Raw genomic sequence first — 72,089 nt, forward strand, 5'->3', positions numbered from 1 at the left:
ATAGAAAGGCAATGTGATAAATTTAAGATTTTTAGTTTCGCTTGTCTCGTTCTGCCTTAAATTGTCTTTACTATATTTTTTGGATGTCATCTCATAAATGTTCATGACGTATATCAACGGGTAATTCTCTTTTGCCACTTTCATGGTACAAATTAGTGTGAGAAGATGGCAACGTCCACTTATGAGCCATACTAAGCTAAATCCACGTTTCTGTGCAGTCTGCCTATTCATCCCATTAACTGGGCTCGCCCTTAACTCCAAATACTGATAGCAACTGTTTCAGTTGTTTGGTAGAGACCTTTATATTCGTGCTGTGCTTGTTTCTGATATTCTAATGACAGGCCGTCCGCGAAACGGGACAGTGAAATTTTTGTAAGAGGTGCAGTCTCCTTACTGAGGTGCTGTTGAGGACGGCTTAACGGTATAACGGTGGGCTTACAGTTGACGCAACGGAACGTCGCAACATTACAGATACAAATTTCAGCCGGCGGTGTTCACTCACTAAGGCCGCCGACGAAACGGACGTCAGACGGAGGGTTTCTCAGGAATACAGTTTTGACGTACTTAATGGGGAGGGGATGGGGGGGGGATAGAGAGAATGAGGGCGTGTCTGTGGCATAGTCTGCGAACACATCATCTGGACTGAATCCCAGCGCGCTCACTCATTCTACAGTAGATGATTTTGCCTTTGAGTTCTTACTCCTTGTCTTGTTTGCTTAGAAGATTTTGGTGAACTTCGATATTTTTGCTACTGATCCTTTTCCGCGAAGGCGTAAAATATACGAAATTCAAAACCATTTAGAATACCTGGGATAAGACGCAGCCTACTCTGTGGATTAATAAGACTAACTGACTGAAACATTTTTCTTAGAATTCAAAAAATATGAAACCCTTCATACCTACACCTTATTTACGTAAGGGAGTGAAGATTAATACCTAGTTACACTCGCTCGTGTAGAAAGCAGTAAGAATAAGAAAAATTTTGGAAGCGCTAGTAACAACAACATTTAGCCAAGCTGTACATAATGCACTCCCGTGGCCCAGATTTAACAAACCGGCTGTATCAGTAAAAATCGCAGCAATCATTAGCGTAATTATGTTTGGACTTCGAATTCGGTTTAGTGAGGTCAAACCGGCAGTACGTATCTGTATTTTATTTCGTCGCCGACGACTTACATGATGAAATGGAGACCGTTTTCTATGTTATAATGCTACTGCTTTATCAACCAGGACGCTGAGCCTTTAACAATTTTTATGCCGTTAAAGCTGAAGTTTTTTGCGCTAAGTTTGTGTTACATATAATGGCAAGTTAATTACTGATATGATTTTTACCATTACAGCTGGTTCGTTCAACACCTCAGTCCTGTTGTTGCTGTTAGCTTCCAAATGTTTCTTATCCGTGTTCCTTTCTACACGAATGCACGTGACACCCTTATGTCTAATAGTGTTTTATTCAGCTCGTGTTCTACCCTATCTCGTACGTGAGTGATCTGAATATTGTAAACATTGTCTGTAGTAGGCTGTGATGTGATGTGATTTATTTGAACGTGCGATTAGCTTATTTCCGCTACTTGTCATTGCTAGGCACGTGTAAAACAAACATGGAAAAGCACTATATAGTCTGCATACCACTTCATGTATAAATACCATTTCACATACCTCACATAAATGTAAAACATTACTGCACAATTTTTTTAAAACTACATGGTAATTAGCAGCTGCTGGCAGTTACCGTGTGGTTGTAAGAAATTTATGCACTAATGTTTTACCTGAATGTGAGGTGTGTAAAGTGTTATTCATACCTGGTGATGTAGGCAGACAATGCAGTACATTTCCATGATTGTTGTACAGCGGCTTGATAAAGCACGTACTCGAAATTAGCTACTCGCATGGTTAAACAAAAATCTCATTACAGTCCACTACAAACGATGTTTAGCTTTATGAAACATCTGGAGGCTGTGGATCCCCACACATACTGTATTTGATCCGAATATGATTGTCACTCACAACGGAAACTACCTAGCCGTCTTAGTTCCGTAAACCCTGCCTAGGCGTTAAAGGATTTTTACATTTTGTTTTGTTTTAATAAACTACGCAAAGTGCGCTTCCTCCATTCTTGATAATGTTAGGCATTTCTAAGAACATTATTTGTTAAATGATATTTTGTCAACAGTGAAAAAATCAGAGTCATTAGAGAATAAAGATGGAGTTGCTTCCGACGTTATTTGACATTCGCTGGAAAAATAATTCCCGAGAGGTTCAGCTAAAAAAGTTGAATATACTGACTTGTGTACGTTGTTAAATCAGTTTCGATGTATATATTATCTCTCAAAAAATATCGATATTTTAAAATGTTTGCACGGTGTTTTTGTAATTGTTTCACTTTTCAGCAATTCGTATGGTAGACTTTTTAAAGAATACAATTAACCATTATTATTTTCACTTTGGCACAAGTAAACTTTGTCATGGGTTTTCCCCTAATTCTGATAATATAATATGACTCTTTTGTGTCATGGATGACACTGTATTACCTATCACCATTCAGCACTACGGTATGCGAAGAGGCGTCGTCTTGTTGCACCGCTATTAGACGGTTACATCGCGTTCCGTTGACGCCCATCTTCAACCGGCTTTTAATAGTCGCAAAGTCTCCTGGGCGACCTTGTGTTGTGTGGTCTACTACTTGCCCTGGGTCATCTAACTGAGCTTGAACTTGACGGAGGAGTTTGAATTAATGTATGAACTTACAATTAATTGTATCGGACGTGCAAAGGCGGATATCTACTTGTGAACACGAGTTATCCTTGTAATAAGGACCGCTCGGTGTCAGCGCTTTGTCCTCGCGGTGATACCTGTCCATTAGCAGTATGTCGTTGGCCCCATTAACCTTCACTTCACCTAATTTAACACACGCGTGAGATGCTAGCCAGAGTAATTCGTGGTGTGTTGCCTCAAGCCTGTGACATATTTTCGCTGAAACGCAGCGAAATCTCAATTGACGCGTTGGTTGTACGTATAAATAACTCTCGGTGCGAAGTTCCTTTAGCTGTCAACGGCTGACCCTGGCCTGCAGGACTAAATCACTCTGCCGCTCTTTCAGGACCCGTCCTGACGTCTCAGTGAGGCACACCGGCTGCACTGCGATGCTCACCATCGTTCTTTGGTTTGATGTATAAAGGCTCCCCGTGGATCGTCCGTTAAGTTGCTGTTCACGTTTTCCTTCGCATTATTAAATTCGGAATAAACTTCTACGGAGTTGGATTAACCCGCGTTCACCTTCGGTTGCACGTATTTTCCCGCAGCCAGTGCTAATATCAGACTTACGTCCACACAAATGATGCTCAAAGCTACGTTCTGTCTCCATTCTCATGTGAGAATTGATGCATGAAATTTTCACTACTACGGGCGCGTTCTTCATGTGTTGCGTGGGCTCTCCCAGCCCACATTTTTGTTCCCACACCTTCCCCCTGTCTCAGAGCTTCCGCTTTCGATAATTGCGTATTTTGATGACAAATGCTTGAACTGAAAATTTAGCACCTCCTGTCCTTTACACCTGCAGCTTCCGATCCACGTAATTAAGTATAATTAAAAACAGTAGGCGCTAATGGATCATTATGATGCGCGGTTTATGGAATGCATCAACGTTTTCCTTTTCGGTATGAGACTTTTGTTTAGCGGACATGACTACGTCTAATAATGAACTGTAACAAAATTACTCATACGTCTCCTTTTTACGTTACAGGTGCCTGGCATTTTTCCTCTAGACGAAGACTCCCCGGAGCTGACGTGACTATCTCCATTTCTGATATCAGTTCACACATTACGCATTTTATTAGATTTTATTGTTTATTTTATTACATTTTATTATGAATCTCATTTTATTATATTTTGTTTCATTTTATTAATTTAAATAAAAAATGTTTGTAACTGTTACTTATTTGTAATTACACATTTTCACCTTTTTATGTCTCTACACCGGAACATGACGTTCATCTGTCTGACCTAATAACGTGCACAAGAATCCGGCTTCCGAGCAGTGGGAGAGTTCATTACAAATTTATATGCACCGCATATTTTATTTCTACATAACGCAGAATAGTTTCAACACCTATGACTTTCTAAGTTGTATTAGTTACCTCTCATACAAACACGATCGGCTTTAAAGCTAGTTAAGATACATTATTAACTAATTAATGAATATACACTTCCACAAGTTCGGTCATGTAGAAATGCATCAGACGTGCTACATATGATTATAACTCAAACATGGAAAATGAAGGATCGACTAGGGTTCCTCATAATATTGTGTGAACATAGATTTAGTAATCGTGGTGTGCACATCGACATTCTCGAATGTTGTCTTATTTCGTGTATTATGACAGTTTGGCAGTCTACAACACAGTTCCCGAGCGAAAAGAAACGATCTTGTTATAATTACTATTTTTCCTACACCATTTCAGTGGTTACAGATTATTTTCAGTTGCCAAAAGACTTACCCAGAGGGCATTTCCAAATCACATATAAGCCTATCTTTCATACAGCAAGCTGCTATTTTTTAATTGACGATGTAATAGTTTGTACCGTATTCCTGCTGTTGACTGACTTGCTTTGTTTTCCACGTACTAAGTCACCCTTTCATGCTACGGCTGCAAGAAGACGTAGTTACCACACATTTCCGACACATTACTCTCAGCTTAATGTGACTCACATGTATCTTAGAATACTCGATTGTTAATGTTATATAAGTACCCATGTGGTCACAGGGATGAAATGAACATTACACATCCGTTCTATGGTTATCTCCTGGACGAAAAGGAATTTGTCCAGTAGTGAAGATTTTTGTAATCGTGCAAGTCTGGTACACTAAAGTTTGTACAGTAATTAAAAGAGGTGAAGGTGACTAAAACCAAAGTCGTTCAGTTAACAGCCATTCTTCATGAGTAAGATTAACCATCATTACTCGAGAATACTCGTGTAATTAAAGATAACACACAGAAACAGAAATAAATTCAGTAAGTATACATGCACTTTGTATTTGTACCATACAAGGGAATATCGTTAGGTGTTGAAATACATATTCTATTAGTGTGACAATGACACTAAAAAATGAGACTATTTTAACACATTATTTCAGGCGTAAAAATTAGAAATCTGTTCTCTTCAACATAGATAATTTGACATCGTTGATTTTTATTTTGAAAGTAATTTTTTAAGCTATGTTAAGAGATCTTCAATCAGTATCGCATGTCCCCACTAGAATACGTGCTATCTTTATGTCACTGCACTTTGTGTGTTGCTATATTGTGTAAGGAATTAGACATACGTGTGCCCACGCAGAATGTGCGCTCGCCTACAGGAAGGTTATTGAACACGCGAAGTGTCACTGATGCTACGAACTTTCTTTTCTGTCGAAATTAAGCTTTAACTATCTGGATAATAGTGAAATGTATGTGACATAGACCTTAAAGGTACGTAATTGCTTAATACTGTACATAAGGCTACAATGAGCGGCACAAAGAAAAGAACTTAATCCTACTTTCGGAGTGAGACGTCTGACAAAAAGTTACATCACACTACAATTCTCGAGAATTTCTGTAGGGCGTATTTGGCTTTAAAATGTGTGCTAACCACTTTATTCGTTTTTAAAGTGAGATTCTGACTTCAACAGCCAATGAAATCAATGTGAAGGAGTGTATGCTCATGGATCACATCCTTCAGAGCATTAACAAATACCACTTGGTACAACAAAAAAAGCTTCCCAAATACATGGTGTACTTCAACTTACTTTCACTTTTTACAATACCAGAAAAGCGGCAGAGTGCTGTCCCATTTAGATATTTCATTCTATAAATGTTTCGCGTATCCGATACATGGATGGCTTGTGCAGTGTGGATGGGACAGGATTTCACGATTTTTGTGATTTCATGTTTCTTAGGAGAGCTTACGTCTTACATACCGCTTCGGTTACGTATTTTTTATTGGAATACGTAACAGGTAAGACCGGAATGCGTAAACGAAACAATGTCAGTACAAGACCGTCGCAAACTCTCAGAGACGGTAGTTGCATCCCTTTGGTTGAAAACCCTGGACCCAGTTGCACGTAGTGGTGCGGGACACGTTTAGCTCCAAGCTGGAAGACTTGGAACCGTTTTGTCAACAAGCCAACATTCGTACAATGCACAGCTAAAGTTGTATAGCCCAGGTTACCCCTAGACACAAATAATCACCGACTGTGTTACAATACACGAATAAATAAGTTATACATAGGTAAGTCACTGTTGTGCTTCTGATTTTGGAAGACTAGAATCTTTCAACCCCTTCAAGTATGAAATCTTCTTCCACTAAGAGCAGTGAATTATTGATGCAACAGAAACATAAAAATAAATTGTGTGACTGATCGCCCATTTTCGTCAAGGGATTACAGAAGCGTTCGATTCCACCCGCCTGCTTTGACCCATGACGTCATCAACGGGGCGGAAACGACCATTCTCAGTATCTCCAATATAGCGCCTATGACGGCACTGCATAAACGCAACAAAAAACACGAAAATACATATAAATACGACAGTAATATCTCCCTACAAAAATATAATCAAACTACCGGGACAACGGCGGTAAACTGAGGGTTTTAGGGTGGGGTCAAGCTAAATATAAGCACAAGGAAACGCGCACCACGATCCCAACCCACACAAAACGACAAAAAAAGCACGAAAAAAATTACCAAATTCCTCTACGTCCACAAAATATACACAAATCTGTCACTTCCCTTGACCTAGGTAGCTCAATCGCAACTGTCGATACCCAAAAGAAAACACCGACAACTACAAAAATAAAAATTGAACAGGTCCCTTGACTTACATAGCTCAACCGCAAATATCGAAGTCACAAAACCAACACCTAAAATAACAATTGGGATCGGATGCTTCTCTGAACCTATATATGTCAGCCACAAGTGACGATACCAAAAATGAAATACCTATGATAAATAAAACCAATCCCACAAGACTTCAAAACCCAACAAAACATTATGACCCGCGAACAATAGACACAAAAACACTACTTACCACCATCAAATTCCGGCGCTACACACTAGGTTGGTTACACCAGTCAACCACGCAAACACACAGAAGAAAAGCTTCCCAACCACCCTCAACCTACCAATCCCCCCACCCGCCCGCAAAAAAATATCCGCCAACAAATAAAAACCACAAAATAAACGAGACTCGGTCACACATTACAACTCAAGTACAGCTGCAACAAAATAGGGCCTCTCCAACATAATCAAAAAACAAGCCCCCCCCCCCCCCCCACACACCACCCACCTAAATCCACAACCGATCTGGGGCACGTTGTGCTATTTTACAATCTGTGGAGTGAAAGTTGTTTGACGCTCAGTGAATGATTGAGCATGTAGCTACAGAAACAGGACACGTCTAGTTGTACAAAATGTTTCAACTTTTTGTGTGCCATTTTCTGTTTCAAGTTACGTACAAGTAGGATACACACTACGCTACATACGGAATTACTAGCAGATAACATTTTAGTAATAGGTGGAATGAGAGTTGGACCAATCCGAGGCATATTTTCTTATCAGCCGGTACAGTCGCAGCTCCATGCAACGATGGGGAAACATAGAATTCAAATGCACGAGGAAGATATTCAAGACAAATGATGATTGGCATACCTCACGTGAAGATTACAGAGCCGGGGGTGTTTCGCCAGGTATACGTCAGATAGTCTCCACAGCAGTCGCAGGGTCCGACATCTACGAGGCTCTGCCGATGGTATCCCAGCTGGCCCACACACGGCAGGCGCGTAGCACGGCCGACTGCCAGGGCGGCCTCCTCAACACTGCTCTGGCCACTTTTCTCAAAAAGCACACGCGTGACACATCATAGGCGCTACGTAATAGTGAGGCAGCGCCGTAAATCCGCCGATGCTTGGAAACCACACACAGTGTGAGGTTCGTTTCTAGCAGCAAGCCTCACACAGACGTTTTAGTTAGTCGCAGTAGGAAGCTGGAACGCAAAATTACGGACACGCCTACACTCACGAGGAATGACAGCAAACTCCTCGGCGGTAGCACAACACAAACAGACGCGAAAGCGGTGCAACTGACGATTCCTAACCGTGACAGACACAGGGAAAACACCGTCCCGTGTAGATGGTTGATGATTCGCTGCAGTCCACCAATCATCGACGCAGCAGGAGAAATACAAAGGGCCCTACACATGCACCAACCGACAGACCGACAAGCTGGACATGTGCAGGAGTTTTGGACAACAGATCGACCAATTTTTATCGTTGGGCGGTCGGTCGAGTATGACCACCCGACAGCCAAACACACGACCGACAGAGTTGTCTATGTTCGGTGGAAATGAAGTACTGGAAATGGTAAACTAGGTTGTTATTTTCTCAATTATTTTTCAAGGTGACAACGAGGCCCCATAATCACTAACGGAAGTCGGTCGAGACGTGTGTGGACTGCACAATAAATTGTTCGGTCAGTCGTTTGGGGTGGGTGTGGGGCTTCTACTTGTGCACGGATACTCTGCAAATCACATTTAAGTGCCTGGCAGAGGTTTCATCGAACCCCCACCCGCTTTTACACGGCCCTCCAAATCCTTGAACGCCATGCGCTCCGCCTTGCCTTCCGTATCCGCCTTCCTTCCCCCACACGGCTCCTGTATGAACTGATCCCCTTCCCCCACCTCCTCCTGTTCCTCAAACATCTCCGCATCCTTTACATTGTTCGCAGACTTGATCCCCCTCACCCTCTGGTTTCCTCCTTCCTCTCCTCCCCCCGCCCGTTGCCACGCTTCTATCGCTGTATCCCTCCCTCTCTCCACCTCCACACCCTCCATCACCTTTATCAGGGCAATTTCCAACGCCTCCCCCTCCCGGATGACGAACTTCGCCGTGACATCTACCCTTCCTTCCAACTATAACCTGGCCTTGTCCCCCCCCCCTCCCCAGGGCCACCTTTCCTCTTTCCTTCTTGTCCCAGAGCGGATTTCCCTCCGTCCCCCCATCCCTGAGACCCTGCACCCCATACCTGCCTCTCTCCTTCCCACCCTACCTGGCCCTCTCCCGTGCGCCCCCTGCTCACCTCCCCCATCTCTTCCCCTCCCTCCCTTCTTCAGGTCTCCATCATCTCCTAGCGCCTGGCAGATGCTCTGTATTGCTCATCATCAGTGTGCCACATCAGTGTTGTGTTTAGTGCTGTTCCTCGTGTGCGTCAAGAGATGTGATTTTAATTGTGTCCTGCCTTGAGGTTCGCCGTCAGTGTTACGTTATGTCTTATGCCATCCGTCGCTACTTTTATGCTCCAGTCATACTGTGCTTTGTGTTCTTTTAACCGTCGCCGTGTGTGGCTTTTTATATGTGCTACTTTTAAACAGTTTTTTTGTTATCTCCATCTTACAGTCACCCCGTTTTGTTTTGTTTTATCTTCCATGCTGTTCCCCCTTTTTTTATATCTATGTTCACCTTATTCTCTCCTTTGCTGTTTTTCAATGTCTTCTATTGTTTTGTACTGTCTTTCGGCTGAAGAGCAGCGCCTATGCTGCTCCCAGCCCGCCCCGATTGGGAATTGAAACACAATAAAGGAAAAAAAAAAAAGTTTCATCGAACGATGACTGCCGTGTCGCCGGCGGCGGCTACAGCAGGACCGCTCGCTTAATGTAGTGTGGCTGGCCTGACATGACTCTGGAACATCTATGTGATTACTCTGCTATTCACAATAAAGTGCCTCGCAGAGGGTTCAGTGAACCACCTTCATGCTGTCTCTCTTCCGTTCCACTCTCGAACGGCGCGCAGGAAAAACGAGCCCTTACATTTTTCTGTGCGAGCCCGGATTTATTTGATCGTGATGATCATTTCTCCCTAGGTAGGTGTATGCCAACAGAATGTTTTCGCAATAGGAGTAGAAAACTGGTGATTGATATTTCTTGAGAAGATCCCATCGCAACAAAAAACGCCTTTGTTTTAATGTTTGCCTCTCCAATTCGCGTATCATGTCTGTGACACTATGTCCCCTATTTCGCGATAATACAAAACGAGCTACCATTCTTTGTACTTTTTCGGTGTTATCCGCCAGTTCCCTTTGATGGCGGATCCCACACCACGCAGCAGTACTCCAGAGTAGGGCGGACAAGCGTGGTGTAAGCAGTCTCTTTGGTAGACCTGTTGCACTTTGTACGTGTTCTGCCAATGAATCGCAGTCTCTGGTTTCCTCTACCCACAGTATTATCTATGTGATCGATCCAATTTAGGTTATTTGTAACTGTAATCCCTAAGTATTTACCTGAATTTACAGCCTTCGGATTTGTGTGGCTTATCGCGTAATCGAAATTTAGCTGATTTCTTTTAGTACTCATGTGAATAGCATCACACTTTTCCTTACTCAACGCCAATTGCCACTTTTCGCACCATACAGATGTCTAATGTAAATCATTTTGCAAGTAGTTTTGATAATCTGATGACTTTACAAGGCGGGAAATGACAGCATCGTCTGCAAACAATCTAAGACGGCTATTCAGATCGTCTCCTATGTCCTTTACATAGATCAGGAACAATAGAGGGCCTATAACACTTCCTTGGGGAACACTGGTTATTACTTCTGTTTTATCGATGACTTTCCGTCTATTACTGAGAACTGTGACCTTTCTGACATGAAATCACAAATCCAGTCACACAACCGAGGCGATACTCAGTAGGCACGCAGTTTGGTTAGAAGAGGCTTGTGAGGAACGGTTTCGAAAGCCTTCTGGAAATCTAAAAATATGTAATCAATTTGACATCCCCTGTCGATATCACATAACATGGGTCACTAGGCGTGCGGCAGAGAAATTGTTAAGGGAGATCGGGGTTTAACAGGCAGTCGACAACAAAGTAACAAGAGATTGGACCCAGACTTGCGTTGGACGGATATGTGAGTATACGAAATATATTCGCAGTTGCGGAGATGGACTACCGTCAGGTGTACAATAGTATGATGACAGTGAAAATATATACCGGACCGGGACTCGGACACGAATTTTCCGCTTATCTCGAAATTTCGCCTTACCATTTGGCTATCCGATCACGACTCACCGCCAGACCGAAACCTCCATATATCGTCAACCATGTGTCCTCAATCTGTACTCGTACGTGCACCGGGTATGTATATTCCTGTACAGGAGGGACATTCTAGTCTAAAGTCTGCCCGCTGTCGGCGGGTGAAGAAGATATTGCAGTACCTGCATGACCGATGAAACTTTGCATTCACACACTGTAATGTCGTAAGTACATACAGGGTGTTTCAAAAATGACCGGTATATTTGAAACGGCAATAAAAACTAAACCAGCAGCGATAGAAATACACCGTTTGTTGCAATATGCTTGGGACAACAGTACATTTTCAGGCGGAGAAACTTTCGAAATTACAGTAGTTACAATTTTCAACAACAGATGGCGCTGCAAGTGATGTGAAAGATATAGAAGACAACGCAGTCTGTGGGTGCACCATTCTGTACGTCGCCTTTCTGCTGTAAGCGTGTGCTGTTCGCAACGTGCAAGTGTGCTGTAGACAACATGGTTTATTCCCTAGAACAGAGGATTTTTCTGGTGTTGGAATTCCACCGCCTAGAACACAGTGTTGTTGCAACAAGACCAAGTTTTCAACGGAGGTTTAATGTAACCAAAGGACCGAAAAGCGATACAATAAAGGATCTGTTTGAAAATTTTCAACGGACTGGGAACGTGACGGATGAACGTGCTGGAAAGGTAGGGCGACCGCGTACGGCAACCACAGAGGGCAACGTGCAGCTAGTGCAGCAGGTGATCCAACAGCGGCCTCGGGTTTCCGTTCGCCGTGTTGCAGCTGCGGTCCAAATGACGCCGACGTCCACGTATCGTCTCGTGCGCCACAGTTTACACCTCTATCCATACAAAATTCAAACGCGGCAACCCCTCAGCGCCGCTACCATTGCTGCACGAGAGACATTCGCTAACGATATAGTGCACAGGATTGATGACGGCGATATGCATGTGGGCAGCATTTGGTTTACTGACGAAGCTTATTTTTACCTGGACGGCTTCGTCAATAAACAGAACTGGCGCATATGGGGAACCGAAAAGCCCCATGTTGCAGTCCCATCGTCCCTGCATCCTCAAAAAGTACTGGTCTGGGCCGCCATTTCTTCCAAAGGAATCATTGGCCCATTTTTCAGATCCGAAACGATTACTGCATCACGCTATCTGGACATTCTTCGTGAATTTGTGGCGGTACAAACTGCCTTAGACGACACTGCGAACACCTCGTGGTTTATGCAAGATGGTGCCCGGCCACATCGCACGGCCGACGTCCTTAATGAATATTTCGATGATCGTGTGATTGCTTTGAGCTATCCGAAACATACAGGAGGCGGCGTGGATTGGCCTCCCTATTCGCCAGACATGAACCCCTGTGACTTCTTTCTGTGGGGACACTTGAAAGACCAGGTGTACCGCCAGAATCCAGAAACAATTGAACAGCTGAAGCAGTACATCTCATCTGCATGTGAAGCCATGCCGCCAGACACGTTGTCAAAGGTTTCGGGTAATTTCATTCAGAGACTACGCCATATTATTGCTACGCATGGTGGATATGTGGAAAATATCGTACTATAGAGGTTCCCAGACCGCAGCGCCATCTGTTGTTGAAAATTGTAACTACTGTAATTTCGAAAGTTTGTCTGCCTGAAAATGTACTGTTGTCCCAAGCATATTGCAACAAACGGTGTATTTCTATCGCTGCTCGTTTAGTTTTTATTGCCGTTTCAAATATACCGGTCATTTTTGAAACACCCTGTATGTGAATGGTAATCGGCGGTGGTCGTGTGCAAGTCACCATTGTTGTAGGACCTCCATTTATTTAGGAAAAACCACGAATATTCTTGTGCCTGCAACTTGATTGCCACTCACACTAAACGCTAGTCCAGCTGAGATGTGACACAACGAAAGTACGGTGTAGCAGAAGGTGACTGCAGTGCCCATGGAAAACGGACCGTGGCGGAGCCCACTGCTCGATGTTTCTTGTGCAACTTGCGCTTGTGGACAGCGTACTCCAGTTGCTTAAACGCTGTGTCTTATACTATCATTTGGCACATTTTCACATCTGTAAATCCCACTTATGTTCTCCCAAAAGCTATTCACTCTAGTTAGTCTCTTTAACAGAGGAAATTTCAGAGAGATATCGCGCTCAACAAGACATGGCGATGGATGTTTACTCGGGAAAACTGATTCCCTCGACACAAAACTAGAAACCAAATACGACTGCTGGAATTAGCAAACTGATTAGAGACAACAGATAGCCGGCCGCTGTGGTCGAGCGGTTCTAGTAGGCGCTTCAGTCCGGAACCGCGCTGCTGCTACGTTCGCCGGTTCGAATCCTGCCTCGGACATGGATGTGTGTGGTGTCCTTAGGTTAGTTAGGTTTAAGCAGTTCTAAGTCTAGGAGACTGATGACCTCAGATATTAAGACCTATAGTGCTGAGAGCGATTTTTCTAAATCTATATGGCATTCCTTTAGTGGGTGACAGCACTCTGCAGATGGCAGAGTGTGTGGATCCGATCGCAGATGCCAGTCAACATGCAGAGACAGGGTAAAAAAACAAAGAATCTGTTACAACATTTACACATGGATGTGTAAATTTGACGTCCAATAGGTGATAGTAATTTCACACACTTAAAAAGTTGTAGCTACTCAGCAGAAGATAGTTAAGATGCGTTCCGATCCTACATTTCAAATTCGAAATCGATATGGTGCTTTATAGGGGACGATAATGCACTGCAAATGGCGGGGTACGGGAATCAGTTCGCTGATGCTCGTCAACATGCTGAAAAAAGAATAGACAAAAAATCTAATACTACATTTTGTATTTGGATCAATAACTTTGACATCAAATGGTCGAATGTAATATCAAGGATCTAAAAATGTAGTAAGTACTCTCAAAAGGCCGGCCGGTGTGGCCGAGCGGTTCTAGCCACTTCAGTCTGGCACCGCGCGACCGCTACGTTCGCAGGTTCGAATCCTGTCTCGGTCATGGATATGTGTGATGTCCTTAGGTTAGTTAGGTTTAAGTAGTTCTAAGTTCTAGGGGACTGATGACCTCAGATGCTAAGTCCCATAGTGCTCCGAGCCATTTGAACCATTTTGTCTCTGGCTAAGATGTTCAGACATCACAATTCGCGTCTTGAATATTCCTTGATGCCTTACAATCCTGCCTACGTTATCAGCTTATCCCTTCTGGTAGACAGGGTTTACGGTTTTAGCTGTTTCCATTTTGTGGCTCTTGAGACATGGTGAATGGCAGTGTTGCAAAACACAAAGCCGAGACGAATGTTTGACAGCTGAGTTTGTGGTGTTGATTAGCTCAGGTGGAGCGTAGAATTCCGCCTCAGGCTGTGTAGGCACACGAGTTTAAAACCTGCGAAGATCCCAACACACAGTCCCCGCCCACCCCACTTAAGCTCCACCCCTGATCGGCAAGATGCTCCGCCCAACCGGAGCAAAACGATACACATCGTCTCAGATATGTTACTCCTAGAATGAGAACTAGAAAATGAACAATTTCCAACGTATAATGCAAAGACTAAGTTTCAGGTATTAATGTAAACGTTTACAGACACGACTACGGTTATAACTGTGTGTTATTGATGAAGTAGAAGGGTCTATAACTTAAAATGGATTTCCGGTACCTAATGGTATTTACAACAAGAGGAACAAAAAATCACGAATGATTTAAAATAATAAATGAAAGCGAAGTACAAACGTGCTGTCTGTTAATTATAATGTGAGCCAATTATCATCAAGTTAATCGCTTAATATAACGTGATCTTTCGGGAAAACTACACCTCACAAATAATGTGGTTGGAAATGCTACGTATGTCGGTAATAAAAGCTTACGATGCCGCAGATGGCAACAGAGTTTATTTCTTTTATTCACCCAAAAAAATCTTTCCAGATTATAAGACACAGAACAAACACAAACCGAACACATCTTGCTATCTTTTGGTAGTAAAAATGGCTCTGAGCACTATGTGACTTAACATCTGAGGTCATCAGTCCCCTAGAACTTAGAACTACATAAACCTAACTAACTCGAGGACATCACACACATCCATGCCCGAGGCAGGATTCGAACCTGCGACCGGAGCAGCAGCGCGGTTCCGGACTGAAGCGCCTAGAACCGCTCAGCCACAACGAACGGCATATCGATTTAGAATTTGGAATGTGGTGACCGAACTCATGTTAATATTTTTTCGTGAGTATTTGCAACTTTTTTAGATGCGTGTTGTTAGATTCACCTATTTGAAGTCAAGTTAATAGATCCTCTCTCCGTTGCACACAGCAGCCTTTTGCAGATCATTGGGACAGCTACACGGCTGCAGGGCAGCGCTGGAGAGAGCCAGGTCGCCGCGTAGCCGGCTGTGACGTCAGACGGAGGGCACCGCCATTCGCCGTGTGGCCGACCAGTAGCAGCAGGCGACGCTGTCCCACCCACGCACTGCCAGCCTTAAGGGCACACAGCTTGAGGCGGAATTCTACACTACATTGGCGCTGCTAATCAACACCACAAACTCAGCTGCCAAACATTCGCTTCGGCTTTGTGTTTTTGCAACACTGCCATTCACCTAAATCTCAAGAGCCACAAAATGGAAATAGCTGAAACCGTAAACCTTGTCTACCAGAAGGGACAAACTGATAACGTAGCCGATATAGTAAGGCATCAAGGAATACTCAAGATGTGAATTGTGGTGTCCGAACATCCTAGCCGGAGACGGATGATACATTCACAAAATGGTTCAAATGGCTCTGAGCAGTATGGGACTTAACATCTGAGGTCATCAGTCCCCTAGAACTACTTAAACCAAACTAATCTAAGGACATCACACATATCCATGCACGAGGCAGGATTCGAACATGGGACCGTAGCGGTAACGCGGTGTCAGACTGAAGCGCCTAGAACCGCTCGGCCACATGGGACGGTATTTTGGGAGTACTTCTACACTTTTAGATCCTTGATATTACATTCGATTATTTGACGTCAAAGTTATTGATCCAAATCCAAAACGTAGTATTAGGTTTTTGTCTATTCCTTTTTCAGCACGTTGATGTCCCCTATACAGCACAATATCGATTTCGAATTTGAAATGTGGGATCCGAACGCATCTTAACTATCTTTTGCTGAGTAGCTACAACTTTTTAAGTGTGTGAAATTACTGTCACTTATTGGACGTCAAATTTACACATGCATGTACGAAATGTGGTAACAGTTTCTATGTTTTTTTTTACCCTGTCTCTGCATGTTGACTGGCATCTGCGATCGGATCCACACACTGGGCTTTGCGCAGTGCATTATCGCCTACGACAGAACACCATATCGTTTTCGAAATTGGAATGTGGGACCGATCACTTCTTACTATCGTTAGGTGAGTACTTACGGCTTTTGAAGATCCTTGGAGTTACATTCACCTATCTGAAGTAAAGTTTACAGATCCAAATACGAAATGTAGTAACAGATTTTTTTTACCTTTTCCTGTTTCATCACGTAGACAGGCGATTGCCAATAGATCCATTTACTCCGCTATTTACAGAGCATTATAGCCCACTAAAATAGCACCATATCGCTTTCAAATTTGAAATGTGGCCCCCGAACGCATCTTACAAGCTGTTGATCGATAGCTACATCTTGTTAAAATATTTGAAATTACATTTACCTATTTGAAGTCAAATTTACAGGTCCGTATACGAAAAACAGTAACAGTTTTTTTGTTTCTCCCTCTGTCAGTAGGTTGACGGGCAACTGCGATCGGATCTGTGTAGTCTCCTATTTCCAGAGCATGGTCGTCCACTAAAAAAACATCATGTCAATTTCGAATTTTGAATGTAGTGACCGAAAACATGTTGCTCTCTTTTGGTGAGTACTTACAACTTTTTTAGATCCTTGACATTTCATTCGCCTTCTTGCCTTCAAATTTACAGATAAAAATACAATGTGTACTAACAGATTTTTTGCCTTATCTTCTTACAGCCGATTGACGGGCATCTGCGAATGGATTCATTTACCCCGCTATTTGCAGAGCATTATCGCCCACTGCAAAGCACCATATCGATTTCGAATTTGAAATGTGGGATCCGAACGCATCTTACAAATTCTTGGTGAGTAGCTACATCTTTTTTAAGTGTTTGAAATTACATTCACTTGTTTGACGTCAAATTTACAGACCCGTATACGAAAAACAGTAACAGAGATTTGGTTTTTTCCTCTGTCAGCAAGTTTACATGCATCTTCCAGCGGATCCATGTAATCTACTCTTTCCAGATCATTCTCACCCTCTGCAACAACATCACATCGATTTGGAATTTGGAATGTAGGGAATGAAAACCTCTTACAATGTTTGGATGTATATTAACATTTTTTACATATTTGAAATTATATTCATTTATTTGACGTCTAATTACAGTTCCTTATACACGGTGTACGTACGAGTACAGATTGTGGACACATGGTTGACGAAATATGGAGGTTTGGGTCTGGCGGTGAGTCGTGATCGGATAGCCAAATGGTAAGGCGAAATTACGAAATAAGCGGAAAATTCGTGTCCGAGTCCCGGTCCGGCATATATTTTCACTGTCATCATACTATTGTACACCTGACGGTAGTCCATCCCCACAACTGCGAATATATTTCGTATACTCACATATCCGTCCAACGCAAGTCTGGGTCCAATCTCTTGTTACTTTGTTGTCGACTGCCTGTTAAACCCCGATCTCCCTTAACAATTTCTCTGCCGCACGCCTAGTGACCCATGTTATGTGCTATCGACAGGGGATGTCAAATTGATTACATATTTCTAGATTTCCAGGAGGCTTTCGAAACCGTTCCTCACAAGCGTCTTCTAACCAAACTACGTGCCTATTGAGTATCGCCTCGGTTGTGTGACTGGATTTGTGATTTCATGTCAGAAAGGTCACAGTTCGCAGTAATAGACGGAAAGTCATCGATACAACAGAAGTAACAACCAGCGTTCCCAAAGGAAGTGTTATAGGCCCTCTATTGTTCCTGATCTATGTAAAGGACATAGGAGACAATCTGAGAAGCCGTCTTAGATTGTTTGCAGATGATGCTGTCATTTCCCGCCATGTAAAGTCATCGGATTATCAAAACTACTTGCAAAATGATTTACATAAGACATCTGTATGGTGCGAAAAGTGGCAATTGACGTTGAATAAGGAAAAGTGTGATGCTATTCACATGAGTACTAAAAGTAATCAACTAAATACTTAGTGATTACAATTACAAATAACCTAAATTGGATCGATCTCATAGATAGAACTGTGGGTAGAGCAAACCAAAGACTGCGATTCATTGGCAGAACACGTACAAAGTGCAACAGGTCTACTAAAGAGACTGCTTACGCCACGCTTGTCCGCCCTATTCGGGGGTATTGCTGCGTGGTGTGCAATCCGCCTCAAATGGGACTGACGGATAACACCGAAAAAGTACAATGAATGGCAGATCGTTTTGTATTATCGCGAAATAGGGGAGATAGTGTCACAGACATGATACATGAATTGGAGAGGCAAACATTAAAACAAAGGCGTTTTTCGTTGCGATGGGATCTTCTCAAGAAATATCAATCACCAGTTTTCTACTCCTATTGCGAAAACATTCTGTTGGCACACACCTGCCTAGGGAGAACTGATCATCACGATCGAATAAATCAGGGCTCGCACAGAAAAATTTAAGTGCTCGTTTTTCTTGCGTGCCGTTCGAGAGTGGAACGGTAGAGAGACAGCATGAAGGTGGTTCACTGAACCCTCTGCCAGGCACTTTATTGTGAGTAGCAGAGTAACCACGTAGATGTAGATGTTCCAGCGTCAGGTCAGGTCAGCCACACTACATTAAGCGAGCGGTCCTGCTGTAGCCGCCGCCGGCGACATGGCAGTCATCGTTCGATGAAACCTCTGCCAGGCACTTAAATGTGATTTCCAGAGTATCCGTGCACAAGTAGAAGCCCCACACCCACACCGAACGACTGACCGAACAATTTATTGTGCAGTCTACACATGTCTCGACCGACTTCCGTTATTGATTATGGGGCCTCTTTGTCACCTTGAAAACGAATTGAGAAAATAACAACCTAGTTTACCATTTCCAGTACTTCATTTCCACCGAACATAGACAACTGTGTCGGTTGTGTGTTTGGCTGTCGGGTGGTCATACTCGACCGACCGCCCAACGAGAAAAATTGGTCGATCTGTTGTCGAAAACTCCTACACATGTCCAGCTTGTCGGTCTGTCGGTTGGTGCATGTGTAGGGCCCTTTGTAATTATCCTGCTGCGTCAATGTTTGGTGGACTGCAGCGAATCATCAGCCATCTACAGGGGACGGTGTTTTCCCTCTGCCTGTCACTGTTGGGAATCGTCAGTTGCACCGCTTTCGCGTCTGTTTGTATTGTGCTACCGCCGAGGAGTTTGCTGTCCTTTCTCGTGAGTGAGTGTAGGCGTGTCGGTAATTTTGCGTTCCAGTTTGATACTGCGACTAACTAAAACGTCTGTGTGAGGCTTGCTGCTAGAAACGAACCTCACACTGTATGTGGTTTCAAAGCATCGGCTGATTTACGGCGCTGCCTCACCATTATGTAGCGCCTATGTTGTGCCACGCGTGTGCTTTTTGTGAAAAGTGGCCAGAGCAGTGTTGAGGAGGCCGCCCTGGCAGTCGGCCGTGCTACGCGCCTGCCGTGTGTGGGCCAGCTGGGACACCATCGGCAGAGCCTCGCAGATGTCAGACCCTGCGACTGCTGTGGGAGACTATCTGACGTATACCTGGCGAAGCACCGCCGGCTCTGTCATCTTCACGTGAGGTATGCCAATCATCATTTGTCTTGAATATCTTCCTCGTGTATTTGAATCCTGTTTCCCCATCGTTGCATGGAGCTGCGACTGTACCGGCTGATAAGAAAATATGCCTCGGACTGGTCCAACTCTCATTCCACCTATTACTAAGATGTTATCTGCTAATAATTCCGTATGTAGCGTAGTGTGTATCCTACTTGTACGTAACTTGAAACAGAAAATGGCACACAGAAAGTTGAAACATTTTGTACAACTAGACATGTCCTGTTTCTGTAGTACATGCCCATTCACTGAGCATCAAACAACTTTCACTCCACAGTTTGTAAAATAGCACAACGTGCCCCAGATCGGGCTTGTTTTATGATTATGTTGGAGACGCCCTATTTTGTTGCAGCTGTACTTGAGTTGTAATGTGTGACCGAGTCATGTTTATTTTGTGGTTTTTGTTGGGGGATATTTTTTTTTGCTGGCGGGTGGGGGGATTGGTAGGTTGTGGGTGGTTGGGAAGCTTTTCTTCTGTGTGTTTGCGTGGTTGACTGGGGTGACCAACCTAGTGTGTAGCGCCGGAATTTGATGGTGGTAAGTAGTGTTTTTGTGTCTATTGTTCGCGGGTCATAATGTTTTGTTGGGTTTTAAAGTCTTGTGGGATTTGTTTTATTTATCATGGGTATTTCATTTTTGGTATCGTCACTTGTAGTTGACATATATAAGTTCAGAGAAGCATCCGATCCCAATTGTTATTTTAGGTGTTGGTTTTGTGACTTCGATATTTGCCGTTGAGCTATGTAAGTCAAGGGACCTGTTCGATTTTTATTTTTGTAGTTGTCGGTGTTTTCTTTTGGGTATCGACAGTTGCGATTGAGCTACCTAGGTCAAGGGAAGTGACAGATTTGTGTATATTTTGTGGACGTAGAGGAATTTGGTAATTTTTTTCGTGCTTTTTTTGTCGTTTTGTGTGGGTTGGGATCGTGGTGCGCGTTTCCTTGTGCTTATATTTAGCTTGACCCCACCCTAAAACCCTCAGTTTACCGCCGTTGTCCCGTTAGTTTGATTATATTTTTGTAGGGAGATATTACTGTCGTATTTATATGTATTTTCTAGTTTTTTGTTCCGTTTATGCAGTGCCGTCATAGGCGCTATATTGCAGATACTGAGAATCGTAGTTTCCGACCCGTTGATGTCATGGGTCAGAGCAGGCGGGTGGAATCGAACGCTTCTGTAATCCCTTGACGAAAATGGGCGATCAGTCACACAATTTATTTTTCTTTCTGTTGCATCAATAATTCACTGCTCTCAGTGGAAGACGATTACATACTTGAAGGGGTTGAAAGATTGTAGTCTTGCAAAATCAGAAGCACAACAGTGACTTACCTATGTATAACTTATTAATTCGTGTATTGTAACACAGTCGGTGATTATTTGTGTCTAAGGGTAACCTGGGCTATATAACTGTAGCTGTGCATTGTACGAATGTTGGCTTGTTCACAAAGCGGTTCCAAGTCTTCCAGCTTGGAGCTAAACGTGTCCCGCACCACTAAGTGCAACAGGTTCCAGGGTTTTCAACCAAAAGGATGCAACTACTGTCTCTGACAGTTTGCGACGGTCTTGTACTGACATTGTTTGGTTTACGCATTCCGGTCTTACCTGTTACGTATTCCAATAAAAAATGCGTAACCAAAGCGGTATGTAAGACGTAAGCTCTCCTAAGAAACATGAAATCACAAAAATCGTGAAATCCTGTCCCATCCATACTGCACAAGCCATCCAAGCGTATCGGATACGCGTAACTTTTATAGAATGAAATATCTAAATGGGATAGCACTCTGCCCTTTTCTGGTATTGTAAAAAGTGGAAGTAAGTTGAAGTACATCATGTATTTGGGAAGCTTTTTTTGTTGTACCAAGTGGTATTTGTTAATGCTCTGAAGGGTGTGATCCATGAGCAGACACTCCTTCACATTGATTTCATTGGCTGTTGAAGTCAGAATCTCACTTTAAAAACGAATAAAGTGGTTAGCACATATTCTAAAGCCAAATACGCCCTACAGAAATTGTCGAGTATTGTAGTGTGATGGAACTTTTTGTCAGACGTCTCACTGCGAAAGTAGGATTAAGTTCTTTTCTTTGTGCCGCTCATTGTAGCCTTATGTACAGTATTAAGCAATTACGTACCTTTAAGGTCTGTCACATATATTTCACTATTATCCAGATAGTTAAAGTTTAATTTCGACAGAAAAGAAAGTTCATTGCATCAGTGACACTTCGCGTGTTCAGTAACCTTCCTGTACGCGAGCGCATATTCTGCGTGGGCACGCGTATGTCTAATACCTTACACAATATAGGAGCACACAAGTGCAATGACATCAACATAGCACGTATTCTAGTGGATCATGTGCGCAGGTTGTTAATGGTTCATGACATACGAAACTGATTGAAGATCTCTTAACATAGCTTAAAAACTTACTTTCAAAATAAAAATCAACGATGTCAAATTATCTATGTTGAAGACAACAGATTTCTAATTTTTACGCCAGAAATAATGTGTTAAAATAGTCTCTTTTTTAGTGTCATTGTCACACTAATAGAATATGTATTTCAACACCTAACTATATTCCATAGTATGGTACAAATACAAAGTGCATGTATACTTACTGTATTTATTTCTGTTTCTGTGTGTTATCATTAATTACACGAGTATTCTCGAGTTACGATGGTTAATCTTACTCATGAAGAATGGCTGTTAACTGAACGAATTTGGTTTTAGTCACCTTCACCTCTTTTAATTACTGTACAAACTTTAGTGTACCAGACCTCAACGCTTACAAAAATCTTCACTACTGGACAAATTCCTTTTCGTATTCCTTTTCGTCCAGGAGATAGCCATAGAACGGATGTGTAATGTTCATTTCATCCCTGTGACAACATGGGTACTTAGATAACATTAACAATCAAGTATTCTAAGATACAAGTGAGTCACATTAAACTGAGGGTAATGTGTCGGAAATGTGTGGTAACTACGTCTTCTTGCAGCCGTAGCATGAAAGGGTGTCTTAGTACGTGGAAAACAAAGCAAGTCGGCCAACAGCAGGAATACGGTACAAACTATTACATCGTCAATTAAAAAATAGCAGCTTGCTGTATAAAAGATAGGCTTATGTGATTTGGAAATGCCCTCTGGGTAAGTCTTTTGGGGACTGAAAATAATCTGTAACCACTGAAATGGTGTAGGAAAAATAGTAATTATAACAAGATCGTTTCTTTTCGCTCGGGAACTGTGTTGTAGACTGCCAAACTGTCATAATACACGAAATAAGACAACATTCGAGAATGTCGATGTCCACACCAAGGTTACTAAATCTATGTTCACACAATATAATGAGGAACCCTAGTCGATCCTTCATTTTCCAGGTTTGAGTTATAATCATATGTAGCACGTCTGATGCATTTCTACATGACCGAACTTGTGGAAGTGTATATTCATTAATTAGTTAATAATGTGTCTTAACTACCTTTAAAACCGATCGTGTTTGTATGAGAGGTAACTAATACAACTTAGAAATTCATATGTTTTGAAACTATTCTACGTTATGTAGAAATAAAATATGCGGGGCATATAAATTTGTAATGAACTCTCCCACTGCTCGGAAGCCGGATTCTTGTGCACGTTATTAGGTCAGACAGATGAACGTCAGGTTCCGGTGTAGACACATAAAAAGGTGAAAATGTGTAATTACAAATAAGAGACACAGTTACAAACATTTTTATTTAAATTAATAAAATGAAACAAAATATAATAAAATATGAGATTTATAATAAAATGTAATAAAATGAACAATAAAATATAATAAAATGCGTAATAATGTGTGAACTGATATCGGAAGTGGAGATCGAGTCACATCAGCTCCGGGGAGTCTTCGTCTAGAGGGAAAAATGCCAGGCACCTGTAACGTAAAAAGGAGACGTATGAGTAATTTTGTTAAAGTTCATTATTAGACGTATTCATGTCCGCTAAGCAAAACAGTCTCATACCGAAAAGGAAAACGTTGATGCATTCCATAAACCGCGCATCATAATGATCCATTAGCGCCTACTGTTTTTAATTATACTTAATTACGTGGATCGGAAGCTGCAGGTGTAAAGGACAGGAAGTGCTAGATTTTCAGTTCAAGCATTTGTCATCAAAATACGCAATTATCGAAAGCGGAAGCTCTGAGACGGGGGGAAGGTGTGGCAACAACGAAGTGGACTGGGAGAGCCCACGCAACACATGAACGCGCCCGTAGTAGTGAAAATTTCATGCATCAATTCTCACATGAGAATGTTGACAGAACGTAGCTTTGAGCATCAGTTGTGTGGACGCAAGTCTGATATTAGCACTGGCTGCGGGAAAATACGTGCAACTGAAGGTGAACGCGGGTCAATCCAACTCCGTAGAAGTTTATTCCAAATTTAATAATGCGAAGGAAAGCGTAAACAGCAACTTAACGGACGATCCACGGGGAGCCTTTATACATCAAACAAAGCAAAGAACGATGGTGAGCATCGCAGTGCAGCCGGTGTGCCTCACTGAGACGTCAGGTCGGCTCGTGAAAGAGCGGCAGAGTGATTTAGTCCTGCAAGCCAGGGCCAGCCATTGACAGCTAAATGAACTTCGCAGCGAGAGTTATTTATACGTACAACCAACGCGTCAATTGCGATTTCGCTGCGTTTCAGCGAAAATATGTCACAGGCTTGAGGCAACACACTACGAATTACTCTGGCTAGCATCTCACGCGTGTGTTAAATTAGGTCAAGTGAATGTTAATGGGGCCAGCGACACATTGCTAATGGACAGGTATCACCGCGAGGACAAAGCGCTGACACCGAGCGGTCCTTATTACAAGGAAAACTCATGTCCACAAGTGGATATCCGCCTCTGCACGTCCGATACAATTAATTGTAAGTTCATACATTAATTCAAACATCTCCGTCAAGTTCAAGCTCTGTTAGATGACCCAGGGCAAGTAGTAGACCACACAACACAAGGTCGCCCAGGAGACTTTGCGAATATTAAAAGCCGGTTGAAGATGGGCGTCAACGGAACGCGATGTAACGGTCTAATAGCGGTGCAACAAGACGACGCCTCTTCGCATACCGTAGTGCTGAATGGTGATAGGTAATACAGTGTCATCCATGACACAAAAAAGTCATATTATATTATCAGAATTAGGGGAAAACCCATGACAAAGTTTACTTGTGCCAAAGTGAAAATAATAATGGTTAATTGTATTCTTTAAAAAGTCTACCATACGAACTGCTGAAAAGTGAACCAATTGCAAAAACACCGTGCAAACATTTTAAAATATCGATATTTTTTAGAGAGATAATATATACATCGAAACTGATTTAACAACGTCCACAAGTCCGTATATACAACATTTTTAGCTGAACCTTTCGGGAATTATTCTTCCAGCGAATATCAAATAACGTCAGAAGCAACTCCATCTTTATTCTCTAATGACACTGATTTTTTTCACTGTTGACAAAAGATCATTTAACAAATAATGTTCTTAGAAATGCCTAAAATTATCAAGAATGGAGGAAGCGCACTTTGCGTAGTTCATTAAAACTTAACAAAATGTAAAAATCATTTGACGCCTAGACGGGGTTTACGGAACTAAGATGGCTAGGTAGTTTCCGTTGTGAGTGGCAATCATATTCGGATCAAATTTTGAATGTGTGGGGATCCACAGCCTCCAGATGTTCCATAAAGCTAAACATCGTTTGTAGTAGACTGTAATCAGATTTTTGTTTAATCATGCGAGTAGCTAATTTCGAGTACGTGCTTTATCAAGCCGCTGTAAAACAATCACGGAAATGCACTGCATTGTCTGCCTACATCACCAGGTATGAATAACACTTTACACAGCTCACATTCAGGTAAAACATTAGTGCATAAATTTCTTACAACCACACGGTAACTGCTAGCAGCTGCTAATTACCACGTAGTTTTAAAAAATGGTATGCAGACTATGTAGTGCTTTTCCATGTTTGTTTTACACGTGCCTAGCAATGACAAGTAGCGGAAATAAGCTAATCGCACGTTCAAATAAAAAAAATCACATCACAGCCTACTACAGACAATGTTTACAATATTCAGATCACTTGCGTAGGAGATAGGGTAGAACACGAGCTGAATAAAACACTATTAGACATCAGGGTGTCACGTGCATTCGTGTAGAAAGGAACATGGATAAGAAACATTTGGAAGCTAACAGCAACAACAGGATTGAGGTGTTGAACAAACCAGCTGTAATAGTAAAAATCATATCAGTAATTAACTTGCCATTATATGAAACACAAACTTAGCGCAATAAACTTCAGCTTTAACGGCACAAAAATTGTGAAAGGCTCAGCGTCCTGGTTGATAAAGCAGTAGCATTATAACATAGAAAACGGTCTCCATTTCATCATGTAAGTCGTCGGCGACGAAATAAAATACAGATACGTACTGCCGGTCTGACCTCACTAAACCGCATTCGAAGTCAAAACATAATTACGCTAACGATTGCTGCGATTTTTACTGATACAGCCGGTTTGTTAAATCTGGGCCTCGTGAGTGCATTATGTACAGCTTGGCTAAATGTTGTTGTTACTAGCGCTTCCAAAATTTTTCTTATTCTTACTGCTTTCTACACGAGCGAGTGTAACTAGGTATTAATCTTCACTCCCTTACGTAAATAAGGTGTAGGTATGAAGGGTTTCATATTTTTTGAATTCTAAGAAAAATGTTTCAGTCAGTTAGTCTTATTAATCCACAGAGTAGGCTGCGTCTTATCCCAGGTATTCTAAATGGTTTTGAATTTCGTATATTTTACGCCTTCGCGGAAAAGGATCAGTAGCAAAAATATCGAAGTTCACCAAAATCTTCTAAGCAAACAAGACAAGGAGTAAGAACTCAAAGGCAAAATCATCTACTGTAGAATGAGTGAGCGCGCTGGGATTCAGTCCAGATGATGTGTTCGCAGACTATGCCACAGACACGCCCTCATTCTCTCTATCCCCCCCCCATCCCCTCCCCATTAAGTACGTCAAAACTGTATTCCTGAGAAACCCTCCGTCTGACGTCCGTTTCGTCGGCGGCCTTAGTGAGTGAACACCGCCGGCTGAAATTTGTATCTGTAATGTTGCGACGTTCCGTTGCGTCAACTGTAAGCCCACCGTTATACCGTTAAGCCGTCCTCAACAGCACCTCAGTAAGGAGACTGCACCTCTTACAAAAATTTCACTGTCCCGTTTCGCGGACGGCCTGTCATTAGAATATCAGAAACAAGCACAGCACGAATATAAAGGTCTCTACCAAACAACTGAAACAGTTGCTATCAGTATTTGGAGTTAAGGGCGAGCCCAGTTAATGGGATGAATAGGCAGACTGCACAGAAACGTGGATTTAGCTTAGTATGGCTCATAAGTGGACGTTGCCATCTTCTCACACTAATTTGTACCATGAAAGTGGCAAAAGAGAATTACCCGTTGATATACGTCATGAACATTTATGAGATGACATCCAAAAAATATAGTAAAGACAATTTAAGGCAGAACGAGACAAGCGAAACTAAAAATCTTAAATTTATCACATTGCCTTTCTATGGTCCCATTAGCAATAAAATTGCCAGTGTATTCAAGAAGAGAAATATTAATGTAGGTTTCTCGAAGGCGAACAGACTGCGCGTGCTTTTAAGGAATAATATTCATGAACGCAAAGTCTTACATGAATCAGGTGTTTACAAACTTATGTGTGCCACGTGTAATGCAGGTTACATAGGGCAAACCGGACGAAAATTAGAAACAAGGTTCCGTGAGCACGTTGCACTTGAGAGGAAAGATATTGCTGAAAAATCGAATTTCGCAGCCCATCTGGTAGCAACTGGTCATACAACTCCAGATTTGACATCGCAATTGAAGTTGTTACACAAGGGTAAAAGAGGTCGCCTCCTCGACCTTATGGAAGAGATGGAGATCTTTTGTCATAATAAAGCTCCAGATATCGCGCTACTTAACGAGCAAACGATATCGAGAAGCACACATTTTTGGGAATGCTTCTCCGATTTCCTCTAAAATAAAGTCAACTTGTGGTCAATTATCACAATTAGCAAATCAAAGTCAGCTGCTTGTTATCCCTTATATACAACGCCTCAGTCATAGTCGCTACGAGAACACGTATAATGGCCGCTATTTCAACCATCTCAACACATTGACACACATGTTCTCAGTTTGTTAATAACATTACTAATTTCGTTTTTTTTAAAAGATTCTTCTTCCTTTTTTGTTCTGTAATTTGCAGAACTCATGGACGCCTACTGAACATAATTTTACTACAGTCGACATCTCGTAGGCGTTGACACAAAGTAATACAAACCGGTTATCACTTTACGTAATTATTTTTAATGTATGTTAACAATTCCTTTACTATTTGAATAAGTGCTGGATATCGTGCATAGTCTATGTTTAATTTCTCTAAAGTACGATGTATATTTTGGTATAAGTGACACTATTACTTGTCCTTCCTCATGATGGTTTCTCGATGATTGATGTATACTACTTGTTCGCACCTTATATTTGCACAGAATTTTAATTATTAAGTAACGGCAGTTTCGTACTGTTATTATTTTTATATATTTGACTCCTTGGTATTAACGTTTGTTACATAAATTACGAACGTTGTACTTGTGACATCCCACGCCAGATGGTGGGTATTATGTTTTTTAAAAAACCTGTATTACGCCTCATTTTATGTTATTCATTTATTATTCTTTTGCATTATCTTTTGCTTTTTATATGTTCTGCACTCTAATAACTTATCATCGATCTATTTTATGTTTTATAGTTTATAAAAAACAATACGCCAATGTATTTTAGATATTCCCCTGCGTCTGATATGTGTTGTACGTACATTTTAAATTTGAATTACTACACCATTCACAAAAGTACAAGAGTTATTTAATGTTAATAATTCGCAAAACCAGTAATACTATGTCTTCACGTGACACATGTCACATAGAGGGCGTGTCAAGCCCCGTCACACCGAGGTCTGCTGAACAAGTGCAGGTAAACAGCGACCTCAGTCTATGTGATTGCCGTAAGCTTAGTGACAACAGTGCATCCTAATTTAAGTTATACAATATAGGTTTGTTTCTAACAAGTGTTATGTTCATATGCAGATGTAATTGTGATTTTCTATGTTATACTCTCTGATCGTAATGTGAAAAAATTTTTAACTTCTAGCACTGAAGATGGTCACTCAGTGACAGAAAATCGATTTTGCGATAGTAAAAAATATACGACCTATGCTGTCTCTTTTTTTCAAGTATAAAAGAGAAGTTGTCTAAGTTACTGGATTAGCACATGTGACACAAATTGAAGTTTTCTTATATGTGATCCGTTAAAAATGGGTGGTGACAGGAAGGGCATTTGGCTACATGTTAAAATTAACCATCGCAGCTGTGTTCATAACAATGGCGACCCTGTGTTGATGTGGGACAGTCAAAAGAAAAATTGATTGGTGAAACCGTGTGATTATAAAAACATTGGGTATATCAAATGAAAGATCATGACAGTGCAGACACAGGAAAAGAACAGTACGTGTGGAAACGGACACAGTGCTACGCTAGGAGCAGAGCGCCAAATGCAGCGAGAGCCTCACCTGGCGCCCTGGTACAGCCAGTGCAGTCTCCGCCCCCAGCTGCCACCGCCCTTCCTCTGGGAGGAGAGCCCCGGCAGCAGACCCGCTGGCCGCGCCCTAGTCTGGCAGCAAGACGGGGACGCAGCCGCAGTCGCCGCCCGGGCACTCGCTAGCCAGGTGGCCCCACCTGCGCCACCTGCTGACGAGCGACGCGACGGACTCGTCATCGTCGTCGTCGGGCAGGCAGACCTCGACGAAAGGGCAGTCGTCGCTGGGGCAGTCCCTGGCCAGGTGCCCCCACGGCTCCTCCTCCCCGCAGCTCTGGTCGGCGGCCGCCCAGTAGGCGCGGAATTGGCGGCGCCGCCACTCGGGTACGACCTCCGGCACGTACTCCTCCACCTCTTGGCGCCGCGGGTCGTAGGCACTGCTGCTGCCCTGCCGCACCACTACCGCCTCCGCCTCCCCCGCGGCACTCGGCGACTCGGCAGAGCGAGGCAGACTGTCCGCCCTCCGAGCGACCTTCCTCCTCGGCTCTTCGCCTTCCGAGGACTCTGCATTGCGTTGCCGCTTCGACGCCTTCCTGTCGAAGGTGTTGCGAGTGGAAGTCTTGTCTGGTCGCGGGCCCATTGCTTCCTGTCGAATGAAATACAAGATCAGTTAAACATTATGAACCAAAAGTAGCAGTTACATACTGTCACAACTGTAAGGCATCGACTAAATTCAACTAATAGTAAAATGTAATTAACTCTACAGTGACACGTGTACCTTAATGCGTAAAACCGTTATTCTTGCTTAATGACACAGAATGCACGAAATCGGCCATCACTGTAGTTGAAGTTAACGTAATGATGATACGAGTAGGAAGAGACTTGTCATTGTATCTCACAGGGATACATTTTTACCTTAACGAAGATAAAGTATCTGAGCTTCTGTTCGCAGGTACACATATGAATCTCAGCGTGAGAGTACACCAGCACGCCACTCCAGGACCAAAAACAGAACAGTGCAGTCCAATCTTAAACTGTAGATTCACAGCGTCATTCTTTTTTGGCCCCAATAACGGCATACTGCGGCACTGCCACAGCACTTGTCCAAGGAATTTGAAAACACTCCTCACAGACCACTCATTCTACAAAATAGTTGAATTTTCTACATAGTTTGCTGGGCTTCAAAACCATTTGAAAAAGAAATTCGCTTAAAGTTACGAGAAATATCACTTTCGACCACGTCTAAGAATCAGTGGCACTGTACATAGATCATCCAATACACACATGCAGATTCCTTCAAAGTACTGATAGCACCTTTGCTCACACGCAGAAATGAGACCTGCACAGTAACTAATGAAGATCAAACAAGGACGAGATCAGCTAAAATGAAATATTTAAGGAAAGTAAAAGGATGTGCTCTGAGAGGTCAAATAAACAATTCTGAAATGGAGAAAGAATTACATACATTCTGCATGGCTGAAAGAATAGAACTCTGTCTGACAAAACGGAAGCAGCTTAGTGAAAGAGAGAGGGCAGAAAGAATAGTCACATATATAATAGACCATGTATACCTAAAGAAAGACTGATGCAGGAAGACAAGTAAAAAGTAGAGTTCACGAGGACGGAGCAGGCTGTAAGTTTACTGTATTAAGCCGAAAATAACTGACCAGGAAGCAGCTAGCGACAACAGATTTATAAAAGCTCATTCAAGGTCCATGGAGCGAAACCACCCACGAAGATAAAAATTATTGTAATGACGAATTCCTTCATTCTATTAAGTTGCAAGTACAGATACTGTACGTTAAGTACCTAACAAAATTGAAAAAGTGTGCAATATGGAATGAAGTACGTGTGGAATTACAAGAAACTACCAAATGAGAACAATTCAGTACCAAACAAAGGGGATGAGTGTTACATAGTGGCACGAACTGAAAATATACAGGATATTTCCAGTCGCGAGACGTAGAAACTACACTTACCAAGCGTAAATAAGCTGACAGTTCGTAGAGGCAATGCAAATTGTACCTCGCAACTGAGAGACATAAAACGAGCCTTGGCTGTATAGCGTGTACTGAAGAACTGGTACTGCACGGCAAAGACGAATGTCGCTGAATACTGACCAGTGCAGTAAATGTTGTACACACACAATTATAACGGAAATTTCAAAGTTACAGAAGAAAGAACACGAACGCTATAATTGAAAGAGATGGCGGGGGCAGCAAGTCAAAGGAATGGGAGGCAGTACATAGACGCAGGAACGAAATGACTGAGTAACAAATACTAAAATGGCCAACAAACAAAACACAACATAGCACTCTACTTGCATAGTCAAATTTGTATTACGAGATAGCAGACAAGCTCAAATCTACTGTGAATCAAACGGAGAATGGTAAAGACTCCATAACATCACATTACTTCGAGTAAATACAATCTGTAAATTACGAACACATGTAGTTAATCAGGATATCGGAACCTAATGTGATATCACACAACCTACAAGCATCATATTACGACGCACGTGGGTTCTGAGAGAAACACTGAGGCGGATTCGAACGAGTATGAACAAAAGTAACAGTATATCAGGCGATCCGTTGAAGGAAGTAAAAGATCAAAAAACAAAATAGCTGGAGATGCATTTTCCCTGCAGTCTGGCAGCATGTCAGACCAACGCGAGAACTTTGCTGGCCGCTCTTAGATGATGGCGGTCAGAGGGGAAAGGTGGAGGAAGACAGGAGGTACCTCCACAACACACAAATAAGAAAACGTGCGGTCATTCAGTGCTAGCACCGAGTGGTAGAAAGTTAATGAGGCCCTTGCATTTAAAGGTCTTGCGCGAAAGTAACTGCAACGGACCTTTTCCAACATAATTTCGCAATGGATTTGAGTTTTCTCAAAAGTAATATGAGTCAATATCTGTCCATGTCTCTAAAACTCGGCCACGTTCTCATCCAATCTTCAGTTCAGTTTCTCATAATTTACCTGAATAATACACTCCAGTGCTGAGATGCACACTCCTCTCCCATTTCTCGCACCTCAGCATCTGCTCACGGCACAATCTCTCTTGTTCGCAGTTTTAAATGGTCTTTCCAAATTATTTCTTCTCATTGCCATATAATTGCAGCAATCGACTGACATTACGTATCTTAGCTTCACTAACTTTCTCAAATTCTTAAGTGGGAATTCAATTGACACACAAGGGAAACCTTGTCTTTTGTTTTTTCCACAAGTGTGCACTGCAGGTGGGATACTACTGCATACTGTGTGGACGTTTTAATACTGTAGGCATTGTTTGTGGCTATCTGCTTTCTGACGTCTAGTACCGTTTGGTAGTTTTCTGTGTTGAGTAGCAATTTGCCGAAGCTATAGAACAAATGTCGAATAGCTGATTGTTTTTGTGGATGGTTCGATGAGATGACAATGCTAGTTATTGTGGATTTACAGCAAACTTCGAATACATCCTTATTTTTTGATGTGTCTAAAAAATTATCATTATGTTCTGTTTCAATTGTAAATTTTCTCTTTTTATGTACGTTGTTAAATGTCAGTAAGAGGTTTCTCAATTTTTGTTTGTGATTAATGTCTTAGGCAGAGGATGTCATCCATATATCTGATTCAGTAAAATATATTGTACTACTTTGCAACTATTTTTGTGAAAATTGTCTACTTGACATGCTTCGCAAAAAATATTTACTAAAGCTCGTGGAATGGGGTCTTCTTGGTAAGATACCCTCTTATAAACAGAATTCACTGTTCAACTAGAACTAATTATCGCAACATTACTGAAGTTAGTATTTCATTATTCTGGTTACCAGAGGGTTGGCCACCAACGAAAATCTGAAAACACAGCCAACTCAATGGTGACGAGATTAATAAAACACTCACTTCAGTAATGCCTACGACACAATAAAACTAATTCCATTTGAACAGTTAACTTTATTTAAAATGGGATAGGTTACCAATGGGATCAACAGTTTTAAGACACTTAGTAAATACCTTTCATAAATCATGCTTGACAGATAATTTTCATAAAAGTAGTTGCAAAATAATAAACCATATTGTATGGTATACATAAAACACCATGGTCTCCCTAAGTGACGAACCACAGACCGAAATTGAAAAACTACTTGCTGCCATTTAGGAGCTACATAAAGATAAATTGATAATTGAAAAAAAGACATGATAGTCAAATTAACTTTCAAGATATAATATTCAAAAAACAAGCACATTCTAAATTTAATATAAACCCACAGCAACTGATGAAATCATGCACCAGTCCTCCAACTACCCAAACAAAGCAACACTTTGACACATGCTTCATAGATTCAACACAGAGCCAATCAACAAGGAAAATTACCAAAAAGAACTATACATCAAGCAGATAGGCAGCAACAATGTATGGAATAGTAACAGCCTCAAAGCTTAACAATAAAATAAAAATAATAGTAACATTAAACAAACCATTCACCTCCCCCCCTCCCTAACACACTGAATAACATAACACAGAACAATTAGGGAAATGTAAGAGCAGACCAGGAAGGTACACGATATTTTACAAACACACAAACTTGCACACAAAATTGCCAAAACACAAGGTACAAACAAAGCATATGCAGTAGATAATTCCATCAAAAAATACATTCCAAAACCGACAAAATCCGCAAGTTTACACATGAAAGCATGTCTATACTAACTACAATGGAACTTTAGTAATGGCAGGTATTTTGTGCAAACAAGTTGACTTAGAACGTTACATGTCAGTTCAAAGGAACGCAAGAGAGCCTGAAAGTATGAAACAAAGCAGTCAAATGGACGGAGCATCCCAGAAATAGTAATCGCAAGCCAACCTCCAGAGAAGTCAGAATTGCCAATAAGACACCTCCTATCATTGCAAGAAAATTAACACACAGAAAAACTGAAACAAAAAGAAGTCCCAATTTGAGTGGCCAGGTGTACATGACAAACAAATTACGTTTTACATACAGACAAAATAGTAAAATACTGTTCAAACGGATGATCATGAGTGTCACACAACGCCTTTCGTCTTATTTTCCATTTTCTGTGATATTCCCCCCCCCCCCCCCCCCACCCCCGAACCAAATACCGTACCTGAAACCTTTTAACCATTCTGGCAGGCAAGAGTTCCTCCGTTCGTTCTGTAATCCGGAGAGGACAGAAATGAACTATAAGAAGCCTACATTTGCCTTATGTACTTCGTTATGGTGGCATCACTAATGTAAACAATTATGAACGCGAAATTACTTCGAATACTGATCGTTAATAGAATGGACACAAAAATGTTACTTAAGCAGCAAACTAGAAAGAGGTTTATTTTCGTTACATAAATAAAGACTAAATGTCAGTAAGACGTAGTATGCACTCTTCCACTCACACTTGTAATACAGAATACTGTTGTGGGGAAAATGCACCAGTCAGCTAACATTCGTGACTGGCAGACGAAAGTCATTAAATGTATTCTAGCTCTGCCTTCCAGAGAGACATGCAGAAGTCAGATCAGAACACTTAAACATTTTCATATTCCCCAGCGTTTACATCTACATGTCTAATTTATGGCAAAGAAAACATATACAAATGTTGTCTAAGAAATAATGCTCATATACCCAGTGCAAAAAATAGCCAAATGGTATATCTACTGTGACTACACACACGCGCCGACACACACACACGAGACCCATTAAAACATGAACCTTAAATTCTTAAAAAAACTCTCCAAAAACAGCTCATTTGGCTCCCTTACACTAATTGAAGGAAGTTTTAGGAACTTTGCTGAGAGTGAGAATTTATGGAGAGTGATGTTAAAGAACTGTATCTGTGTGTGTCAATAAAATTGGATGTTACATTTATACAATTAGACTTACGTAATACTTGCTACAACTAGCCGTAAGTAATTGTACACTGTGAATGTATGTAATTATGTGTACACAAGTAACTAGTAAGCAATGTACTTACAGATTCATTTAAATAAGTATTCCGATTACTATGTATCTACGTGTAAACAAGTGTATTAGCAACTGGCACTGTAATCTATTATGCGCTTCAATTTACTCTAAACGTCTTTTATTTATTTATATATACATATATATAGCGGATACACGGTTTATAACAGCTGATTCTTACGTGCTGACAAGGCTAGTTGTATCAAATCATTCTGTATGGCTAATAAGAAACGTTCTTAACTTTCTAAGACACTAAGTGAAGAAAGATCTGCAGTTAGTAAGAAAGATCTGCAGTTAGTGTGAGACATTTAGTGGCGTTCCACAACAATTATTCTATGAATTGTAACAAAGCTGCAGAACAGAAAGTTAGTGACGTGAAAATGTCTCGATGTTGTATGAGTGAAGTGATAGTGTAACCTCTAACCTATGACCAGATTAGAGGAAACGTTTATTTCGGTCAGAGAAATAAAAACAGCAATAATATAGCTATGCGAAAATTACGATGTTGACTGTCATTTAATCGATGAGTATCGCTTATAAAAGTGAAACGTTAGTAGTCGATATGGAATCGACTGAAGATACCTTACTGTGAAAGACAAACGCTCCTGGACTTCATAAAGTATATTTCAGGGAGAAAACTGAAGATTAATAAATAAAACAAATATCTACAAACGTGCAAGGAAAACCTGACAGCAAACTGGAGATAAGGAATAGTATCTGACTTAAACCGAGCACATAATAACTGTAATCCTTTCCAAGCGATTTGTTAGAATAACTTACATGATGACGAGCCGAATTTGTGGTAAAAAGTTGTATGATAAGTAATGTCTTGGGAAGGTCATTTGAAGAAAAATATTAAAATACCATACTCTTCATTCATGTAGCTGAGATGCAGGAAACCAAATCACAACTCATTTTATACTAAGCAAATCGCGGCAACATAAATAAAGAACTCAACATAAGCAGAACAACTGAAATAAATTGTACTAAAAGTAAGATAATTTTCTAATTGCAGAAAACAGTAGTTTAACTGGGATAGGCTGGTGGTAAGAAAAAAAATAAGGGAGCAATTTCGTGATAAAACTGAACCATTGTGTTTGCAAAAGCAGTAAACGCTGAGACACATCGCCTGTTTACAAGAAAACATTGCGAGTAAATTTATAATGTGTAACACAGACGAAATGGAGCTAAACGAAATGAAACAAGACATAACATGTAAAATTCGTTCCAAGATTCGAATACAAGAGTGAGAGTGTTTTGAGAGACGCACCGAACAAAACATATCAAGGAAGGACAATATGGCGAAAACGATTATTTCTCGTTTTTTTTTTTTTTCAGAGTATTCTGCGTCGCGTCATGGGTTGTGCTAGAGAACGCCACACTGATAAATTAGAGATTTCAGTGGCACGTCAATACAGCATTTAGCTCACTATATTTGCAGGCCTAAAATAACACTGAAACCACAAAGACGTGTACCGTATTTTTAACTCATTTAGTGGCGTCTACTACAGCAGTTCCTTACGGCTGACGCCATGGTCTGCCGATGAAACATCCATCACTTTGTTTGCGGCGATCACCCTATTAACGAAAAGAAACCAAAAACGTAATATTGATGAAAAGCTTTCGGGTTTTCAGTTGAGTGGTAGTGTTAAAATCTCGACGTTCCGAAAAGTGTAGTACTTCTCTTCTTCTGGCGAAGTGAATTTGTCAGAATATCAGCACGGCACTCTTCAAAACGTCACAGTATTTTAACACTGCCACGCTAGGAAAGTCTACATTCACACGTAAAAGCTTAAAATTTTTTGCTTTGGATCGTACATGACGATTGGATCGCAGACATGATTGTAATTGAAAGATTAGCTTCTATAGTGTACCTTACAAGATTTGGAGATGGGAATGGCAGTCGCGCTATCGATTACGACAAACAGAAACTGGAAGGAACCACTGCAGCTAGAGGCTATATTAACTATAGATAAAAAATCGCATTTACAGATACGGACGGTAATAGATTCACATTTCAGGAGAATGACTGTAAACTAAGAGTGACTTGTTGACGACAAAATAGCCGTAAAGCACGCGAATAAGTTTACAAATCGGAGCACAAGGCGCCAGCACAAGAGAGGCCCTCACCTGTTGTGTCTTCCTCAGCAGTAGCAGCAGCAGCAGCAACAAGAGTAGTGGAGGTGTTGCCAGCGTGGGATCCAGCAGCAGACTGAAGGCTGGGGGCTGCGCGTTGTCACCCTGTCTACTCACCCCTCCCACCCTCACCCCCTCTCCCCACTCCACAGCTGTGGCCTTATCTGCCGTACCGCAGCGGTAACGGTTTTCCCTGCGATTCCATTTCTGCCCGATACATAGATGTGAAAGATGTCTTATTTCATTGACCTATGGTTTGTTGCATGGACAATATTATTTTGCTCGTCAAAGAATTTTTTCACAATGAATTTTCAGTGTCACAATGTGTTAAGGTAATACCTGCGAACCTTACCCTGTGATGTCCTCAACGCGGGCGTAATTTCAAAATATCTGACTTCACTAACAATTCTTGACTGCCACATAACTCACATGATACTATAGGAGAAACACAAGAACCAGATAATGATAACGAACTGAATGTGAATATAAAAAATTTCAACGCCATTGATACGTGGTTGCGGCAAACGCTACGGACCAAAGAACGCGTAAAAACTCAAACACGAACCGTCGCTGATGAGATGATGTGTGTCTCTACGCATATAATACGGCCACGAGGTGGTCATTTATTTCTTGCAACTACAACACTTTCCTACTGATTCTACTCTGCATTTTTGTTTACTAATAGCTTTTCACTGCAGATAGACGGGGCGTTAATACGAAAACGAGACACTTATATACAAGTAAGTATATTGTTTATTATTTCAAAAGCTATCACTATAACTGTAAACTCATTTGTCCCACTGTGTAAGAAGACGGTCAATGTCTTGACTGAAAAATTCCTGCGGTTGCGCACGCAACCATGATTGTAGCCACGTGGCACCTTTTCTTCCGAAGCAATCTACGGTCCGAGTGTCTTTATTTAGTGCTATAAAAATATATAAATCTTACAGGAAGACGCTTAGATTACATGGAGGACGTGAAACGGCATCCCAAAGAAACTTCTGCAGCTTAACCGAAACAACAGGAACCGCTATCTCCGGGAAAGCCACAATCATCTCTCTTTAACTGAAAACGTCAGCTGGTCATTGTATAGTACAGTATTGTATTGTTTCATTGATTCTATTCACAATTTTTATGCGTAGATACAAAGTGATATCGGAAAGTCAATATTATGAAAAAATGAGAGGACACCAATTAATCTGATTATTGTAAACTGTTTATCTGTTACAAAACGTACAAATAGCAATAACAAAATTGTTCATACACGCTATTACACTTAGTCTTTTTAAACTCAAACTGTGATTAAACCTCAAAGGCACATTCATGGATACTCTTAATAAGGACATAAAAAGCAATAACATGTTCACCATTCTTACCCCCATTGTGTGATCAGTTTACACCATCTCGTTTTGCACAAAAGACACCATTCTACGTCACATCGTCATACTCTGCTTAGGAATTTACAGCAGTTAATGCAGTTGAAAGAGTTCATACTTTTTGCATACTGTTCGTGGCTATAGGTTACGACTGCAGCTTCCTGGTTTAGAGATACTTAAAATTTATATGATAGAATGATGAAAATGTGTTGTGTGATGACATTCTTCATGCTAACAAATATTTATGTATACTGTACAGTCATTTTCCGAGGAGATATTGTGCAAAGATCCTTGAATTTTGCAGTCTGTTTTGCTGTTTCACACTTAACACAATCTATACATATTTTTCGTTATCAATATTTACTACGATAAAATGTACAAACATGGCCTTCAACCTTGTAGGTGCTCTCCTACAACACAACATTTTGTAGTAGGTAGGTATGAACAGCTGCTTTAAATCCTCGAATGCTTTCGATGATACTGATGTCACAAGATAGTTAGTTGCACAGCATGTTTCCTGCTTGGAGTCGTCCATTTGTAGTTGAATACTGGACATGATTTCTTCTTCTGTTATGAGTGAATATTCTTGTTTCTAGCTGGAAGCTGGTTATTACCGTGTAAGATGTTTCCTGTAGAAAGTATTACCTGCAAAGCGTATAAACAAGCCATTGGAAGGACTTGGAGTTTCTTGAATAAACGCTTGCACGATCTTCTAGTAGCTACCTTTTACATTGCTTGTACAATTCTGGTTGGCTTTCTCTGTCACTCGAATTTCCCCCGAAATTTACGCCTCATCATGGTAGGGTTCTCTGCTTCTGCCAAGTACATATTTTTTGTTGTTTGCTTTCATGTGCAGCTTGAAAGAAATTTTGTGTAGTACCGATGTTCAGTTTACTTGTTACACATCTTGGATCCATCTTAAATTCTCCTGGGTTCATATTCCAAGAAACTCCGTAGCACCTAAGTTTTCCAAGTTTCTGATGAATAACTCTGTAGGTGGGGCTAATGGATACTTAATCTGTACTGTGTGTAGATTCATAGTAACCGTTTTTTGGATATTTATCGTTTTATTTTTTACAAGAAAGCGGGTTTTTAATGTCTGAGCTGCATATTTTGATCTTATTCCTCGTCTCTTGTTTAGTCTTTCCATTAATTAACACATTTGTGTCGTCACCAAATATAATATGCTTGTGATGAGGGCTAGTTGGTCAGCAAATATAATATGCTTGTGATGAGGGCTAGTTGATTCGAGGTCATTTAGTAGAGCAAAAACAAAACAGTCCTACTGTGAAGTCTTGCAATACACCACACTTACTACACAGTTTTTCTGAGTAACATGAAGATATTATTCCCTTTATGGACTCCCAAGTTCAACTGATTGCTCTCTGTATTGTGGGTAATATTTTAACCAAACATGAGCTGGTGCCCTAATAAGTACAGCCTCCAGTTTTATTAACTAGAAGCTGTGGCTAGTGGCACCAAATGCCTTCGAGAGATCTAGAAAAATTCAAGAAATATGCCCACCTTCATCAGGGCTCGTTTTTCTCGCGTGCCGTTCGAGAGTGGAATGGTAGAGAGACAGCTAGAAGGTGGTTCATTCAACCCTCTCACTGGTTCTTGCAGTAATCATGTAGATGGAGATGCTATTTGCCAATTGCATTTAAAGCTTTGTGAAGGAATGCAAAGATGGCACTCTCAGCAGAGTTGGATTTATGAGAGCCATGCTGAGAGTCTGAGAAATAGTTATTATTTCCACAAAGTTCATTACTCTCTTAAAATAGATTTTTCCGTTATTTTCGCAAACCCAGACAGGTGTGATTGGGGCTATAGTTGGATACATTTGTCGATATCCCCTATTTGAAAAGAGGTTTTACTTTGGGATTTTTTTTGAGAGCGAGCAGTTGCTGAAGTCAACTAGAGGCTTCGCTATGAAGGGACCGTTATTTTATATAATAAAGTCATTTATACTGTCAATATTAAAGGAGTGTCTTGATCTGAGTCCCTTGATGGTGTCCAGCATTTGCGTCTCACTAGATGGGTGTAGAAATAGTGTCTTACTAGACCTACGTCTGTACTAGATTCATTACGGCACACTGTGAATCTTTTGTGCTACCACTGTCAAGTGTGAATTAAATTCATTTGCAATTTTTCTAGGGTCAGATAATACAGCTGAACTTGTTGAGAGGTTAATATTTTTAGCTTCTGGATGTTCTACTGCTGCTTCCTTCACACAATTTTCCACATGGCTTTAATTTTCACAGTTTTTTAATGTAACAGTCATTTGCTATTGTTTTTGCCTGTTTAATGTCCCAGCTGGGGATTTTGTTGTAGAACTTGAAATACATATGAACTATGGAGATGTGTTGTGTTTGGACATTTTGTGTAATAAGTTTATTCCTTTTGTAAATATTTGTATTCAGCTTGTGATTAAATTATTTTTTTACATTTTTTGTGTGTTTTTAAGGAGGGAACCGCCATGAGAGTAATTTGTAAAGAAGCTATTACATTTGTCATTAATATTTCAACATTTATATATTCCTTTCCAGCATTTGTAACTCAAGCAGTGGTGAAAGTAACTTTTATTATCACTGTAGTACCTACTTCGGTTTATTGAGTAGTTTCTTCGGTTAAGCTGATTTTTGTAAGTGAAGAGTAAGTTTTTAGCTATGTGGTCCAAAAAAGTATGTGTCCAGTGTTTCTGTTAGTGTTAATTTGCACATTAATGAATAACTAGTCAACTGTCAAGGCTGATGTTTTTGTGACACATAATGGTATTTCGATGGCAGCTTGTAATTTGAAGGTTGAAAGAAGGTTCAGCAGGCATTAGTTTGGCGAGCAGCGATTCTAAACTTTCTAAAATGTTGTTAATATCAATAGCTGACGCTCTGTATCAACAAATAACTATTCTTGCGTCTACTATTTGAGCTCCTGATATCTCTTCATCTTCACCTTCAACTATTACTTCAGAAAAATGTATTGTTTCAAAGTATGTACTTTCTCTTATATGTACAAAACTACCACCATGTTCGTAATTCTTCTATGAAAACAACCACCTAGTGCATAATTTAGAAAATCCATTATCTCAAAAGTTCTTCCTCATCAAGGCAATGTTCTGTTTGACATAACGATGATTGTTTTTAATTTATATTCTAGTAGAACCTGTGTATCTTATTTTCTTGTTAGGGACTGCACATTCTGATGTCTCGCCATTTACTCATGAATGCACAGTGTGGATTTCTTGCACCACATTCTGCAGTTAACCATCTTGTTACCTTGTCCACCCTATCATGAAAGGTTCTCTGTGAAAGTCCCTGACTAAGGGCATGTTTTTCGGTTTGTGGAAGGCCTACAACGCCTACTGTGGAACTGGTATCCTCCGTACTCCTTACACATAGGGTTCCATGGGCGCCTTCCCTGTTTTCTTTGGGCATTTTTACAAGACAGAGGTTTCAGAGTGTGTGTGGGTTCTGCCTTGTCGGACATCTACACCCAGGAACATGATGTGCCTCAGGATTCCATTCTGAGCATCATCCTCTTTTTTTATCGACATTGACCCTGGCCAATGACAGCTGTGGTCTCCCACCGGGCATCTCAGGCTCTCTTTTTGTTGATGATTTTGCCATCTATTGCACTTATCCATGGACCTGTCTCACTGAGCAGCGTCTTCAGTGGTGTCTTGATCATCTTTACTCCTGGAGCATCGACTGTGGCTTCCTCTTTTCCACTGATACAACCGTCAGTATGAATTGCTAGCGGAGCAAATGGTTTCTGCCACCATCTCTAAATCTTGGACCTGTTACCCTTCTGCTCATTGAAACTATGACTTTTCTGGGGCTCATGCTCGATAGGAAACAATCTTGGTCCATGTGTCTTACCTGGCAGTCTGCTGTATGTGGTCCCTCAATCTCCTATGTGTGCTCCCTGGTACTTCCCGTGGTGCCAAACGAACCACCCCCCTCTGTTTGCACTGGGCCCTTCTCTGTTCTAAACTCGACTATGGGTTCTTTATTTACGCAATTGCATGCCCATCCCTCCTACGCCATCGCAACACTACCCACCATCATGGCATGTGTTTGGCCTTGGGCGGCTTTTACACTAGACTGGTTGAGTCTGTATGCTGAAGCTGTGGAACTACCACTGTCCTACTGCCTTTAGTTTCTCCTCAGCAGGTATGGATGCCATTTGTCTGCGATGCATGGGCACCTATCCTATGCCTCTTTCTTTGATGATTCCTTTGATCATAAGTATGGTGCTCATCCCTCTTTCGTGTTATCTCCTGGAGTCCACTTTCCCCAATTACTACGGTGGTATATCTTTACATTACCTGCAGTTTTCCCAGTTGGTGTGAACCCTCACCACCTTGGCTTCGAGAAACAGCCTGTGATAAGTTTGACCCTCATTTGCTTCCAGCCTCGGTCTAATGCCTCCAATTTATAAGCTTCACATAGTACTTAAAGAGAGTGTATATACTGGTGGCTCTCAAAATGACCGTGGGTTTGGATGTGGTTTCGTCATTGGCAACCGTGTCTTTCTACATTGGCTTCTGGCACAGTCCTCAGTATTTACACCTGAGCTCTTTGCCTTGTATCAGACAACAGAGTACATACAGCAACACAGCCTTTCCAATTGTGTCCTCTGCTCAGACTCAAGTAGTGCCGTTGGAAGTATGTGTGTGCTGTACACTGCCCATCGCTCAGTGCAGTGGGCCTGGAAAACTTTCACTTTCTCGCTGTTGGTGGAGCCAATGTCGTGTTTCTGTGGGTCCCTGGTCATGTCAGTCTGCCAGGAAACAAGTACCTATACTCCCTCCAATGATCTCTGCATTGCTGTCTGTCAGGAGGTGGTGTCCCTTTGGCATCGCCAATTGTCCTCCCTTCGCAGGAATAAGTTTCCCTTATTAAGCCTCTCCCAGTGCCATGGACAACCTCTTCTCAGGTCTCCCCATGGGAGGAGATTATTTTAATGTGTCTGTGTATTGGGCACTGCCTTTCAGCTATCGTCTTTTGCTCAGTGGTGCAATCCCACCACTTTGTTCATATTGCACACAAACTTTGTCTGCCACTTCCTGCTGGAATTCCCATTTTTTAACCATTTGTGCTCCAGTTTGGGTTTACTGCCTGATTTATCAGCCATTTTACCACTTGACATGTGGGCTGTCATCTGCATTCTACTCTTTATCCGCCAAAGCAATATGGCGAAGTCCATTAAAATTTTTAGGTTTGGATGTCCATTACTGTAAGATTTTTTAGCATTTTTCCACCAGCCTATTTTTAGCTGTCTCCTAATCTGTCCATTGCGGCTGAAGCATTGTCATTTAACTCCACTGTGTGTTCGGGTTATCTATTTCTGCCTTGGGTCGTATGACCCTAGCTGTTTTTGCGCCGTAAGACAAAGCAAAACAAAACTCTCTCAGATACAATATGGTCTTCCGTTGCTGCAGCAGGCGTCACAACTAATGCACAGTGGTGTGTGTACGCATTGCAAAAATTGAAGTGCGCCATCAAGGAATGTTGCCACAAGGTATTATTCTGTCGCAGGGTAAAGCCAGCCCACATGAAGCCCAAGGCCCTTTTGACTGTTTTTGGTGAATATTTTAAAAAGTGGTTCCCCTTAGCTGAAACTGGAGCTTCAATTAATCATACTGGTTGTACCTAATCAAGTAGTAAATCAAAAGCAAATAAAATGAGTTGAAACTATAAATTTTTAATCTGCAGGGTTTGATTTGAAGTAAGAGTCTGTGACAGAAGAGATGGGCTCTTCTGCAACCTATATTGCTTCTGTTGGAAAACTGGAGAATGTATTTATCAAATTGAAGCTGTGCATGAAATACATAGGTCATATTGGGTTAGCTCAGTTGGAAACAACAATGCTTGTGTATGGCAAGGTGCAGGTTTATGTCATACTCCAACTCATCATTTTAATTCTAACAATACTGAGGTAGTTTCAAGAAGCATTATAAAGGGGGGGGGAGAGTAGTATACGCACACCTAAAAAATTTAAAAAGAAACAAAATTTATAAGTTGTTGTTGTATTATATTATCAAGATACATTTTAAAAGAGTTATTGATGTGGGAGTAGGGTCCTGAACCAGAAAATACTTGTTAACTTTCTCTCAGACATATCAACAAATGTCCAGTAGCATGTACCACTGACTTCAAAACACCAAAAAAAATTTAGAAAATGCAGATATGATTTCCTGTTGTGGACTTTTACTCTAAACATTGTTCATGAACCTGGAAATATTGAATTCGACATTCAGTGGGTAAACTGATACCTGTAACTGAGAATTAAATTTTTCTATTAAGTTTAAATGAAGAATTTAAAACATATGGAATTTCTTAGAGAAAAATCATTAAAATAATAAATATTTTCTCTGAAATATAAAATATGACATAACTGTCCATATTAATATATTTTCAAGAAGTGGTTATAAGGAATCCTCCCCCCCCCCCCTATCTTGGTATCCTGAGATTTTATCAGGAGGTGTAATAGTGAAATCACATCATGTGTATGGGTACCAGTGATGCAACAGTTCTGTAGTACATATGTTACAAATTGGTGTGATTAAGATTTCGTCTATTCTCATCTAATTTCATAGTCACGCAAGTATGTTGTGGGAACAGTCATAAAATGGGTGGAAATGCACTATAAATACAGCATCCCATTTGAAGATGTTTCCCCATGCCTCCAACCTCATACTCCAAGGCAGTTAGGAAATTGTTACAAAATTATGTGTCTGATGAAATATTTATAAAGCATTTGTATTCTCTGACACTGTGTGTCAATGAAATGAGCTCCAGCGTGGATCTGAAGAAGTTAAATTACACAGCACCCATATCACTCGGTTTGGAGAGGTTGTGGAATAGTTTGTATCAAGTGGTCTGTCTCCCTCTGTCAAAATGACTCACTTTTACACAAAACAAAAAATACAAGATTATGAGAGGATAATATGTAATGATAAAGACATATTAAGAGTAGACGATACTCAGTTCCTGCGACTGAATATTGATAACACTGTCAACTATAGGCTACACTACACATATCAGAACGTGGTACAAGACTTTACTCACCATCATTTGCTACTTCTCTGGTTACATTATCTTTTGTGAAAGATAATTATTCTGTGGTGATTTCCTTTCAGCACTGCATTCAGGCACAATCAAAAGGTAGAGAGTTTTCACTACTCAAAAGAGCTGTATCACAATTCTGAATAGAGCCCATCCCAAATGCTTCTACACTGATTGTCACATAAATTGTTAAACCAATTTCCTGGTAATTTTAAATTCTTTATGCGTGTGTAACATTTGCAATAGTATTATGATCTTTGTGTCTTTAATCTAACTACTTATATCTTCAGTTAAGCAAGAATTCTTTTTAATTACATGTAAGGCCGTTCCTCTTAGCTCAAGTAGTTTAGATGCTACATTACTCACTGGGCCATTGGAGATCTTGCAAACGGAAAAAACTTTGACATATTGAAAGCCATTTGTTGTTGGCCAGAGAAGTCTAACAGTTTCAGTCCTTTGTGTAAATTATTAATTCCTGGCCTGTTTTCTTATATTGTGTGTTCAGCATCGGTGTTTTTAGCTGTTGTACTGTCTGAAAAGTAACTTTCAACTTCCCATCGAGAATATATGAAGTGTCAAATCATATCGTCAACATTCTGGGAAAGTTGTGGCAGTGTGTTGCATGTTAATGATCAATAAGAAGTTTGATGCCGAAAAGTCAGAGAACAGATTTGAGATACTAATTAGTCACGTCTCATTTGATAGAACTATGTCACATAAACATAAATATTCATTACCTTACATCATTCTGTACTTTGGCAGCATATTACTGTTACTTGAATACCTCTAGTTCCCATTACCCAACTGCTGTCTGCTACTACATGAAATTTGTTACACTTGAAATATTCTTGAAGCAACCCCAGCATCCATTGGTTCTCCATCACCAAACAATCGCATTTCAGCATTGCCCCTAATGTGATTCAGCTGGAACACTGTTGCCCAAGGCTATGGAATTACAGAGTAATCGAAATATATTGTCATATACATTTGAACTGAGTGAGTCGCTGTTGTTTTTTGAAAGCTACAGACTTGCTGTGTGGTCTCTCTTGAACAGACGTGACAGTAAGCATGAGAACATGCCAAAACTGCAGTAACACTCACCAGCTAGCAGTGATAATGGTCCCACTCTCAGCTTTTATGTGACTGTGAGTCACTTATAGCCAGGAGGGCACCATGGCTATGCCTTATCTCTATTGTGACATACAACAGTTGTAACCATGGAGTAGTTTCCTTTACATTTCAGAGAAGATAAACAGAACATTAGAGTGAACAAGTGAGATTGAATAGGTAAGTGTGTGTGTGTGTGTGTGTGTGTGTGTGTGTGTGTGTGTGTGTGTGTGTGTGTGTGCGCGCGCGCACGTGTGTGCATGTGCATGCTTTTTTTCACTTGCTAGCTGCAGAAGAAAAGCTGGACCCATCAGAGTCTTTCAAATTGTGTGATGCATTTTCATCTCAATTTCTTCCTAGATACGATGTAAACATTCTGTTTTGTCTATTTTAATCTTTGCTGAGCTAAATTTTGGTTTCATCTGCTTACTACTAACAAGTATTAAAAACATGAATTTGGTGTCAAAATAGTTTTAAGATACGTATGACATACTTCTGCTACCTTATTGTTTCAATCACAATACTGCAAGACCCAATAAAATGTTAGTAACTCATCTACATAGAATGTTCAGAGGTATCAGTTCTAGACAGCAACATTGTAAATGCAGAAAGTAATGGAAATACATTCTCAAAAACCTTGTCTGGCAGCGGAGACATTCCATGAAGTAGATCACCATTTGTTACCAAGATTTCTTTCGATACAGTTCCAGCAATGTTACCCTCATATTACACATTGACATCACCCTGAAGAGAGATAAGAACAGAAAGTGTGTCAATTTATTCATCCAGCAGAGTTTATCCTATAACCACTAAAGTAGTAATAATTTTCATTTTCTTTATAACCAATGAATTAACTTTGAATCTTGTTACTGTTAGCACATCAAAGAGAAGTAGAGTGTAAGATAGTTGGGATTTCAAGTGCTGAGAGGCAAAGAATTTGTAAGTGACAATACTTATGCTACGACTAGCTGGTGTAACAATACTTTGGTTTCGAACATAAAACAATAGTTTAGCAATTTCTCAGCATTAGTAAAGGGAAGTGCTGTGCGACGAAAATAACGAAAATATATAACTATTTTTACAAAGAAAAAGATTTATTTTCTAAGAAAATTACAAACAGGAATTGCTAAATTAACCACTTTACGAAACACACAACAGTAAGATAATGATAGTACACATAGTGCACATGTCTTCTTTACATTCTGTGGCTCTTTCAGAAACCACTAGCGGCATTTATTCTGTGTGAATGCTGCCAACGTCCTCCTCAGCAGAGCCACCAGGCGACGACACCGCTTGCCCAGCCTCTTCCTGATGGTTTGTCTCCTGGGGGGAGACCGCCGCCCCCCTTCCCCACATCCTCCCCTGGCAGGAACCTCCTGATAGTCACTATGCTGTTGTTCTGCCACAGCTGGAGGCACTTCATCCAGGAAGTCTTCGTCAGAATCGGAGTCGGAGTCCTCGGCGATGTGCCTCTGGACGAAGTCTTCGAATCCCTCCAGTTCCTTAGTCCAGTCTTCGAATAGCTGGTCCACCTCTGGTAGGTCCGCCACCTTCTGCAGCCAGAGCCGGTGGCTGTTGGTGGTGGCTCTCCTCAGCAGCCCCTGCCGCCTCTCCTGCATCTCTGCACTGTGCTGGCGGAGCTGCTCAGGGGTCAGCACTGCACTGGGCCTCTTCATCTGAAAACAGCAATGCAGCTGTGATTTGTAAAGTGGCAGGAAACTGCAGGGGTAGTTGCAGTTTTCATCAGAGTCAATCATGCACAGTTATCATAGCTCCAGTGAAACAATTTGTACAGAAATAAACTAACTAAACTGATCAATAGATCTTCAAAAGCTTCTGACTGTGCCACTGTATTTGTAATGTATTATATTAGAAACTTATAATTCCCTACTAATTCATAATAAAACGTTATACCAAACTGACAACGTTCAAAACCCTGTAGCAAACACAAACCGAACACAATATTGAACGCTGTGTTACAGAGTAATATGTAAGATATTCCTTATTTATATGCAGGTAGTCTGAAACCGATTGAATGAAATATTAGTACCTTAACACGAACCTGAATACAGAGCTGTTCATCGAATGGCAGTCACAAAACACTAGAGACTGAATGCTGTCTCTACTATCTTTATACTAAGAAGGACAACGATTATACTCTAGGCTAGGACATTGTGCATATTCTTTGTTTGTACATTACCCCTTTTTCTCAACACAAAAAATTCATTATATAAATAATTTTCTAATGCAAAAACATTGAAGTGATCATATGGCATTCTTGGCTGGGAGGCCCCATTTGGTGAAGTTCGGGGATGAGGATGAAATGATGATATCACAACACTCAGTCCACCAGCGGAGAAAATCTCCAACCTGGCCGGGATTCGAACCCGGGTTCGATGCGTGGGAGGCAAGCACGTTAAATTTTCTGGTAACATTGTAGAAAAACGCCACAATCTAATTAAGACAGAGGCCATCGCCCCCTGCGGGTTCGGGGGTTAGAATAGGCCCGCGGTATTCCTGCCTGTCGTAAGAGGCGACTAAAAGGAGTCTCAAATGTTTCGGCCTTATGTGATGGACCCCTCTCGGGTTTGACCTCCATCTTTCTAAATTATTCCGAAGAGCGAGCCAATTGGGGAAGGGCGCCTTACGTGGTGCACTGTATCCGTTGTGCATTGAGACCTTTAGCCGGCTCTTTCGTCGTTGCAATGGTGTCCCACTCGTTTTCCATCTCTTGGGCGAGGATACGTCCCTGGGTGCGATTCCCACGCTGCACTCTGCAGTGTTTCTTTTAACTGCGACGACGACCTTGGACAGTTTTGCACCTAAGATCCAGCACGGTAGCCAGTCCGTTGTGGTGGGGCCGCCATGTACCCTCTTGGTTGTAGCCCCCTGACAACACAGGGATCGCTCTACTGATGCCTGCGCCGTTAACTCCCCACGTATGCCAAGGAGTAGATGCCCGTCTCCCTGGGGCATCAGGGCTCCCGGCAATGGACATCCTGCCAAGTGGCTATTGCTGCGGCTGGGTGGTGCCCGTGGGGAGGGCCCTTGGTCGGAGTAGGTGGCATCAGGGCGAATGACCCGCAATGAAGCGTGGTACATCATCTCTCGCTGGCGGCCAGCCGCCAGCAGTCTCTAAGCGTTCTCGGGCTCAATTTAATGCTGAAAAGTACAATCCAAAAACGTTCCCCTCTCTGGCCACGCCGTGGGAGGAGCGTAAGTCTCAGGATGGAGGTAATAGTTATTCGCCCCGATTCTTAGTTTGTACGAGAGCTGATGGGGAGTCTTTTCTCTCCACAAAGCCTCAGTTCTTCGTCGAGCATTTAGAGGACAAGTTTGGGGAGGTGGAGGGCTTGTCAAAAATGCGCTCTGGATCGGTCCTGATCCAAACGGCATCCTCTGCCCAGTCACGACGTTTGCTTGCTTGTGACAAGTTGGGGGATGTTGCTGTTACAATCACGCCGCATAAGAGTTTAAATATGGTTCAGGGAGTTATTTACCATAAGGACCTTCTTTTGCAGTCTGATCACGATCTGCGTGCCAACTTAGAGCGCAGGGGTGTACATTTCGTCTGGCGCGTTCATCGGGGTCCGAAGGAAAATCAGATAGCTACCGGTGCCTTCATCTTGGCCTTCGAGGGTGATACGTTACCGGAAAAGGTCAAGGTGATGGTCTACCGATGTGACGTCAGGCCCTATATTCCTCCCCCGATGCGGTGCTTCAAGTGCTGGAAGTTCGGCCATATGTCTTCCCGTTGCACTTCCAGCCTCACATGTCGAGATTGCGGACGCCCGTCTCATCCCGATACTCCATGTGCCCCGCCTCCCATCTGTGTCAACTGCGGGGAGCACCATTCACCTTGCTCGCCTGACTGCAAAGTCTTTCAGAAAGAGCGCAAAATTATGGAATATAAGACCCTGGACCGGCTGACCTATACTGAGGCCAAAAGGAAATATGACAGACTCCATCCTGTGAGAATGACGTCTTCTTATGCAGCTGCTACGACAACTGTGCTAGCCCCATCAGTTTCGAGACTTCCAGCCAGCTCGATAAGCAGTAAGACTCCTCCTGCCCCCTTGCCTGTAGGGGGCTCTACCCAACCGGTTGCTCCTGCACCACCTACCTCAGGAGCAACCTCCTCCCACCCGTCGGGGACGTCCGTCCCCGCTTCTCAGCCGGAGAAGCGTCTAACTTCTTCGGCTACTCTCGCCCGTAAGAGTTCCCTTGGGACCCTCCCTTCCCAGGGTTCCACCAGCGGGAAGGATGACGGCCGCCAGTGGCATAAGTCCTCACCATCGGCCGGGCGTAGGGCTTCACGATCCTCCTCTGTCCCGGAGACTGAATCGGTGAAGCCTTCCCAGCCGGTGCAACCCAAGGTTCAGCGAGAGAAGTCCAAGAGAAAGACCTCTAAGGCCAAAGAATTTGCGGTGGCACCAAACCCACCGCACCTTTCGCGTTCTGCGTCTGAGGATGAAGTCGAGATTCTAGCGTCCGCTGAGGACCTTGATCTCGCTGGTCCCTCAGACGCCATGGATGCCTCTCGTACAGTTACTGAATCGGTGGCAGTGAGTGAACAAGCAGCGTAAATTGCCTTCCCAGTCCTTTCACGCCTTTCTCAGCCATGGACAATATCATCCTCCAGTGGAACTGCGGCGGTTTTTTTCACCATCTAGCTGTTCGGGTGTGGACGCCACAGGCTGTTACCATCTGCAGTCTTTACCTTCCACCGGATGGTGATGTCTCGCAGCATGTCCTGGCTGCGCTGATAGCCCAATTGCCGCCACCTTTCTTGCTATTGGGCGACTTCAACGCCCATAACCCTCTGTGGGGTGGGTCAGTGGCAACAGGTCGAGGCGCCATCGTTGAGCATTTATTGTCGCAGCTCGATCTCTCAATTTTAAATGATGGTGCCTTCACACACTTCAGTGTGGCGCATGGCACATACTCCGCCATTGACCTTTCAATATGTAGCCCTAGCCTCTTACCGTCTGTCCAATGGAGTGTGCATGACGACCTGTGTGGTAGTGACCACTTTCCGATCTTTCTGTCACTACCACAGCGTCACTCTTCTGGGCGCCCTAGCAGATGGGCTATGAATAAGGCTGACTGGGACTTGTTCTCCTCCACTGCCGCTCTTGAGTCTCTCTCTAATGACGACATTGATGCGGTGGTTCAATCGGTCACCACCGGCATCGTTACTGCCGCCGAATCTGCCATTCCCCGTTCTTCTGGGTCCCCTCGGCGGAAGGCTGTGCCTTGGTGGTCGCCTGAGATCGCTGAAGCGATTAAAGATCGCCGGCGGGCGCTCCAGCGTCACAAGCGACATCCCTCCTTAGACCACCTTATCGCCTTCAAACGGCTGCGTGCGCGGGCCCGCCTCCTTATCCGCCAAGGCAAGAAGGAGTGCTGGGAGCGGTATGTGTCCACCATTGGCCTCCATGTCACTCCTTCGCAGGTCTGGGCCAAGATTCGACGCGTCTACGGCTATCGGACACCTGCCAGCGTCCCTGCGCTCTCACTGAATGGAGCAGTTTGTACTGACTCCGACGTCATTGCCAATCGCTTAGCAGAGCATTTTGCTATGAGTTCCGCTTCTGCGAATTACCCCCAGGCCTTCCGCTCCATTAAAGAGCGGATGGAACGTCGGAGCCTTTCGTTTCGCTCCAACCACCCAGAATCTTACAATGCTCCATTCAGTGAGTGGGAATTTCGCAGTGCCCTAGCTGCTTGCCCTGATACCGCTCCTGGGCAAAGATGGCATCCACTGTCAGATGCTGAAACACCTTTCAGTGGACTGCCAGCGGCGCCTTCTAGATCTTTACAACCGTCTTTGGGTCGAGGGGGTGTTTCCGTCGCAATGGCGGGAAGGCGTTGTCATCCCCGTTTTGAAACCCGGAAAGACCCCTCTGGAGGTGGACAGCTACCGCCCCATTAGCCTCACCAACGTTCTTTGCAAGCTTCTCGAACGGATGGTGAGCCGGCGCTTAAATTGGGTACTGGAGTCTCAGGGCCTTTTGGCTCCGTCTCAGGGTGGGTTCCGGAAAGGCCGCTTCGCCGCCGACAATCTGGTGAGCCTGGAGTCGGCCATCCGTACTGCCTTTGCCCGCCGTCAGCACCTGGTCGCTGTCTTTTTCGACATGCGGAAGGCGTACAATACGACATGGCGTCATCACATCCTTTCTACGCTTCATGGATGGGGTCTTCGGGGCCCTCTGCCGATCTTTATCCGCAATTTCCTGTCGTATCGTACCTTCCGCGTGCAAGTCGCAGCCTCCTATAGTTCCACCCACGTCCAGGAGAACGGTGTGCCACAGGGTTCTGTTTTAAGTGTCTGCCTGTTTTTAATAGCCATTAACGGGCTCGCTGCGGCCGTGGGAAATTCTGTCTCTGCTTCCCTGTATGCTGACGACTTCTGCCTTTATTACAGCTCTACTGGCATTGCAGCTGTTGAACGTCAGCTACAGGGCGCTATCCGTAAGGCGCAGTCTTGGGCTATAGCGCATGGGTTTCAGTTTTCGGCAGCCAAGACCCGCGTTATGCATTTCTGCCGGCGCCGAACAGTCCATCCTGAGCCGCGGCTTTATCTTGCCGACGAACTCCTTGCAGTGGTGGAGACCCACAGGTTTTTGGGGGTGGTTTTCGATGCCCGGTTGACTTGGCTGCCTCATATCCAGCAGCTTAAACAGACGTGTTGGCGGCATCTAAACGCTCTGAGATGCTTGAGCCACACCCGCTGGGGCGCCGACCGCTCTACCCTGTTGCGGCTCTACCAGGCGTTAATCCAGTCCCGTCTGGATTATGGGAGCCTGGCTTATGGCTCAGCATCCCCATCTGCGTTACGGGTGCTGGACCCAATTCTCCACAGCGGGATACGCCTTGCCACTGGTGCTTTCCGCACCAGCCCTGTGGACAGCGTTCTAGTGGAGGCAGGTGTACCTCCACTGCGGTTCCGGCGCCAACGTTTGCTGGCCGCTTATGCTGCCCATGTTCTAAGCTTGCCCGGGCATCCAAATTATCGTGTCCTGTTCCCGCAGTCAGTCGTCCATCTGCCAGACCGTCGGCTCCGGTCGGGTTGTCCGATCGCCGTACGCGTCAAGGAGCTTCTCTGCGGGCTTGGGTTTTTCCCTGTTCCACCTCCTTTCCGGGCGCCTCTGCGTACACCCCCGTGGTGTGTTCCTCGCCCTTGCCTTCGGCTCGACTTGGCACAGGGCTCGAAGGACTCGGTCCCTCCAGAGGCCTTCCGCCGCCGCTTTTATTCCATCCTGGCCACGTATCAGGGCTCTGGAATTGTTTACACCGACGGTTCGATGGTTGCTGGTCGTGTCGGGTATGCGCTAACTCTAGGGGACCATTCCGAACAACGGTCCTTGGCGGCTGGCTGCAGCGTTTACACTGCTGAGCTAGTCGCCATCCACTCCTGCTCAGGTGAGTCCTTCGTTATCTGTAGCGATTTCCTGAGCAGTTTACGAGCTCTCGACCAGTGTTTTCCTCGTTCTCGTCTGGTGATGGCTATCCATGAGTCCCTGCATACTCTTGCGCGTTGCGGCCGCTCTGTGGTCTTTGTGTGGACCCCCGGTCATGTCGGTATCCCGGGCAATGAACATGTTGACCGCCTGGCGAAAGAGGCCACGAGTAAACCACCTCTGGATGTTGGCCTCCCAGAGACTGATTTGCGGGCAGTCCTCCGCCGAAAAGTTTTTGCGCTTTGGGACGCTGAATGGCGCAATCGGATCATGCACAATAAACTCCGTGCCATCAAGGAGACGACGACTGTGTGGCGGTCATCCCTGCGAGCCAACCGCAGGGACTCAGTCGTCCTTTGTCGGCTCCGCATTGGCCACTCCCGGATAACACACAGTTATTTACTGCGCCGGAAGGACCCTCCTGTATGTCACTGCGGGGCGGCTTTGACGGTGGCCCACATTCTGTTGGCCTGCCCCCTTTTAGCTGTGGTCAGGCAGACATTTGCGCTGCCTGATACGCTCCCTGCCGTTTTATCTGATGACCCTGTTATGGCTGCCTTAGTTTTACGTTTTATTAGGGCAGGGAGTTTTTATTGTTTCATCTGAGTGTTTCTGTTTTATTTTATTTTTTGTTGATTCTGGCCTTTGGCCTATGATTTTAAACTGATGTTTTAATGTGTTTCTAAGTGGTTGGCTTTTCCTTTTTTATTTCTATGGTCGGCCAACCACTGTCACACTCTGTGTGGTTTTAGTTCGTTTTGTCTTGTCCTTGTCTCCGTTTCTCTTGTTCTGTATCGTCTGTGATCTATTCTGTTCCTCGTTTTTATTCTCTGTGGGTGTTCTTTGTATTTGGAAAAAGGGACCGATGACCGTAGCAGTCTGGTCCCTTTCATCCCCCAAACCACCCAACCGAGGCCATCATTTTCATATAGAGCCATATAGTTCTCACACTTCAAATTTAGTGAGTAAGATATCCATTTGTTTTGCATACGTGTCTAGACAAATGGAAAAAAGTCCGCCGCTCGTGGTCTCGCGGTAGCGTTCTCGCTTCCCGAGCACGGGGTCCCGGGTTCGATTCCCGGCGGGGTCAGGGATTTTCACCTGCCTCGAGATGACTGGGTGTTTGTGTTGTCCTCATCATTTCATCATCATCCAGGAAAGTGGCGAAATTGGACTGAGCAAAGATTGGGTAATTGTACGGGCGCTGATAACCACGTAGTTGAGCGCCCCACAACCCAAACATCATCATCATCACAACAAATGGAAAAGTCACCTCTGAAGATCATTTCTATTATTGGTTTATTTCATTTCTTTATAATTTTGCTGCTGCTATGAGCAGATCACCACATCCTGGGGTTATTCCTAGTATTAGTATATATTACTAGTGTAATGTCAATAAACATTCCCTTGTCCTTGTGAATACTTGACACGATTTTATAATTATAATATTGTAACACCCCAATGAGGAATCGTGTGAATTTAAAAACAGATTTAGAATCTTTTTCTATAGACTGTAACCAAGAAAGTGTTCATAAGAAGCCAAGCCACCACGTGGCTCAGGCTAGAAAAGAACAAGACCGTAAAGATGAAATATCCCATGGTTTCAGAAGCCACCGTAACTGTCTTGACATTGTAATGCCATGAATTCAGATATACTATGATGTCTTGTTATTTAATAGTTTAATGTAAGAATTTTAGGACGTTCTGTTTTCGAGTTTCCGGAGTTCATTAGAGGTAGTCTGCTTTCTTACGGAGTCAATACTCAGTGACGATCCAGGATTCCCGTTAAGGAAGATTTTATTCTTTCACAGTAAAAAGTGATGAGGGTTGTGTGACTTTTCCGTCACTTGTGGCTATGCCACATTCTATTTCTTCCACGAATGGCATCCTTTAATGACCAAAACATGGGGAAGTCCGAGGGGGCCAGGTCAGATGCGCAGGTTTGACAGCCGTGGATGGTCTGACCGACCGATGGAAATCGTGGGGCTCTGCCGAACCGCTTTCTGATGACCTCACCCTCTGTGCCCAGCGGCTAACTGTACTTCTGTCGACACAGATGCCCCATAGGCTTTGCACAAGCGCTTGTGAATATTCCCCACAATTTCTTTGTCTGTAGTGAGAAACCGAATGACGAGGTGTTGCTTGTAACGTACGTCACCTACAGACGCCATTTTGAAACTGTCCTCAGTTACGTTATTTGTCAGAAGTGAGGGAAACTTGTCGTGCTCACTCAGGAGACTTTAAGTAATACATAGGTAAGGTAACGTCGTATTCGGCTCAGGAAAAAAATGCTCCTACTTATTAGAACAACGTCGTCCAAATATGCAAGCCGGCATATTTTGTTATGAGACCGTTTTATTTCAGACTGGGTTAATGTTTGGAGTTCTCTGTGTACCTTTACTAAAATTAAACAAAAAAGTGTTGGAGCTAATGCTTTTCCCTGTACAAAACCAGTTCTGAGATAAAAATGATCCGACATTCTCGTAACGATCCTTATTCTGCAAAAGGTTTCCGCTGAACACATCTGTATCAACTTTAGTGGAAACTGAAATTCTTTCTAAATAGAAGTTATTATTCCTCTACGTATGCTGTCACAAGCTTTTCTGAAATCAATAAAAACCATGTGAATATCAATGTGTTCCCAACCTTTCTCTGATAATGTCTCAACACGAAAATCTGGTCTGTAGTTCATATGTTCCTTCTGAAACCGAAGGCCTTATTGATCTTTGGTTTTTATTATTATTTGTCTTATTTCTAATTCGTTGAACGACTCTGCTTCGTTGTCATGGGATCATCAAAGTCAAGTAATATTGCAAAGACCTCTACTAATCGATATTCTATTTCAATTTCATTCGTAAGAATCTTCCTCTACGTATTTTTAACAAATGATTCTTTTTTTCTTAAAATTTTGCCTCACTTTCTTTATTTTCTGGTACGTTGTTCTTGTCCTGTGATGGTCGAAGTCTTCTTATGCTTCTCCTATTACTTCCTTGTTATTTTTCCGTTTCTCCTGCCTCCGTACAGTTGCCGTTTCCACCCTTATTGAGATATGCCTGTGTTGTAACTTATGAGCCTTCACAGTTTCTAACCACCTCTTCCCCGCAAACCTTCTCTCTTCAGTGCTTTGCTGGCAGAGTTCACTGAACCACACCCTATGTGACCGCCTTCGTTTGCCTAGAACTTCGGATTCTACCCTGTTTACTGTTTCTTTAATTTGAGACCAGTCGCGTTTGATATCACAGTCTCCTGCCCTTTTCCTCTCAGTTACTTAAGTTTTCTGCCACTGTTGACTCTTATTTTCTTTTAATCTCTCCCTCTTTTAATCTATTTATATTATAATGAGGTCTGCCTAGCTATTCCACGCACCTTAAAATTTAATGTCTCTCTTACTTATCAGCAGGAAGCGATCAGTGTCACAATCTGTTGCTTATAGATCTATGTATATGTGATGCTGTTTGCGTAGCACTACTGGATACACAGACCATCTGTCTGATAAATGGTTTGCCTATCTGCTACCATACATATTCCTTTATGCATGTTTTATATTGAAGGAATGTAACCACGGTGCAGATATTCATTGGCGAGTGCGAAATTGCTGAAATGGGTGCCACTGTCACTGCTCTATTTATGATGTTCCGTATTACCGATCACCGGCTTATACATGGCTTCTTGACCCAGTTTGAGGTTAAAATCACCTCGTTTGACAACGAGAAATGTACGCAGTCCAATTCAGCGAAAAATTTCTCATTTACCAATTCCATCTTTTATTTTCGCAGGTAGCGTTTGCATTGTATCAACGTTACGCCTCTTTTGTGGAAAGCGATTGTATTGTAAGGGATTTGGTTGTTAACGGATTTAACCTCTTTCGCCGATTTCACTGCTGAGTCATGTCATTAACGCCGGTATGTAATTCATGGAGGTCACTACAGTCTCCATAAAGGATAATCCCATTGCTTATCTTCATTAATTCTGTACCCTTCCATCTTATCTCCTGGAGAGCTACAATTTTCAGCTCGTGTTTCTCTAATTCTTTGCTCATACAACTATTTGCATTAAACTGTAATGTGATTGTTATTAATCCTTGTCACTGCCAGCAGTATTTCACTAAAAGTGAATGTAAACCAAGAAATTATCTAGCAAAATAATACTATGTTACGCGTTTCTAGAAAACGACTAGACCTGACTGGACAAGACGTAGTAAATGAAAAATAGAAACTTAGTTATATTTGTAAGTAATACCTACTGTACTGTTTACTAGAATTTAAGTATATGTTAGATGTGTAATTTAGTTATGATACTACCGTATTTATCACTAAGAAAATAGACTGTACGTATAGTCTAATGAAATGAGAAAGAAATTGTTCTCTTAGTGTATCACAAAGACACACGACACACGTAGCCAGTTCGTGTATAAATGACTTATTCCGTTTGTATGCTTAAAAGTCAGATCAAATTTGCATTTCAGTGTCTCGTAACCTAAGTGAAGCATGTATAATGCTGTTTAATAATCAACCTACCTCTAACAACATACATTTTATCACAGACTCTTAAAATTTCTCGTTCTCTCAACAAAAATAGCCGAAAATTCCACGAGAGCGCACTTCTATGCACTCGATGCAACTTCTCTTCTTCTAGAGCGCTATGGTAAAATTCCAGTCAATGGGAAATATGCTTCAGTTCAACTTTGGTGAAAATGAATTGTTTTAACGGTACAGAGAAATGTTTTCCTCTCTTGATTAATGTACGACACACAGTTCTGCACAATAGGAATGTAACCAGAAACTTTATTTTACAGAGAAAAATTTATGTCAGTATAAAGACGCATACTACTTCTACCAAAATTATCAAATGTTCAAGAAGCATAAACGCATACATGGGAACTACTGGAAACGCAACCAATACGTTTCAGCATCCTATGCGGGCTTCCACAAGGAGTGGAAGAATACCATGCTCAATGTGCAGAGCGTAACAGACAAAACACTTTTACTCGCAGTTATACCATTCCTGCACAGCAACAGTTTACAGTAAGTAACATGTGTCGAAAGATGAGTCATCGCATTAGCGGCGCGACAACCTCACATCGTTAGCTCTTTCGTAAGCGATCTGGGCCACGCAGTGTGTGCGCCAGGTATGCGGCTGGTCGCCGCATTGTCTGTCATCTGTAAACAACTGATCGCGCCAGCTGATAAGGAAATGCAGTGAAGACTCAACCACCGGGCTGGTGTGGCTACAGAAGACAGCAAAAGGAAAGCTGAAGTTTTAATTTTCGCATTTGGAAATCGTTCACGCAGGAGGACACTAAAAACATACTATCGTTTGAACATCACACTGACTCCCGCACAGAGGACATAGTAACGGGCAGCCGTGGAGTAGAGAAGAGTTGAAAACAAATAACCCGCCGGGTTCCGTTTCAAGGAATTTTTGTATATTCCAACGGAACAACTTAGGTCCACAAATCAGTACTGCTTTAGAAAGCATCGCTCCTACGAAACTCACCTTGCCCTTTTCTCACGTGACTTTCTGCGAACCACAGATGAAGGACAGCAGTCCTATTCGGCATTCCTAGACACCAGAAAAACAGTTGACAAGGTGCCCCACTGCAGACCAAGATACGAGAATACAGAATAGGTTTCCAGATATGTGAATGGCTCTAAGACTTCTTAAGTAACAGAATCTTCTGCGTTGTCCTGGACGGCTAGTGTTCATCAGAGACAAGACTGTAGTCTGGGGTGCCTCACAGGAGTGTGACAGGACCGCTTTTATTAGCTGTATACACAGTATACAAATGGTATGACGTGCAGGGTGAGCAGTTGTCTGTGGGGGTTTAACGATGAAGCTGTGTTGTACGGGAAGGAGTCATCATTGAGCGACTGTAGGGGGGTACAAGATGATTTAAACAAAATTTCCATTTGTTGTCATGAATGTAGGAAAACGGAAGTTATTGCAGATCAGTAGGGAAAACAAGCCCGTAATATTCGAATAGTGCGTTACCAGTATGCTGCTTGACACAGCTGCTTACATTAAATATCTGGGAGTAAAGCGGTACGAAATGGAAGGAAAATGTATGGATTGCAGTAGGGAATGTAAATGGTGGACTTCCGTTTACTGGGGGAAGTTCAGGAAAATGTGGGTCATCTGTACAGGAGATAGGGTATGTAACGCTAATACTGGTGTGTTTGGGATCCCCACCGCCTCGGATTGTAGGAGTACATCGAAGCAATTCAGAGGTGGTCGTTGTGTTCTATACCGGTAGGTTAGAAAAACACGCAAGAACTACGGAGATGTCCCGGGAATTCAAATGGTAATCCCTGGTGGGAAGGCGACGTTCTTTTCGAGGAACACTACTGACAAAATTGAGAGAATCGGCATTTTAAGCTGACTGGAGAAACATTTTATTGTTGTCAACAAACAGTACGCATAAGGACAACCAGGGCTCGTACGGAGGTATATAGACATTTTATTCGCTCGCTCTGTTTGTGAGTGGAACAGGAAAGTAAATGACTAACAGCGGTAGAAGTTACCCTTCGCCGCCCGCCGTAGGCCGTACGCCGTAGATGTAGATACAAGGTCAGCGAACAAGCTGTAGTTCTTACCAGGCAAAGTAATCAGGAACATGCAATCCCATTCTAATGTCAATAAAGAAACTGTTTTCGGAGTCAGGTACAGCGTGCAGGTGACGTAAAGTCCTCGTCTATCGCGCGTGCGATTATCGCGCCTTCGGTAGGTTAAGAAAGACCTTGAAGAGACGTCGATTCCTGTCGGAACAGCGTGTGGAGGAGGCATTTAAGCACTTCTTCACGTATCAGGACACGGTGAATTACCAAACGGGTATCGTCAACATGGTGTGTCAGTGCAGTGATCGCGTCATTGCTCATATCGATTTTGCCAGATGCACATAACGATTATGGACTGTACGGCCTTCGAACGGAAACTTTCTGACCGCCCCACGTAAGTCAGAAGTACAGAGAGACTGATGCCTTCTCTGCGAGACTCGTGCGTTATAGGATTGTTCAAGAGAGACATCATTTCAACCAGGTTCACCTTAACGGATGTGCGTCTGTTTGTGGCAAAAGTTTGAAATTGGCAATAACGTTCAAATCCACACCTCGTTAAAGAACATCACCGGTATCTTCTCATTGCCACTTTCATGGGATTTCTAATTCATGTAATCCATATTGGGGCTAGAAGATGCAGCCAATTTGAACTTGGTTCGACTGGCCTAACGCGTTTAAAAAGTTGGGCTATAATGTTTCACTGTTTATCTTACTCAGTAGGACAATAAGTCCTGTTAAATTTAAAAATTCTGTTCGAAATGCATTCTGTTCAGTGGTCCCGTTGAAAGTAGTTTAGGCAAATACAACTCTATTACGTCGTTGAAACGTTTGCCGAATTGTACTGTTTGTCACAACACGAAGTTGCCTCATACATTTTTAATGCTTCTCAGCCTCTATCTGTAGAAGAAAAAGGAACTGGGTGCAGTTCCGTGTTTGAAGAGGAGGAAGTCTGCCGATGCCAAGTCCATGAACCGAGTGTGCGGGTCGCAGCTGGCACACGTGTTCCTCCAGATAACTCCGTGAGGAAGGCGGCACAGACGGTTGGTTCTCTCACACCTCGGTTATCTTCCAGAGCCTTTGTTCCAGTTCGCTGCAACTGATTTTAAACAAAGAAAACTGTGAGGTCATCCACACACGCGCTAGAAGGAATCCTTTACATTTCGGTTACACACATCACATAAATGTAAAGGCTGTCAGATCATCTACATACCTAGAAATTGCAATTACGAACGATTACTATCACACATATAGTTGTGGTGGAAGCAAACAAGACACTGCGTTTTACTGACAGAACTCTTAGAGGAGAATACAGATCTACCAAACAGACTGCCTACACTACGCTTGGCCGTCCGCTGCTGGGGCTTTGCTGTGCGGTATGGGGTCCTTACCACATAGGTTGACGGAAGCCATCGAAGAATAGGTAAAATAAATAAATAAATAAATAAATATCCCAAAGGAGGGAAGCTTGTTCTGCATTACCACGAAACAGGGGCGAGAGTGTCACGGATATATGATAAGCGAGTTGGGGTGGCAATCATCAAAACATTTTATGTCATTTACATACACAAAAAATGCGTTTTTCGTTGCCGCGAGATCTCCTCACGAAATTTCAATTACCAAATTTCTGCTCAGAATGAGAAAATATTTTATTGACGCTAAACAACGCACGAAGAAAGAATCATCATAATAAAATGAGAGAAATCAGAGTTAGTACGGAAAGTTTTAAGCCTTTATTTTTCCCAAGATCTGTTCGAGAATGGTAGGCTGAAGGTGGTTCGATGAACACTCTGCCAGGCACTTAGGTGTGAAGTGCGGGGTAATCATGCAGATGTATTTGTTGATCGCCGAAATTCAGATCCGTTGTTTTCTTCAGCCAGTTTGTGCTATTCCGCTTACAACAGTAGATGGAAGCCGGAAAAACCTGTTAGCGTAAGAATTGTTTTGATGAAGATAAGAGTACGCTACACTTATTTCTGGAGATTTTTTTACTCAAATGCTTGTTTTCATATGAAAAAGGGCCGCCATTTTTATCCCTTGATACACCAATCTGCACGCCAAATGGTAAAGGAAGTATTGACCTGAAAAATCTGACAATTTTACAAGTGCTTAGATAACACCCTACATTTATTACCAATTTGCTGTCTCGGGAGACATTATCACTAGCTAATTACTTCCAGCTGAGTTTTAGTCTCTCCATTGCTTCGAACGAACGTTAACTGAAGGCACAGAAATGTGATAACCAGAGCTCAGCAGAGGGCGTCTCTTCCCGTCTTTTCTAACGTGGTTCTGTCTTGCATGTTCATTGTCTGAGTTCTCACTAGTGCAGCAGCAATTAATGTTGGGTTGGCTGGGTATTTCTCTTAAGATTTGAGTTGCAAGGAATTGGCTCCTCATACCAAGTGGTCATATATGTCACAAGCTAGTTTATGGACAACTTCACCTTCACAGCATTTATGAGTATCCAATTTGACGTATTGTAAATGTTTCATGTGTCTTGTTTATTCTTTTTAGTGTAGTCATAACAAATAAAATTGGTATTTTGGACTGAACTTTCATTCTGTAGATTGGTACAGCAACCCTTTCATTTCTCGCTACGTTAATGAAAATTACCTTTATCAAATTAATTTCTATCAAATAAAATTGTTGCAGGTGCCAAACTCTTTTTCTACTCCACTTGCAGGGTCGATTACAGTCAGTTTGCGTTTCTTCTTAATCCATGTGCAACAGCAAAAGTCGGAGTTAGAAAAGGGGGTGGGGGCGCTTAGAGCGTCATTTCCAGATGAAGATTCTACAAGAATTTAGTGATGAATACACTGCTAGCCCCGGCACTTCGCAACTTCGTCAGGGAAAGGAGAAAGGTGACTGTTACTGCTTTGGGTTGCTGCAATGCTGGAGCCTACTTTTTACCTCATTACTGCATAAAGAATGGGTGTACGACAAACCAAAATTTTAAATGAGGGCACGTCCAGGGACACACATCGAAATGAGGCCCCAATTAGCCTACATTATTGGACACTTCTTTATCGATTGGTTACTAAACCACTGCATTCCCATAAAGCCTTCAGAAGAAAATCATGATTTGGATGGCCATGCTTTGCATATGAAGAGTGCCGGTTTGATAGATGTAGTGAGAGATAATGACATGAACATAATTTGCCTACCGATTCATACCAGATATTATCTTCAGGTGACGGACCGTATTTCTTTCGAATCACTAAAGATGCTTTCCAGAAGTTCATAAAGGTGAAAAACGGCTTCAAGAACATTTCCAGGTCTAATTGTGGGGAAGTATTAAATTCAGCAAGGGTTCAATTTGCTAATGTTGAGAATGGCATTTCTGCATTTAGAGCTACAGGTATCTTTCTAATTAATATCGTCGCTGTTCCAGATTACGCTTCTCTATTATCCTACGACCAAAACCATTCTTTTTATTCTCCTCCAAGCACACGTTGGCGGTCTCATTTTTCTGTTTCCACATTTCGTCAGCCAGTTACAGTACTTAAATAGCTTCTCCTAATGTGAGTTCCAAGTTTCATATTCCTAATACAGTTTCTCCTCAGAAAAGAGCAAGCAAATCGTCTTCTGCTAATACGTCTTTAGTAAATGCATTTCATACCAATCAGAATGTCCAGCTAACGCCATTCCCTCGGGCTGAAAAACAGCTGGTCAAAAAAGGGAACAGAGTGCTATTAAAATAACGGATCTAGTTCTCATTTCAAAGATAAAATCAATGAACGAAACAAGTAAAAACCAAATAAGAGGACTGCTGAAAAACTCTCACGAATCATGGAAAAAGTAATCTAGGTTGTCAAATAAATGTGGCGGAGTTTCCAAGATGGCACAGAAAAATTGCATTTAGAGTGATCATTAGATGGTGACAAACATCAGGAGATGGTTCTTCACCGTCATAACGAGTCAGAGTAGTTCAGTGAACATGATTGTGTAGAAAGTCTGAAACTTGACTATCAAATTCGATCGAAGGCCGGCTGGCTACAGTGTGTAGTATGTGTTCTCTTTGTGGAGGAAACAACAAGAATTTCTTTACAAAAGGCAGGATAATACTAGCTATCTTGTAATTTGTTCATATGAATATCTATATCGGGCAAGGAGGCATATCCCACTCATTTACTAGGCACCAAATAAGGTGCGTTGGCAGTAGATTCCTATCTTGTAATTTGTTTGTGTACCTGTCTATGAACAAGTTCGCCCAGTTTCTACGTTTGTATAGGATACCACACGCGTTTACGATAGTTAAGTGTTAATGTGATTCCTTCATTGTCTCCATTGGCTTAAAATTGTAACAAATATTCTTAGGCCAGTAGTAAACTGGTAGGCTAGGCCTGTCTTCATAATTTAACGAATTCCAGTGATGTATTTACATGAGCGATCTTTTCTACTAAAGAAGATAAATGTGTGTCAAACATTTGTGCAAGCATTTATGCTTTTACAGGATTTACACAACCTCTTCGTGTTCGCTCTCTCTCTCGCTTCATCCTACATACCGAAAAAGGTATCAGGCAACCAGAGTTGCTATATTGGGGAAGTGGATGAATACAAATGAATGCTTTGTAATCCCAGGTTAGAACATAACTCGTCCTGAGAAAAATGATAGCTACGGAGAAATCATGGTGATAACCGCAGTCAACAACATCCCTATCGCCATCATCCCAATCCCCATTAACAGAATCATCATAATGACTGTCCCTGCACTCGTTTGTCGTCCACGGCATGGACACGTTTAGCCGACGGTGCGAAACGACGTAACACGCAGATAAAGAAGGGGAAGTTGGTGGCACGGCTACATTAGTTTCTGTAGGTCCGGATACCCGCTGGTGGACCAAGAGGCGTCACGTGAGACGTCTGCGCCAGGCGTGTGGCGGCGGCGGCTGCCTGCCCGCACTGCCTGCTGGGGCGAACAGCTCTGGACTCTGCCGTCCTGCGCACAAGTGAGGCAGGCGAGGGTCGTGGTCACATCCTAAGGGAGGACTGCACTGTCCGAGAACGGAAGCGATTGCCGCAACTGCATAAAAGCTAGGCCCGGAAGTCCCGGCAACGTACACCACTCCCACGTTATCGCACTTGCTGCTGTGGGGACAGAATGCCGTCTACGGTCTCTTCGATAATATTTGGGGCACTTATATTCCGGAATGGATGTCAACACCACTCGTTCATATCAAACTTTCACTCTCACTCACTCACCCCCTCTCCCTCTCCCCCTCTCCCTCTCCCCCTCCCTCCCTCTCCCCCTCCCCCCTCTCTCTCCCTCTCTCCCCTCTCCCCATCCCCCTCCCCCCTCTCTCTTCCCCTCTCTCTCCCCCTCTCCCCCTCTCTCTCCCCCTCCCCCCTCCCTCTCTCCCTCCCTCACTCACCCTCTCTCCCTCTCCCTCCCTCACTCACCCTCTCTCCCTCCCTCGCTCACCCTCTCTCCCTCCCTCACTCACCCTCTCTCCCTCTCCCTCCCTCACTCTCCCTCTCTCCCTCACTCACTCTCCCTCTCTCGCTCCCTCACTCTCCCTCTCTCCCTCACTTCCACGAGCGCTGCTTGCACTCATCTACAGACAAGGCCCCTCTGTTAAGGGTTCACATCGCTGCTAATCTGGGTCCTACTAGTCCTGGGAGAAACAACACACTGCGGACTGGAGAAGTTCTGCAAACACCATTGTAGATTCCCAGGTCACCTTTCAACTTCGAATAGTTGGAGCTCGATATCTGGCGGCATTGCTCACATAACGCGTATCTTGGTATGTTCTCATCTTTCTCATCTAACAAATGCACTCACCCCTAATGGTGTGCGTCTTCAGTCTGCTAAAGAACTGTTTGGCAGATGATTGATAGTAAAAATCTAAAATAATTAACCTCAGTGTAGTAGAAGAAATTCTGAGTTGTAGTTGATATTAAAAATCTAACACAAATAAGCAAGCTCTAATGACTTTCCACAAGACCTCGTGTTTCGTATATTCGCGAGAGTCACAGAAGGCTCCTAAGACTGAAGAGCAAACCTTCTCTACTTATCATTTAGGTACGAGGCGCCTAAAGTTTTAATTACCACCTTGCGAACATAGTAACGTAACTATTATTTTTTATGTAAGTGAGTAGGGTTTCGTGGCTGTTGCCATGCATTGTAGAATATTCTAGTATGTTGTCCCGCATCATGTTCCTCTTCCGTTTCTTCTACACGATTGACATCTCGACACCTCTGATGACACCTTCTTCAGAATCTTTTGGTGTCCCCGGTTATTTGAACAATGTCAAAGACCAGGGTGGCGTTCACTTATTGATATGAGATTGCCCGCGCTTGTTCTTAAGACGTAGGGTTTCTGGGTGAAATTTTTCCTCCTTCAATTGGGGCATCACCATCATTGGATACGTAGAGTAATATGCAGATGAAAGGACGGGCAATGTTTATGATAATGTTACTGTCCTGCGACAGAGGTGGCTTCTTAGTCGCTGTTTGTATTCCTCGTGTACCATGGCTGGGTGTGTACTTCCGTTAGTGGGGGGGAAGACACGAAGCTGGAAGCCTATAGGCGTCATCTATAACTGAAAGAAAACCTCAACCGCTTCTCGGACTGTCCATCTATAAACAGTAATTCCTCGGCTAGCGTTATCACATTGCTAAAGTTTGTTTGTCGACTGCAGTTCTCCTGACGTTCAGCTGCCTCATCAAATTTCAACGTTTTGTACTAATGTGACGTCCTGGCTCCTCAGTATTGTGTTTTACTGCCAGAAGTGTCACGTCTCACGACAAAAAAAAGCGCTGTCTTAGATATAGGTAAACTATGTTTTGAACAAACAAAAAAAAGTCTGCTTCGGCGGTAGTGACATAAAAGGGAAGAGTACAACAACAAACGTCACGCAGCAGGTGCAGAATAACTGTGGATCGCTATGAGGCCACACTGGCGGTTAGAGCCGATGGCACTGGTCGGAGGGAAAGATCACCGCGAAAAAAAGAACACTGCGTGGAGCCAAGTCGAGAGTGAGTATTTGCTGGATGCCGAGTTCGCAATGATCACTGGCTGAATGTTAAGTTCATGGTTGACAAGCCTGAATCCGAGGATGACGGCTGTCCGAGTCTAGGTTCAACGAGATAGGAATTAGAGCTTGCCCAAAAAGGCAGGGACGTCGTACAGAGAATGTCACTAATGACACTGGCCAACAATGAAAATGTTTCGGGCTCAAAAATAGTTAACTCTTCCGTATTTCCATCTGCTGAATAAAGAAACCAACACAAAAATTACAGATTACCTCTTACCTTCCCTATAAAGTGACATTTAATTTTTATTCAGTTTGGGGAAAATTTTGTTTTCGGAGTTGGCGCACCTGATCAATAACAAAACACAAGTGCTCTTAAGCTGTTTGAGAGTCATAAACAGAGATACTGTTGTTATGAATGCGAGTTTCATATAGTTTCTGCTGTAATTCTGGTTTGAGAGTGATTTTTTAGTGTAAATTCGTAAAAAATGCCTCGAAAATGTGTAAATACGACGAATAATTTTCGTTACATTAGTAGTGAAATAACGTTTTCCTCACAGAAACGCAATCTGACGCCTCTTGCGAAGACTGCCTATCAGCATTATTTCGTCATGGAACTAGCGGACCAGGATAAGTCTTGGACTCCGTATATATGTCGATCGCATGTTCAGTTACTCTGAAAGAATGGCTAGAAAATAAGAGACGATCTATGGATTATGCTGTACCTATGGTTTGGCGCGAGCCGATAAACCATGCAGATGACTGCTATTTTTGCTTGACTCCATCTATAAGGGCAGGATTGTCTATGAAGAAAAAGAAGAAAAAAGGAAAAAACAGTACACTTACCGAATATTCGATATTGTAATCAAACTATTTCTCATTCAGATAGTTTACCATTTCTTATTCAACCCGAAAATTTTGTATTTGAGGTAGAAAATAAAGACAGTGTGGAACAAGTAGTAGTAGAAACCCCAAAACAGCCTTCTACATGCCGTGACTCTGATTTTGAGGGAACGATGATAAACCACACTGACTGAGTCAAGCGGAATTGAGTGATCTCTTTAGAGACCTTGACCTGTCAAGGGAGAATGCAGAAATTCTTGGGTGTCGAGTACAGCAATGGGATCTTCTCAAAAGCGATGTCACAGTCTCTCAGTACAGAAAATGTCACATGGAACTGCTTCCCTTTTAGGAGAAGAAAAACAATCTTGTTACTTGCTGCGACACTAACGACTCGATGAAATCTTTGAATTTGAACCATGATGTTACTGAATGGAGGTTATTCACACATTCCGCCAAGTTTAGTTAGAAAGCTGTGTTACTTCACAATGGCAACCATCTTCCTTCTATTCCTGTTGACCATGCAGTTCACATGAAGGAGACATATGAAAATATGACAACCCTCTTGGACTCAATCAAATATCATGAACACAAATGGAAAATCTGAGTGATCCAGAAGTCATTGCCATACTCTTAGGAATGCAACTGGGGTACACAAAACATCGCTGCTTCTTATGTATGTGGGACAGTAGAGATGGGAAATCGCACTGTGTTAAAGCAGACTGGCCTGCAATAAATCAACCCTAGCGAGAAAAATGTTGTTGCCGAGGCTCTCGTGGACCAAAAGATGTTGTTCTTCCACCCCTGCAAATCAAGCTGGGTTTGATGAAAAATCTTGTCAAAGGTATAAACCAAGAAGAACGGGCCTTTAAGTACGTGAGAGAGAAATTGCAGAAATTAAGTGATGCAAAAGTTGAGGAAGGTATTTTTATGGGGCCAAAAATTCGAGAACTTGTAAAGGATTTTGCATTTGACCAAGTTTTAGAGGGGAAAGGAAAGGAAGCTTGGGAAGTCTTCACGGGAGTTGTTCGTTGATTTTTAGCCAGCAAAATAGATGATAACTACACTCAGTTGGTGACAGTGCTTCTACTATAGTACTATAACTCTGGATGCAACATGTCCTTTTAAATCCATTTTCTCCTCTCTCACCTAGACTTTTTCCCTCCTTGCTGATGAACTGTTGATGAACATGGAGAAAGATTCCATCAGGACATTTCTGTTATGAAATAAAGACATCAGGGCCATTGGAATGAAGCAATACTTGTGGATGACTGTTGGTCTTTGTGTAGTAATGCTCTGGAACTCCGTTACGAGGGGCAAGCTAAAAGACGACGATTTCGCGCAGCCACTACATGATTTTCTTCACACCCAGTCACCGGCGAGGTATTCTTCCAGCAATTTAGAACCTTTAAAATGTACCTACCATTTAAAAAATCGGAATACACTTTCAATGTTGTTAGCATATGTAATTAAAATTCGTCTTTTTCTCTTAATCCCTTGCTATGAATTTTCCACCTAGTGTCTATCACGGAAACTAGAGCTAAGGAAAATTTTTCATTGTCATGATCGTTTCTCTCGACCCAAACTTAGTATGACTAACTCATGAGGTGCAGTGAACATTCTAAAAGTCTTTTTTTGTCCAATGAGCACCCTAAGCTGCTTTAGAAGCTAACGTTCCTTGATATCAGTGTCGAGAGAGTCCGTGAGGAATACCGAAGAATAATTCTGGCAGCGGAAGTTTTCCCTAAGGATGGACATTGAGAGATATACAGTTTGATGTGGTGAGCTACACCTGTTGCCTGGACCAAGGACAGCTCTCGAAGCCTGACCGACTGGTGCTGTCCGGTCGCCGGCTGATGTAGCTGCCTGCGGCAAAATACTGTGGGGACTCTTTCTATGTCACATGGCTCGCGGACTCTAGTAGATTCCGTGTTGGCAGCGCCCTCTGTAGGCGCCGGCTTCGCCTCCTGGTGGTCGGTCTTGACGGCGTCGTGTCGCACTTGCAGTGTTGCGGCGTGCAGGGGCAGTAGCGGCTCCCCCTGTGATAAACGTGGCCGACGGGTTGCCGATCTATCAGGCGGAAGCCACAGGTACAAGATATCTGACAGACGCCGCAGTGTGGTTGCGATCAGTTATGTCCGCGACGCATGTGAAAAAGTCATTTACTTTGTTCTTCAACATTTTGTTTGTCTACAGGTACGTGTCCACTCTCGAACACCCTTGCCACATATTCGCAACAGTCCTTTAGAAGAGCCTAAACGAAATACCACAGCCCTTTGAAAACGTAGGTACCGTGCTACAGTACTATTGCTCGGGGACTTCACTGTCTGTCCTTGACTGGAAGCATACACCTGCAAACAAAGTAAACAAAGTATTTAACTTTATTTTCCAGAGGTGATATTTAAAGGTTGATGACAACACATATCTAATACAAGCCTTCGTAAGAGGGTAAATCAGAGTGACGTTCGATTTTGGAACCGATAATCATGACTTTTTCGATAAAATAATACACAAATTACACAACTGAATTTAGACCTTTATTGTACATTTTTAAGACTGTATTATGGCCTTTTTTAAACATAAACTTGCACCCAGAGGACATTACTCGACATCGACGAAGACCTTCGTGAAGTGCGAGGGTGGTCGGTGGGAACTCTTAACGCCACAATTTTCACCTTAGATCAAAATTTCAGTAAAAGCTTCGAAACCGATGATAATGTCTAACGTAGTAGGTAGGGGTATTTAACAAAAATGTTTTTTAACAAACCTTCGGCCCTCTGAAATGAGGTCAATATTTTCGGCAGCAAATTCGTTATAAGAAGGTGCACAAAAGTCGAAACTAAAACATACCGCAAAAATCCTACGTACTACAATAGAAAAAAACGCCGACTCGCACGTTTCCAAAAGTTATAGCCTATTGTAGCTTCAAGTATGTTTCATGAGCTACGCCTACAGCTGCCGCCAACTTTTGTTTTGCTAAAGCAAACGTTTAAAGTTTCAGCTAGTGTTCCTTTAATACTGAAATTGAACAAACCTTTATCCGACCCCTTACAGTTGGCCTTCCTTTCGTCAATGTCAAACACACTC

Source organism: Schistocerca cancellata, chromosome 1 (assembly GCF_023864275.1).
Source record: "Schistocerca cancellata isolate TAMUIC-IGC-003103 chromosome 1, iqSchCanc2.1, whole genome shotgun sequence".
In the NCBI taxonomy this organism is placed as follows: domain Eukaryota; kingdom Metazoa; phylum Arthropoda; class Insecta; order Orthoptera; family Acrididae; genus Schistocerca; species Schistocerca cancellata.